This window comes from Paramormyrops kingsleyae, chromosome 16 (assembly GCF_048594095.1).
Source record: "Paramormyrops kingsleyae isolate MSU_618 chromosome 16, PKINGS_0.4, whole genome shotgun sequence".
NCBI lineage: Eukaryota > Metazoa > Chordata > Actinopteri > Osteoglossiformes > Mormyridae > Paramormyrops > Paramormyrops kingsleyae.
Window position 1 is genome coordinate 13,008,852 of NC_132812.1, and position 72,089 is coordinate 13,080,940.

The following is a 72,089-nucleotide window of genomic DNA, read 5'->3' on the forward strand; positions in this document are numbered from 1 at the left end:
CAGTGCAAGAATGCAGTGTTTATCATCCCAACTGAATCAGGCATGATGAAAAATATACAAATCTATAGTAGCTTTAGACTGAAGTTTAGACTTAATCTAAACCAATTATAAGTGGAGACTATTTTAATCTTCTGGTACTGGAGTGAAGTGGAAAATAAATGGGTAGAACATAATACTTCAAAAGAAGCAAAGACCTAAATTAGTAGTAATTAGTTGAGGTTTGACAATATAGAAAGTTCACCTGCAATTAATTCACAGCAGCAGATGATACAACCTATAAGGTAATGATTTCCTCAAATAAGACTGAGAGATTATAGATCATTACATGTTGTTTGTTGAAATAAGGCTTAGAATTCTTTGCCAGGACATCATGCTGCTGTGCTTCTGATGAGATAGTGTCCAATCATACGATCAGCCCAGCAGAATTTATTGAGCTTGTCCTTTAGTCTCATGGTGATAAAGGTAAATAGGTGTCAGCTTAATGTCAGTCTTATTTGCAGAGAGACAGATAAACATTAGGAAGGAAAGGCTATGCATTGTTCTTGAAAGTGAAGGGTTACATGTTAAGAGGACTATTTGTCTTTGCGTCTCAATGACTTCATTTGTGAGAAAGAAGGATACATCAAACAAGAGTATCACATCATTCTGCTAAAGGGTCGATCATGGTAAACAAACAGAGATGAAGAACCATGCAATTTTTATTTAAGTATATACACAAAGATGAACTGTAAATGCACCAATACAGGCATGTGATAAGCTATGCTCTCGTTTTAATAAACGGTGGTTTCTTCCTTTCTAGATCCAAGGCCCAAGATGTAAGCAATCCATTTTTATTTTTCTAGGCAAACTTGCTTCAAGAAAAAACAAAATGATTCAGTGTAACCAAATCTCTCACCTTCCTATATCTTAATTCTACAATATTCTCATAAAATCTTTCTCTGATTCAACATTTGATTAATAAAACCTTAAATAACAAACATGCACACAAATATATTATTTTTCATACATTACAAAATGAAGCATATTTATATAATAAACTTAAAAACCGGTGTGCAGAAGCAAATGAATCATTTAATTTGATATGCTTTGGAAAATCATTTGCCCATTTAACACAAACCAACCAAACTGAACAGTGTGTCTTTGAGCTGCCAGAGGAAAGCCACAGAAACACAGTGAAATGACAACTTAGATCCGAATTTGTGAAGATGTGAAACTACAATGTTCCCTACCGTGCTGCGAATTTCAAAGGCAAGCACTTTATTTTCCACATGAAGCCTCTTTCCGCATTTTCCAACAAATTCAACAAGTCACAATAAACAAATCATTCTAGTAAATGAATGCCATAATTAGAGAGACAGAAATGCTTTCATTTTGACAAGGACGCCTCTTGAAGTCCCATGATCCTTCTGAGAAGCATTTTGCAGCTTCGATGTCTCTTTGAATCCAAAATTTATCACCAAAGGCAGCCACTCCACAAAGTGCTTTCTGCAGAAGCAATGTGACTTGAATGAACCCTCTGTTTTCATCTTATGTTTCACCTGAACATCAGATGATACGTAACTCATAAATGTGTGTATATAACTATAGATGATACCCAGAAACAGAAGGATTCAGGAGCACATATGTTATATGGCAGTATGTCAATACGGATTTGCATTTTCACAGGCATAATCAATTGTATGGGATAGAATAACAGGTAGGGAAGAAATGCAGAATTCATTCTCTTGTCAGACAAGTAAATAAATATAAAATAAAATAAACTAAGATGGCATTACTTAACTCTTTCTCTTTATTGTCTAAAACCCAAATGTTTACAAGTACATTTATGGATATTGCATTCCCAGGCATTCAGTAAGGTTCACTGTTCTCTTAATCCTGAAAAAAAACCACCTAGACCATAATTCCTGAATCTTCACTCAATAGCACCCATTACGCTTTCTGGTGTGTTTCAAAACAAACAAGTCTTACATTTGCATGTTCTTTTCACCATAGAAACTAATGGATGCATAGCACCAATGACAAAATTGACACAATAGATTGAAACTCAATGACAGGTCTGTCATATGATTCAGTGCTCTGTATTCTGCTGATGAATTGCAAATATGGCAGTAGTCTGAATGCACTCAACCAACCTACATAATTCATTACTGACAGATCACGAAATGGACTATCGACTGTGGTGCAATGTCTTAGTCCCATGGCAGATATATTTAGCTGCTTTCTTGACTACTTCAGATGTCTTCCATGGATCTCTGTGCATTGGGAAGCCAGGAACGTATGTGCTTTGTAGATATCAGTATAAATATGAGTTCTAGAACCTTCCCCTAGGCCTTCTACATCTGAAATGGATCTTCTTCTAGGTGGTCTGATACTGACAGGGACTTCTGTCACATCACATCTGCACTGCTGTCATGCAGGTGGCGATAATGGAAGACGTGTCACTCAAGAACCGAGTTAGTTGAAGTGAGTAGCAACTGCTTAGCAACTTACTGTGCAGTTCATACATTTTACACATGGCATGGCTAGACTGAATACAGAGAAAGAGGAAAACCAATACACAGTTCCACTAGGAGTTTCACCATGACAAACAGGATGACATAAAATATGGAGCATATATTGCTTTTTTTTCCCCAAGACTGAATGGCGACAAACAGGACTTAATCAATAAGGTATTGATAATAATATTTATGTACCCTGGTGTAACTAAGGTAGCTGAAGAAAAAAATGTGCTGAAGACATTCAGATGAAAAACATGTGAACCAGAAGTCTCATTTTATGTAAACATTAAATTATGAGACACGTTTTCATGTTTTCAGCAGTGTAAATTTGATATAAGCCAAAAATCAGTATTCATTTGTCGGTTTGTGTGTATTTTTGTGTATGTGCGATCAAATCAAATGAAGATGCCTATTTGTATCTTAAAAATCTCATGCTGTGCACCAGGGGTGTAGTTAGAGATGAATGGTTGGGGGGCTGATGGCAAACATATATACATATAATATAAAAAGCTATTCATGACTTAAGGCAATAAATACACATTTATTTGCGATTGGCTAAAAACATTTCAGGGAGGCCAAATCCCCCCTAAAATAGGCCTAACGACACCCCTGGTGTGCACTCAGTCTGGAAAAAAAACAACAGCTAGAGAAACATGCATAGTACGGAATGGCTGAGGGATAGGGGATAGGCTTGTGAAATAGACCCATTATAAAAAAGCATTTACGTGAAAAAATGAGCTATTACTGGGCCTAATTCATGAGGTATTGATCCATGTGCCCTGCCCCATGAACCATCCATAACCACTGTGATAATCCACAAATGCACCATTCACACTGTATAACAGTAGCGGATAGATCAGCAAAGGAAAATGTTGTATCCATCCTCCAGAGTCACACACTGTTATCAGGACCGGATGGTGAAATGATGCTGTACGGCCCAGTCTTATGCTTCCACTGCAGCTCTGTGTAGCTGCCAAAGAGTTCGCTGTTTCATCGTCCAATGACGTCACATCGTTTTCCGTACAAGTGTGCAATTACCAGAAACGGGTGATTCAGATCCTATCAGGATGGTTGGTGTTTTTAATTCTGTGCATATTTTTATCTGGAATTGATGTCATACTTTTTTGTAGAACAAAAACAGCATCTTAGCATCAAACAGCATCATAGAGTCCAGGGTAAATATATCGTAGCGGTGCTTCTGTTCTGCATTATAGATTTTTCTTGTCACACGTCAGGTGTTATAATCCAACATGAAGAGGCGACAATGAAGGTTTTAGCAATTCACTGTTTTGCAGACAAAATTGCATGTTCTTTGGAAACAAAATAGAATGAGAGAAATTCTATCTTTTATGTGGATCATTTCCGGATGGATTTTTATTTCTGTAAACAACTATCTACAAATGATGTTTCACACTGAAAAGACACCTTTGTCTTCTGTGAGAAGCTGGAGCCGTCAGCAGATGAATGCCTTTCCAACAATGTTCCCATTATATCAGCAAGCCCATGTGACAAAGGTTGCATTCTATATTATACTATTAAACTTTTCAATTTCTGACTCTAATTAGGTGATTCACCTCTAAGACAAAAGGCCGTGTTTCACTGTATCATTACAGCCACATAAACCAAATTCTGAAACAACATTTGAGCCATTAAATACTGGGATTTTAATCACATCTTGTTTGTGTTGATCACATATGAAATGTAAACATCTACTGATTTACTGGGACTCTGATAAAGATCTATCCTAACAAACAATCACACTGGGTAATCACAGTTTCATACATAATTTAATATTTAAAGTATTTCAGTCTGCGGTAGTCTGCAGTTCCAGTAACACATTCAGTAGATGCCATTACTCTATAAACTGCCATAAACTAATTGAATATCTGTATATTTATTGATAACACCTTCATTTCCGAGCGTCCCTACTCTGAAATAAAAGATAGTAAATAACAGAAGATAATAAAAAATGTAATGCTTCCACCTAGTGGTCACTGATTGTTGCACACACAGAATACCATTCATTTCCCAAGTTAATCATTGCCCTCACATGTGCGACATGTAAGTCCAGGGTCGGTGTCATGGGGCATTCGCGAGGCATTCTTGGGGGATGCCCCCCCATATTGAGGTATTGTGCCCCCCAACGCCACCCACCAAGGACACCGTCTTCTACTTAATTTAATGTTTAACAATAATAAATAAATTATAAAGACATAAAAACATAAGCCTGGTCTATACTAAGGGCGTGGCTACGGATCGTCTACTAACCCCCCCGCCGCGTGCTCTGCGGTCAAGTAAACTCGATATATGGATGGATGGATTCAAGTAAACGTTTCCTATTAATGGACTAAGACATCTCCATAGCTACTTAGTGTATTATAATATTTTTAATTATATAACTATATATCTATAAAAACTTTGAGTACGAGAGCAAAATATCATTTTTTTATCTTGTCTGTGTCATCTAGAAATTTCACATTTCTCTAGGAATTAAACATATGATATATTCGCTTACAAATTAAAACATTTCATAAAGATTAAAACAACTAAGCTACAAGTTGTTCAGCTTTGATTCCACGAGATGGCAGTGTATTTGTCTTGATTTGGTATGTATCCAGTGCTAATCATTAATGCTTTCTACCTTCAGTTTACGCTTGTAATGATAAAATATTTATTTTACATTAAGAGAATAAAAATTGAATTAAATGGGTTCGCAATATTTGTTTTTGCCTAAATTTATTAATCAGACCTACCGCATAAATATTACAGGATATTTTTTGTAATGTAAATTCCTTACTACGTCACTGTATTATATATAACCATTGCCTTAAAGTTATGCACCCAAAAACGTCCTTAAAACTTTGATTTAATTTGTGTTAGAATCAGGTATATTTACATATGTTTTAATATATACTATATATGTAAGATTAAAATGGTGACTTAGCAATGCTAATTGATAGCTACGTATTAGTATTTGTAAAACACGGCAAACGCGAGTTGATCTTTATATTAAATAACGGTGATAAATGTAAATTTCATGTTTATATGGGGTAGATGATGTTTTCTTCATACGCGCATGACAAAAATGGCGTTTGCCTCCAGATTTAATCTTAAGGCTACTGCGTGATGACCGCCAGGTGGCAGCCGTGAGATGGATTCTGCGTCACGCCTTTCTATTTATTTATTTATCCGACTATGCTTGGAGGTGTTCGTGTTTTTAATACTAAATTGTGCTCTTTACATCGTTGTACGTCGCGCACACAGGGGATCGTGCTGGTGCATCACTCTGCAGCCATGGCGTACCCATGAGGAGGACGGGGTGCAACTGGGCTCTTCCAGCGCCGTTTTACTTCTGCAGTTATGTCGCGGTTTGTCTGCTATCCTTCGCCATGTCTCTGCTCCCCGCTTACCTGCTACTGTCAGCGCTGTTGATTTTCTCTGAGGATGGGCTGATGAAGAAGGTAGAGGGCGGCCGGATCGCCGCTCTCCGGGCCGAGTCCGGCATCATCGGGCGGGGGGGCTCCGCCGCCCAACGACTGCTGAAGCCGCCCCAGCATAACGTTCAGAGGGCGCCGCCGGCTGCGTCAGGTACACTGCTGTTGGATTAGGTGCCTTTTCACAATTGCATTTTGGAGGCGGGGGTAATAATAATAATAATAATAATAATAATAATAATAATAGATAATTATACCTAACATCATAAATTATTAATATTTACATTCCACGGCGACCGCAATCGCAGAAAATAGAAAAGATCATAATTACTACAATGGAAAAAAATATTAAAGATTATTTTTTCAATTATCAATTAATATAGATAAAGGAATATGGATAGTAGTCTTGTGTCTGCTGCGGATTTAATTAGGCTAACTGTGTCGTCGATCAATGCAACATAGTATTGCTACGATAATTTCAGTTTCCACATGGTATTATATAGTGTCATGTTGAATATAAAGAAAGACCAGTTTTGTGTTTTATATTGTGATGTCAACACTGGCAGTTGTCCCGGTGTATGTGATTCAGTATATTTGATGCATCCCCTCCATCCTGTTTAAAACTGACCTGACATCCTCATAGCTCTTCATTAAACATCGTTGTATCTGTAAACAAGAATAACATCGGTCTGTGTCATGTACAGCTAACTACCAGCTGTTTATCACTGTGTGAAACTTCATGGGACATTTTGGATGACCCTATGAATTTTCTGTATATACAGTATTTATCCCAAAACCACTTTGCATAGGCCGTGCATTTGAGCATCATTTTAGTGATGTTGTCAAATTTTATACATTTACTTATATTTTCATGTAGTTCAGATTTTATCTGGGCAAATGTTAAAAAGTAAATACCAGTAGTAATAAAATTTAATTAATTTGAAAGTGACATTACCTAAACATTGTGGTTGGAATTAATTATATTACTACATATGTAGTGAAAATGCTTTTATGTTCTCTAGCTTTGTTTTATGTTACATGTTATACTTTTTCTGACAAAATTAAAAAAAATATATATTCAGGGTCTTGGTGTATTTGTCTGGGTTAGTGTTTTATACTTTGACAAATTAGACTGATGTTTGGGTGACTTTCATTGATAATGTGTAGCTCCCAATCAGCACAAATGATACTCTTTCATGCCCTGTAAAGGTAATTCTGTTTCAGTCATTGTGCAATTTAGCACCTATCAAGGCCAGAGTGCTTTCCAACTCGCAAGTAGTTACACCTATATATGGGCAAGTTAGTCTAAAAACGGTCAGGTGCAGCTGCATTCAGGCTGGAGTACATTGTGACCTCATCGGATGCTTGTGACTGCAAATAAGTCATTTGACTAAAAAAATCTAACATCAAGTAGCTCTAGGGCAAAGAAACACTGTGTTCACTAAAATAAGCTGCTCTGAAAAGTGTGTGGAAAGATGCTTAAAAATTGTGATCCTGTGTATAAAAATAAAAGTAGAAAATACTAACCTCCAAGTTTTTCATCTCTAACTGCTTCTGACCCAGATTATCTGTAGTGTGTCAGATATAGAGTCTGTATGTTTGTAGTCCCAGAATTCATAGTGTTCTAGTGCTTGTTGGTGGTTTGAGAAATTTCATGTAACATTTTGGGTCCGTGACTCACGGGAGTCGATGTGTTTGAGAAATTCACAGAGCTGGAATGTGGTCTACTGTGGAGAAGATGTTGACGTGTTCATGTCGTCGCTAAACAAAAGGACGTTCCTCTTAATTGATTATTTCAGAGTGTTTCCTGCCTTGCAGAAATGGGTCATTTTACTCCCACAGTGATGATGCGATAGAATTTCTTTATACGTTTATGCAACATAAATGATGATAACACTACACCAGTGCTATCTTTGGAGATTTATTTAAAGTAAAAAGATTATTTTACACAACACGAACACTTCTGCATTAAGCTTTCTGTATTGTCCCCAATGTTATTAAGTTGTCACTGACAAAGGGAGCACGAGAGAATTTCCTTTCTACATTAGAGTGGGACCTTGGGCATTACTCGTCCGTGGCATTCGATAAGGCCATTTCAAGTGCTCACTTTTGTAGTGACATAATCCCACAAATGACTAAAAGATGTTGATTATTGATCATCTGTTACACATTTCCACGGTTTCTTCCTAACCAGATTGCTCCATCTCATTTTGCTCGTGTTTGCCTAGGAAGCTATCTTGTTACAGTTATACTCAAAGTGATGTCATAAATTGTATGAATTACTATTTTCGTTGTGCAACAACATTATAAATACCTGTGAGAAATAAAAACTGTTGTTTTGTATTAGCATAATATAGCCTGTGGTCCCAATGGTTTTAATAAATGGCGTTGTTACTGTTGCTATGGGAAACTACAGAGACATTTTTTGGCTTAAATTAGTCACCGACAGCAGCTTGCTGACACTTGTCAAGCTGACCTCCACCTGTGCCAATCTTTCAAACCACCTGTTCACTAGAGAAATTTGGGCATCTATTCCACAGTACAGTATGCAGTAGTCTAAAAAGTCACTTTATACTTTGTATACTTTGTCTGCTGATTTGAATAGTTGTCTTATTAGGTTCTTGCTTCGGTAGGTGTTGTGTAGCTCTTGCTCCAGTACTGCTTGCAGTTATGTTTGGAAAGTCCAAATCAAAAATATATAATGTTAGGAAGGCTAACTTCAATTGTATGAGATTAAAACTAGAAACTGTGAACTGGATGGAGTTAATTAACAAAACTGTTGAAGAGGCATGGGGATTTTTTAAAAGCACATTATTGCAAGTACAAGAGGACTTCATACCTGTTTCTAGCAAGAATAAATCAAGGAAATTGCAACCTAGGTGGTTTAATAGGGACATAAAGTATAAAGTAAGGAGGAAAAGGGCTTTGTTCCAGAGATGGAAAATAACTGATGATGACATAATAAAGCAAGAGTATCTAAATCTACAGGCTGAATTAAAAAATGACATTAGACGAGCTAAAAGGAATGTCGAAAGGAAGATCGCATTGGAGGCTAAGGATGACGTTAAAAGTTTCTTCCAGTATTTTAACTCTAAAAGAGCTCTAAAAGCTGAAATCACTAATCTGCAGGATAGTAAGGGTCTTATAATTGAAAACGACATTGACATAGTAAATGAGTTCAATGATAGTTTTGCACGGGTATTCACTGTTGAGGACACTAGTAACTTACCAGTTCTTATTACTAATCCAACATCGTCTATAACTAATATATATATAACTGAAGCTGATGTTTTGCAAAGCCTAGCTAAGCTCAAAATAAATAAATCACAGGGCCCTGATGGCATCTTACCTATAGTGTTAAAAGAGATGAGGGATATTATTTGCCAACCCTTAACATTACTGTTTCAAAAATCCTTATCTGAAGGTGTGGTACCTTCTGATTGGAAGCATGCCAACATAACGCCCATTTTCAAAAAAGGGGATAGAAGTAATTTGTCAAACTATAGGCCAATCAGTCTAACTTGTATAACTGGTAAAGTTATGGAGGCTATAATCAAAGAGAAAATGGTAGATTACCTGGACTCAAATAACATTTTGAGGGATAGCCAGCATGGATTTAGGAGAGGTAGATCCTGTTTAACAAATCTGTTGGAGTTTTTTGAGGAAGCTACTCAGGAAGTTGATGATAAGAAGGCCTATGATGTCATCTATTTAGATTTCCAAAAGGCTTTTGATGTTGTTCCCCACAAGAGGCTCTCACTTAAACTCAAAGCGACAGGTATTTTAGGAACTGTAGCGACTTGGATTGATAACTGGTTAACGGATAGGAAGCAGCGAGTAGTTATAAGAGGCTCGATGTCACAGTGGGCCTGCGTTCATAGTGGGGTACCGCAGGGTTCAATTTTAGGACCACTTTTGTTCCTTATTTACATAAATGATATAGACACCAATATATACAGTAAACTGGTGAAATTTGCAGATGACACCAAGGTGGGTGGTGTAGCAGATACTGAACTAGCGGCTCAGCAGCTACAGCGGGATCTTAATTTAATTAGTGACTGGGCTGACACCTGGCAGATGAAATTTAACATAGACAAATGTAAGGTACTCCATGTAGGGAGCAGAAATATAAAGTACAGGTATTTTATGGGACCTACTGAAATAAAGGTAGCTGATTATGAGAAAGACCTTGGTGTGTATGTTGATGCTTCCATGTCTCATTCTCGCCAGTGCGGGGAAGCAATAAAAAAGGCCAATAGGATGTTGGGGTATATCTCCAGGTGTGTGGAGTTTAAGTCAAGGGAGGTAATGCTAAGATTATACAATTCCTTGGTGAGACCTCACCTAGAATATTGTGTACAGGTTTGGTCACCATATCTTAAAAAGGACATAGCGGCCTTAGAAAAGGTGCAGCGTAGGGCCACAAGAATGATTCCTGGTCTTAGAGGAATGTCATACGAGGAAAGGTTATTTGAGCTAAATCTGTTCAGCCTCAAGCAAAGGAGACTGAGGGGGGACATGATCCAGGTCTATAAGATTCTAACAGGTTTGGATGCTGTTCAACCGAATAGTTACTTCAGCATTAGTTCAAATACAAGAACTCGTGGCCATAGGTGGAAATTAGCGGGAGAACATTTCAAACTGGATTTAAGGAAGCACTTCTTTACACAGCGTGTAGTCAGAGTATGGAATAGTCTTCCTGATAACGTAGTGCAAGCTGAATCCTTGGGTTCCTTTAAATCAGAGCTAGATAAGATTTTAACAACTCTGAGCTATTAGTTAAGTTCTCCCCAAGCGAGCTCGATGGGCCGAATGGCCTCCTCTCGTTTGTATATTTCTTATGTTCTTATGTTCTTATGATGTTCGTTCGAAGCTCAGCCGAGCTACACTTATGTGTAGTTGACCCCAGGAGCGATTGTAGGATTTTACCCTTGGGGGGGGGGGGGGGGGGGATCCATAAACAGCGTCTAGAACCACCAATAGTCAACTCCTCAGCTCTATGTCTGTAATGTGTTATTTGCTTGTATGTCGCTTTAGACAAAAGTCCTAAAATCTCCTAAATAAAATACATGTATGGTACTATTCTATGAGAGCAAGTCAATAGCAGCAAACAAAAGGGGCCTATTTTGGTTGAGTAACAGCCATCTGACACCGCTAGTTATACCCATATTTTCAATGAGTAGTTAATTCTGATTAAGTGCTTTTAAGGCTTGGTGAATTCAGTGCTGTTGTAGGTCTCTATTGAGTCGGTTAAATATGCAGGGGGAGGTTTTGAATATTTTATTCTAAAGGGGAGAGAAGTACATAACATATACCTACATAAAAAAATAATTACGATCATAGTGGACGCCTGCATGATTTACAACCAGGACCATTGATTGGTTTCAAATGTCAAGACTGATCAGCAATATTGGTAAGTTACTTTGTCCTCTGAGTCTCAGTTACGGGCTATTGCCCCGACATTGTGCTGGGGGAATAGGCTATATGTAGTGATTAATGCTAAGTGCATTTATCCCTAATGTATATCAGAAAGTCATGCTTTCTTAGTTATAAAGTATTTCTTTCAGATTATTTTTGAACTGGTTTGTTGTAAATTGATTTATTAATACATTATTTTCTGTAAGAGATGATTCGTAGTAACTTCACACTATAGTGAGAGTAAATGCAATTAGAGGTTAGCAGCATTCTCATAATTATTATCATAAGAGTCTAAGATCAATGAGAAATACCAGTGTCTTCTGCTGCTGATTCCGATCTGGAGCTTGTACACCCAAGATCTTTTATGAGCAATGTGTCATGTAACATACCTCAGATTCGACTTGAAGGATGAGCCATTTTAGTGACACAAATGGCCTAAAATCTACCTTGCATGTCAGTAACCATTTACCACAGTTTTAGGATGTTAAATTAAAATCAAGATATAAGCAATCATCTTGCATGGTACAAAAGGATACATTTCATTTGAAGTATATGAAATTTGTTTTTGTAATTTTGTGAATGTTATTAAACTGAACCCACACTCCACAGATATCAAAATATCCTCTTACTAGTTGAAATCTCCCTCTTTGTTTATTGTAGCTATGGTTATGGAATTGGCATTATATTACTGTTCACAGCAGTGGTTATAATTTATTTAGTATTCAGGGGATGTGCAGGCCACAATGTTTATGCTTTCTAGATCATTGAATGCAACGCAGATGGTTATACAAGTATAGAAGGATCTGTTTTTTCCTAATACAAGCACTGGGGTTGTTATCATCATTGTTGGGCTTCTTTCTTCCATAAGCCTCTTACTTAATATGCAGACTTTCACCTTTTTCATTGAATGTCAAGCATGAAAGTCCCTCGGAGCTCTTAAATCTGTATATTTAATTCTTGTTCTAATCTGTGACATTAACTTGTAATTTTGTCAGCCTTTATCCAACACGAATACATTTTATCTGTCCTTAGGCGGGATATTGTTACTTACTTTCTTGATCTGTCTGTAGCTGCCAAAGCTGAAATTTTCGGATGCCTGTGCTGGTTGGAGTAGGCTTGGTGCTGAGATTTCACAGTTTTTGTTGCCTGTCAGTGCACAATTTCAGAATGGCTGTCGTGTTTAAAGTGAAATATAATCTGTAAGCATGAAGGAGACATTCCCCCTTTCTGATTGCTTTAGTTGGATTTTTACATATTTTTCTCAGATATGGGTGTTCTGATATCTTCTGCTCTTGTTGAAGGGCTTCATAGTCGAATTTTATTTCATTCAAGATCTGATCAGTATAGTTTATTACTCATTCAGCCTGGACGGTGTAGGTCGAGGAACCTATACCTAACCTGTACTCATTGGTAGTGGTTTTATTCAGGTTGAGGAACCTATACCTAACCTGTACTCATTGGTAGTGGTTTTATTCAGGTTGAGGAACCTATACCTAACCTGTACTCATTGGTAGTGGTTTTATTCAGGTTGAGGAACCTATACCTAACCTGTACTCATTGGTAGTGGTTTTATTCAGGTTGAGGAACCTATACCTAACCTGTACTCATTGGTAGTGGTTTTATTCAGGTCGAGGAACCTATACCTAACCTGTACTCATTGGTAGTGGTTTTATTCAGGTTGAGGAACCTATACCTAACCTGTACTCATTGGTAGTGGTTTTATTCAGGTTGAGGAACCTATACCTAACCTGTACTCATTGGTAGTGGTTTTATTCAGGTTGAGGAACCTATACCTAACCTGTACTCATTGGTAGTGGTTTTGTATGGATACCAGAGGAATCAGACACATGGGGTTTTCTGATGGTTTGCTCTGGAAACCAGTGAGGTTCTGGAGCAGTTTCCTGTATTTTTGTCCCACACTGCATAATTTTATTGATAATAGCATAAAAAAATAAGATTTGTACGCTGCGTTCTGGCAGATTAATATTATGGATGAATGCATTTCCAAATGAAATGGTGGATTTTGTCATCAGGCGTGTGTCAGAGTCTCTTGGAAAAAGATAAATAAGTACATTTATTAATTTATCTGATACTTGTGTGTGTGTGTGTGTGTGTGTGTGTGTTAAGCAACTTACAGGAGAGGGAAAGGTTACAATTTACATGTGCTCCCTAGGATATCTGCTTCAAACGCTCAGCTAGCAGAGGTGGCTAGAGTGAAATATGCCCAGGATTTAAAAATGATTTCCTTTGTATATGAATAAGGCTCTTCTTCATCTTCAGTAACACTACAATAGGGAATAAATAATGAACTTTCTATGACTGTACAGAGCAAAAGCCTGGCACTTCGCATAAGTGCAGAATGAAACTCCCACAAAAATAAGTAAATAGACCGAGGTCATAAACTAGACTCATAAATATTATGTCACCTCTTGAAGTATGAGGAGCATTGCATTTCATTGTGGTATATTGTAGCAGATAATAAAACAAATAATTGAGCCCAAGGAAGAGAATGCTTTAGGTCTGTATTACCAGAACAGAGCTGCATATATTATTAGAATATGATCTCTTCACTAATGATAATAGAAACCTGATAAAGTGCTAAGACAGCAATTCAGTTGATCTGGCCTTGCAGTTCAGCTGACTCGGCAGCAATTGATGTTACACTTAAGGAGCTTTGCATTGGATTGTGCCGTACAAAGATGTCTTCATTAGAAAGTGTACATTTTCATAAATAAAGCAGACTTGTATCAGTCAAACTTACCAGTAATCTGGCAATTCTCTTCTTTGTTGACCTGTATGGTATTTTATGCAACAACTAAAGCCTTAACACAACTCTTCCGTAAACTGGGATAGCTAGGTAATGCCTGATCCAGTTGTCTAAAATGCAATTATATTGTAGTGCTTTGATAGTGGTTGAGGTGAATTGCCCAAAAATCAGCGTGATATGCCTGGTAATTTCTAAATATTATAATAGGCACGTAATCATTGCAGTCAGTTGTCAATATAGGGTTCTGATACATGTATAGGGTTTCATTACATACCACAAATTATTAATATAACAACATCTGAAATCCATCCATCTTTTATCCATCCACCCATCATCCAGTTGATTATATTGGGGAAATGTTTACATGTTACTTATAATACTGTTCTGTCAGGAATTGTACTTCATCCCTCCATTTTCCCCTGGTCAGAGAAATTTATTTAATTGATAAATACAGACCTGTCACTGTCATATTATTACCTGGCTGTTTATTGGTGATGTGTTTTTGTTCTTTGTATTTGTTCAGTTGCTACAATGGTTTATTCTATTTACAGCTCAGATGTTGAAACCATATTTTATTTAAAAATTGGGAGTTAATATATGGTATATAGATTTATATATGGTATATATATATATGGTATATCTGTATATATATGTATGGTATATATATATATATATAGATTATTACTCCCAATTTATTGAAGCATTTTAGCTTTATCAGTTTATGCATGTCTTGTATCCTTCACATGCTTCTTCTGGCTCATATTACTGTGGAATCCAGGACAAGCCCTTGGCTGTTTTCAGCATTAATCCTCCCTGAATGAATGCACATTCCTGAGGTGTGTGGGGAGGGTACAATGCCTTCAAAGGGTGCTGGCATTCTTCTCCCTTTTGATTAGGCCTCTGTTCCCATGTAGTACATCACGGATGGCTGGTGCTGCTAAGTGATGCTTCCTCACACCATATAATATACAGCTGAATAATGATGGAAACTGATAGCAGTGCATCAGTGCTTTGGAAGAGATTTCGTAATATAAGGGCTTTCTACAGTATGTGCTTCTTTCCTTGTACATGGGTTTCTACCAATACAGGATACTAAGACAGGTACAAGATAACTAAAGTACAGTATTAGCAGACAATGCTACCATTAGGCATTAGCGCAAAATCGAATGCTGACGGTTTTATATTTGGAATGTACTGAATAGATTCTAGAAAATGTAGCAGTTTGTGCTAAACTAATGCAATGTAAAAAAATGTGGCAGATGGTCTGGCAGTTGATGTTGTTCAGTGAAGTATGAGGTTATATTTTTACCAGTTGACCAGAGATTAGGTATTTGTTCTTTCAATCTCTGGGAGTAGCTCATGTTAAGACTGCAAAATTCCGGTCTAAAAGCAGGACTTTTAAACAAGTATTTCACATCTGTTGCATTTGAACCTATTGAAAGTTTGTTTGTCTGAACTGACTACTACAATGGCATGTCATTATATTTTCCATCGATTAGAATGCTGTAGGAAATAAAGCCATGCTAGCTATATAATTCTTATGATGTACATATTATAAAGCACTCTTAAGCTTTGCATTGAGGCTATTATACAGTCTAGGATCACAGTTGCAACAATTCAGCAATCGTTACATTCTCGGTTCCTTCTGATATTTGGCAGATTCCACCTTTACCTTAAAGGTACAAGTGAGGGATGCCAGCAGCCAACAGTTCCTGAGCAAAGTTTCTGTGGAAGTGTTTGTGAATTACACACAGACCAACTCTGCCCTCACAGCAGAGAATGGGGCTGTCCTGCTTAAAGTGCCCTATCAACTGGGCTTGACACTTACCATCGTGGCCAGCATGGACGGGTACACCCTCACGCCGCTGCCTTGGAAAACCAGCAAAATGCCAAGTGAGTACATCTACACGCTGCCCTGCGTTACCATAGCTGCTCTGCATAGCAACATGTGTAGCATGAAACTGCAGCGTGTAATTTCTGGGCGATGTTGATATATCTTATATTTTTAAACGTCCATAAAAATGCTTGATATCTGAATTTGTGATGCAAGTGAGCATAATAAAAACAAGGAAAGGAAATTCAAGCGCTGCTGTGATATAAGTAACGGGAATAGCCTTTAGTAAAGGATTTCATATTTAATCGTATGTAATATGTATTTTTTTCATTACCTTCTAAATTGAAGACTAAATAAGAGAAATATTGTGTGAAATGCAAAGGAGCTATTTTGCCATGTTAGGTTATTTAGAGTGATTTGAAGAAAAATTGAAGTGAGACTGTAGAATTAACATATTTGCAGTTATATCTTGGTTGTGTTATTCAGAGTAATGCCTGCGCTATGTGTCATGTTTGCATGGGAGGAGCCTTGCAGTTAGCATCAGCCCACATTCAGTTTGGGCTCTTCGGCCTTTGTCTAGCTGTGTTTTGCTCTGCAGGGATAGAAGTGTCTGTCTCCACAGGCCTTGGTGTAATTCAGAGGCACCTCCCTTGTTTAGTCTTGGACACATTGGCAAAACTCTGATACAAGGCTGACCCCTAGTGGCACCAAGAACTACACGCAACAACAGTTGCCAATATAAACAAACACAATGTGTGTGCGTGTGTGCACACATCCACGCCTTGATGCATTGCCAGTGACCCAGTACATTACAGATACATATAAAGCAACAACTAATGTGATACGATATGATTCACCCCTATTGCCATGCAGTGTGATTTGACACAATTTGATTCAACACAATTTGATTTAATGCAATACGATGTGATGCAAAAGAATATAATGCTTTCCAAGTCAATTGGTACAAATGCAGAAGCAGTTTACAGAGGGGGAATCAATCTAAATATAAAATGATTGGTCATTAGTTATTGGTCACATTTCTGAGTAATAAAGGCATAGGCCTTCTATGAATAATAATATATTAATAAATCGGACATTACTGATGCAAAGATGTTAAAAATGATGCATCCTGAGGTCATTCCAAATTGTACACTTTTTAAAATCAGTGATATGGCATCGTGAACTTTTATGCTGAGGTATAAAATGGCCATCCCTGATATTGTATGTCATATATACGCACACACATGCACACACACACACACACATATTGTGTGTATATATACACACATACACTCTGTGTGTATATATATACACAATATATATGTGTGTTTGTGTGTGTGTGAGTTATGTATATATTACATTGTGGGGAGCATTTTTTTGGTCGGTGACTGCAGTCAACTAAAAACCCTTGTATTTAATTTGGTTACTTATGGTTAAAGTTAGGGCTGGGTGGGGGTTAAGGTTGTCATAGCTGGGATTAGGGTTTTGCCCATAGAAATGAATGGACAAAAATATGAATACAAATGTATATGGATACGTACTATATATTCTTTACATATGTATGTTCCCCAATAAATTATAAGTGTTCATATTCCTTAAAAGGGACTATTATTTATGAGAGAAAAATACATGTATCACTGTAGTCCTGATAAAATTATTTTCTATGATCCTGTTAATTATATTTTTTCCTTTACAGTTTTCTCCTCTGTGACACTTTCAATGTTCCCTCAAAACCAAGGAAACATTTGGCTTTTTGAGGATTCTGTTATGATAACTGGGAAGATTTCTGGTATGTGACGTCCGTACCGTGACAAGTCGATTCCGATTTTTTTGGCAGTAGTGGCTTTTTGTATAGGATGAACAATACTGTGTCTTCCATTTTACAGTGTTAACATATAAAAATAAAACCTGTTACTTTGTTTCCCTTGTACAGTAAAATGTGTATTTGTGTATATTTTAGATGCACTGACTCAACCAAGTGTGCAGTTTCCCAAGAACCTGCTGAAGCTGTCAGAGAGCAGAAACATCTCCTCCATCATTGCCTACTTGACAGTGCCTCAGCTTCCTTCCGAGAAGGATTGCTTCTTATACACTGTGGGTGTTCTTATCAACAAGTCTGGTGAGCACAGGTGTAGCTGGGTGATAACGGAGAGTGGACCGCCCGTGGATATGTACTGAAAGCGATACAGACTACAAATCCCTTTCTGACGCCAAACCGATCGACTTAAAATATCTCTGGTGCTTCGCAGATGCTTGTTCAGCTGTAGTGCTTCACACCATGATGTACTGTTGATCACGCAGGTTTCCGGAACATCGAGCTCAGTCCAATGGCAGCAGTGAGTGTCCAGCTCCTATCTTATGGAAAGGAGGTCCATGTAACGGGGCCAATCCAGATCACATTGCCCTTGGCAGAAAATTCTGGTCTGCGTGCTTCAGACGCTATACCGGCCTGGACATTTGATATGAAGACTGGTGGGTTCATTACGGGATCTTTTTGGGGTGACTCATGCATTAGCATTGTTATCAAGTATAATAATTAATGATACAGATAAATGGGCATTAGTAGTCAAAACGAGTGCAAAGAATAAGTCATTTTGCTCCGTGGTCGTTTGGTACAGTGTTTCAAGCATGGTATTTGCCTTGAATTTTTCAGCGTAAATTTTTTTTATGTATTTAGCTAATTTAGATTTTTATAATAGGCACGGCTCAGTATGTAGCATTACAGCCTCATGCCTCTAGGGTTGGGGGGGGGGGGTTCATGTTTTTATCGTGTCACATGGGTTTTCTCTGGTCTCTCCACTTTCCTCCCGCTGTCCAAAGACTTGCAGTTAGGCTAATTGTCACCTCTTAATTAGCCATAGTGTGTCTGTCTGTGTGTTCCGTGCGATAACCTCCTGTCCAGAGTAGACCTTAGCCTTGTGCCCTGCGATGGGCTTCAGGCAGCCCTAACACATTTTCATGTCTTTATGTAATGAAATCTCCAGGCATGTGCATAGTCTGTAAAATATTTCTTTTTCAGGTGCCTGGGTGAATCGGGGTCTTGGAATGGTGAAGATGGAGGACGACGGTCTGGTTTGGACATATATTGCACCTCATTTAGGATATTGGATTGCTGCACCCTTACCTACATCCAGGGGTAGGATGTTATTGCAAAGCTTTAGGCTTCGTTTTGTTTGTCTGTACAAGGCTGTTGTGTTAAGTGTGTGATGTTTCAATTTGTTTGTTTGTTTGTTTGTTTATCTATCTGTTTATTCATTTGCTGTCATGCGAAAGCCCAGAATTCCAGACCGGTAACCAGATTTCTGTTTGTGCAAATCTAGGTTACATGGGACATGCAACTTCTTTGGACTTCATCTCATACCATACGTACCTTCTCATGGTAATCCTGGGAGGAACTCTAATTATTGTTTTTGGATTTGTAACTGTGCTGTTATGTTATTGTAGGTAAGACATTGTTTTGCAACTTTTGTTTATTAGCATGACTCTTGAATCAGGAGTAAATGTGCATTTTGAGACAAAATCTCATTTTTAATCTTCACAATTTGACATTTTTGTTTAGTGTCTTTATCTCATATGTATAATATACAAAATCTAGTTCCACATAGATTAAACAATGCTTGATCTCATCTACAGGGTGTGTGCATGTGAACCGGAAAATAAGAGAGTAAATGTCACCAAAATGGTGGCTTTGAAGAAAGACCAGACCACTTCTACTAACAACAGTGGGAGCAGGGAAATATCCTTCAAAGATTCTGCTCACCATGATGATAGATCCTACTCAGTGGCTTCCACTAGTGGTGGGCGAAGAGAAGAGTACGGTCCTTCTTGGCCTCTGGGCAAATTCAACATTTACGTGGAGGATGTGGGGCTACAGTCTTCCAAAGTAGGAAACAAAGGTCCTGAGTTCATCAGGCCCCACCAATCTCCTATTTACGTCAACAGCCGCGAGGCAGTACGGCTGAAGGAAATGGCCGAAAGGAAGGTGGTACAACTCGGCCTGAATGAGAATGTGTTTTTTACTCATATTTACAACCAGTCAGTGGCCATTCTTCAGGCACCTGAGCTCTTTCAGTCCTCTGAACAGCTAGCCGGCTGCAAGTCAGCCACCCTTCCTCGGAAAAGCCAAATGGCTAACGAGACTGAGCCTACCAGTAAAGACAGCTTTACCCAGACTCTACCCAAGATCTCTATGCTCTCCCATCTTCAACACCAGGCCAATGAGGAGCAGCAGGTCCTGGAGGGTCCCCAAAGTTCTGCTTCCAACCCAGGAGCATGGGGGCGATACAACAACCTTTTGGAGTCTGTGTCTGTCCCGGGTACCCTGAACGAAGCTGTACAGATGGGCCCTTTGTGTAGCGAGATTCAGGGCATTTCAGAGCAGACCTTGCTTGAGCTTTCAAAAGGCAAACCTCAGCATCCTAGGGCCTGGTTTGTCTCACTGGAGGGCAAGCCTGCTGCCCAGGTGCGCCACTCTATTATTGACCTGCAGAAGAGGCACAGGCCAACTGACAGCAACGACACCAGCTTAGACTCCGGGGTGGACATGAATGAACACCATTCAAGCAAGAGACTCGAAAGGGAGAAGACCTTTGTGAAAAGCATGCCCCACAGTAAGGCCCTGTATGCGGAGGACCTGGATTTGAGCAGCAGTGAGAGCGGGACCACCGCAGCCTGCACCCCCGAGGATGTCACCTTGAGGAATATCCTGGACAGTGGAAGCGGGAGCATTCCTAACATCCCAGAGGAAAGAGATGGCGCGGACACATCCAGCGCCCAGGAGGATAGTGAGTCCCGCTCATCACCTCCGCCGCGTCGTCTAAGGAAGGTCAGGGACCGGAGCAAAGTAGACAAACAAAAAACTACTTGGCACCTTCGAGAAGAGAGGCCACTGAAGAAACTAAACTAATGCCATTTAATCTCAGCTTTTTTTAAATGGGTAACAAGCAGAGTGTATAATAATGTTTCTGGTAACTGGAAATTTCCTTTGGCAAAGATGATCGACAGACAACAGTTTGACCTTGTTGCAAAAATTCACTGAGTAGCCTGGCTAATAAAGTGTTTTTTGGTCATCTTGAAGATTAGCTTTACTTTGCAAAATAGATGCCACTTACTTAAAAATTGTGCACAGTGCATATGGTTTGTATTATGATTCCCGCTTCATACTTCATCCAGGTAGGATGACACAGAGCCATATTACACCGAAGAAGAAACAAAAGAAAAAAAAAAGAAAGAGTGTTAATTTGAGGATGAGAGTGGTGACCCCTGGGGAGGAGAGGGTGTGACCCCTGTTTCAGTAGGGTGTGAGCATGTGTTTGTGGGGGTGGGGGGTGGAAAGAAAACAACTCGCACAACCATTGGGAATAAAGCACACATAAAGTAAATGTGCTCTTCTGATCTTCTGAACTTGCTCAAAACTTGGATGTTCACACTCATCTCTCCCTCCCCACTCAAATTTCTATGAACATTGTTGAGAGAAATACTGACATGGTTGAGAAAATGTTGTTTGAAAGCTATAACAAGACATCTACAGTATGCATGGTAGATGATATGATTCTATGAACCTTAAAAATGTTAAAAATTGTATATGCTTAGGGAGTAGAACTGAAAGCAGTATACACTTCACAGGAACCCAAGTCCTCTGTTACAAAAGCGGAGTGTTTGTGTGCAGCTCTGACAATTTTCCTCTCACTGTCATTGTGTAATGGTTGGAAAGAACATGTCACTAAACAGCAATGTAAATGATAAAATGGACTTCATTATCATACCATCCATGTACACAGTGGTACGAACGAGTTCCCACAGAACCACAGGGCAACATACATACAGACAGCGAGTGACGAGGGGAGGGTTTCCACAGTATTTATAGTGCAGAATACAGGACAGTGTGAAACAGGGGGGCTGGTCACAAAGAAAATAATTAAGTGCTACAGTGTTTGTAGTTTAATCTTAAAGTTTTGCCATGCAGTAACAAGACATTTTTCATTGTACAATGTTGGAAGGGCTCAAGGGATTAATTTTTAAATCTTTGTGGCAGTCAGTTCACTGGCAAAATAATGTACAATGCACAGAATATAATTTATATTCTTCTTCTCATTTATTGCAGCTGGTGACTTATTGTACAGATATTCTATATATTGTGAACAAGGTCACAGTGACAGAGTATTCATAGTGAAAAATGAAAAATACCAGACAATAGTACAAGTAGAATCCTAAGTTTAATGATTGTGTTTTAAACACAAACCTAACAAAAACCGCACATCTTTCACGAATTTATATGAGTTACCATTTTAGTATGAAGAGTTGTTCATGCCCTATAAATTCAGCGTACTGAAGAAACATATTCAGTCAAAATCTCTTAGTGGATTTACCTTCATTTGGCAATTTGGCACACTGGATTTAAATGGGAATTGTATTTGTTGTTTGTATTTGGAATGAGGAATACAAATCGTAGGTACAGTATACTAGTTAAAACAAACTGGATGTACATATAAAGGCAACTTATTTTCTCATTGCTAATTTTACAGCACATATTTTTAAAGACTGAATAGTCAGACATCCATTAAATTTTCACAGTTTTAGCATTGTTGTGATGACTAATGTGTACATCTTTGGTTTAATGTTTACAGTTAAAGCTGATATGAGCACAGAATTTTTTAAAATTGCTTTTAAGTTTCCCATGTTTGTATCAAACATGTTTCTCTGCAGTATATCTTTCTTATTTCCATTCCATCTATAGTCTTTAATTTATAATAGTCGAAACTTGATTTGTCAGACATAATTTCATTTGGAAAGACATTTTTATGGAGTACGTTTTGTGTCAGTCTGCGTTTGTTTTATTGAACCCAAATGGATCATCTGTTGGTGGTTTTGTGTTTCAGTGCAACTGTACTGGTTTAAAAATGGTCAACAACCTAGTGTCTCTAAACAGCACTTTTGAATGTCATTATTTGTTATGTTACAGAAATTGCAGCCCCATCAAATGCCTTTACTGTCATCAAATCCTGAAAATAATGTCATTTTTATGTAAGTAAAACAGGAATTTGTACGCACTTAATACTGTTTCATGTAGAAGCATTGAGCTGTTTTATATTTTTTTCTTTTAAATGAACGGCAATAGTTTGAGCCTAATCATTGCAGGTGTTAAAACATGGCAAAATGTAATATTCTGTATAATAGTGATAAATATTCTTTATTACATTTTTCCTAAATTGATTATCCTGGTATGGCAATACATATCTAAATCAAAGTATTAAATTAAATTGGACTGGGACAAAAAATTGCAGTAATGTCTGTCACTGTTAACTAATACATAATATATGCAGAAAAAAATCTCAGTCAATGTAGATTTCAAATAATTAACTACAAGTCCTTTTTTATAAAACATAAAAATAAACTAATGTTTTATTAATGCTGATTTGCAGTTAATTGCCAAGTTGTAATTAATACCACCCTTTGTTCCCCCCTCAATATCAAAGACTTTTTATGAACCTTTATGTGTAATGTGGTATTAATTACTCGCTGGTTATTGAAACAATGTTTGATCACTTTTTACTCATTTTTTGCTTGTATATTTTCACAGAGGGGGCAAAACATTTAAGGGGGAGTATCCCCATAATTACATAGCTAATTTTAACATATGATACATAAATCTGAAGCACATGACATACCTGTATTTAGTTCTCTGCAAATGTGAAAACTGTTATAACTGATGTCTCTTTGGGTGCATGGCTGCATGTCCATTGTTTACTTGTGTTTTTAGTCTACTACGAAAGTCCATTAGATGGACATTATGTTATGTGTCTTCTTTGTTTCGTGTTTTATACTTAAAAGTAAATTGTCTGCCTTTTATGTGATGTTCTACGCTTTACTATAAATAAAGTTTCTTTGCAATGCACACAAGTTAACTGATTTTATGTTTGAGCTGGGTTGCTGTTGTAATTTTACTGTCAAGATCACCAGTACACTGATACTGAATATTGAAGTAATTTAGGGATTTCTAGGTAAGATTTAGATTTTTTTTTCATTACCCTGCACATCTTTAATACTGCCACATTTTTCTTACTCAAAAATACTCATATTACAGAAATATCAGAAATAACTAAGTAACATTCTTTTTAGTGTTCTAAGAGTATATAAAATGTAGCACAAATCGGTCTTTTAAATATGTAACTTTCACAGCTAAATAATGTGGTTTGAGCAGTTTGGTGTTTGATGCAAAGATAGAATAACCACTAGAGGATGCTAGTGTTGAAAGAGTGCCTGCATATCGGCAATACAGCTGGAAATGGGGAATTCATTATTCTTGTGCTTAAGGCTTAAACCCCCTGCAATGTTGTAGTGGGTAAGCACTTTTCCAGTGAAAAATAAAACTGAAGAAACAACTTTATTAGACTATATTCCCTTGCGCTGAGGTTGCTGATATGTGGGATGTGTAGAACTAAGGCTGGTGTTTTTTGAAAGAGAAACATGTCTTAGGAAAAAACTGACATCTTTGGTTTTTTAGTTTATTATTGTGTCTTTTGGCATTGTTAGAGGTATATTGTATTAGTGTGAACTGGCAATTATTGTCAGAACCAGCTGAATCCCATGTGGCGCCCCCTGTCTGAGCCAAAGTGAACTCAACTGGCTAAATAGGTTCCCCTTCAGAAGATAGCACCCTAGGTGACCACCTATGCTGCCTAATGGGTTGACCAGCACTGACTGTTGTTTGTGCATTACTCAAGATCCTTGGAAAACGATTGAAGTGATCATTTTAAAAAACAGGAAAACACAGCTGCATGGAACCTACTCTGTGATTCAGCGCTGACTGAGCTGCAAAAACAGCTTCTTTTACCCAGACTATTCCGTCTTGCCTTGGGGCATGGCTTTGCTCTCCAAGTGTGTAACAAGCACGTCCATATTGTAAGCATTTTGATGCTAAAATATTCTGCCATAATACAGATGATATCATTCGGAGAGCAAGTTTATAGCCATTTAACGGATGAAGCGGATATTCTGACTAAAACACCATACTCTAAACGGAATCCTTTCATCTCTATGTATAAGACAATGAATGAAAACCAGACTGAGGTAATGTAGAACATATGTGAAAGGCTAAGCCCGCGCTATTCTTTGTTCTCCATTAGAACTTGGTCACAGCAGGTTGCATGCGGATGTATGAAATGTGCATGAACAGGTCAGGCTGTTATTATCATGCCAAGGCAGGAATTGGAGAATATTAAAAACTTGTTTTTATTGAAAATACAATGGATAATGCACCAACAATGTAACAAAACAAGGCTTTGTGGGAACCTCCTCTTGCATTATGCCAGTTTCTTTGCAGAGATCCATATAAGCCTGATCTGATAAGCCACTGGACAATGTCTTGGGCAGGGATGTTTGGGAAGTTACTTGCCCAGGACAAATACAGCACAGACATTATCACTGATTGGTTGACAAAGTAATCATGAAGAGGTAATAATTCATAATGTAGAAAAAAATCTAATATTGCCATGTTTCTCAAAATATGTATTGTACACTTTGTGTTTTTTTACGCCATGGCATGTTTAATAAATCATGCTCTCATTTTAATCTTCAGTGTTATAGTAGTCTTTCATGCTTTTAATGAGCATTGAAAAAGACATTCTGAAGTATGCCTCAGTAAGCATGGATGGAACATCTGTAGACCAAACAATTTAGGAGGACTTTTAACCACACCACATTTATAGAAATGCAGCTCAGAGAAAATGTTGATGGATTCAGTTCAAAGAAGGTTTGTGGATTGGTACACAAACATGTTTTGTATGTGCAAACTTACAACAGGCTTTGATATTTCTTTAACTGTTATTTTTAAATATTTTTCTAGAAAGAGAACGCAGAGCAACTGCTTGAGTGCAGAGATATCCGTTACAGAGTCAGGGTACTTGATTTCATCAGCACAGAGATCATTTTCATTAGCATACCTCTTTGTGTGTAGCTTTGACGTAGGTTGGGGGGAGGGGGGGGTTGCACATTATATATCACCCATTTACAACCTGCTCCAATCCCAGTTACCCATGAAGGTGACACGGTTGCCATGATACACTGTTTTGACCTAACGAAGGCCATGCAAGTGTCCTGACCTCGAACACAAACTCGATCTTTCCCCTCTCTTGCCACGGTCACCCCTGACTTTCTAGGCATGTATATTTGGCTCCCTTCCAACAATGTGTCTACCCCCAACCCCCCCCCCCCCGCCCCATCATCCATCCATCTTTCAACTACTTATCAGCACAGGCTTGTGGGGGGTGGGAGCCAGAGCTTTTCCCATGGAGCACAGGACACTAGACATGGGAACACCCTGGACAGGATGTCAGGCCATTGCAGGGAACCCACATATACAATCACACACAAACTGACATCTCCCCCAATACTATACTTTGCAGTGTGAAAGGTTTTCCTGTATGACATTAGTCTCACCTAGGTTGCTCCTCACCAAAGATTGCTAGCAAGACAACACCCTAAAATATTTCACAACTCAATCAGAGGCAGTGTAATAGCCATATTTCACTTTCCAGCTGTCGTCCAGTCCGGTGCCATTAAGGTGGAAATGGTCTGCAGACAGTATTACAGTTTAATCAATTAATGAGTGTACAATCACTACCCTGACTTTGTTTCTATAGCTCAAAATGTAGCGCACTGTGCTAACAATACAAGGGTTTGGTTCAAATACCATAAAGTAGATATAAATTACAACCATTTCTTGTACTGTTAGTTGTTTTTGATTACAATGTCAGATAAATGTTAGCCTAATTAATTTATTTATTTATCATTCATTCCACTGCTATACTGCTGCTTAATATTCTATATATTAAGGAGATGTCTGGGGCTTGTAATGAGGTAATTTATATTTCAGGGAATATAGTACACAAAAAAATCAATGGAATGCTGGAAGACTATGTAAGTGATAGGAGATTCTCTGAATCATTGTGGAAAGATTATCCATACTAATCTACACTTATATATCTTCCTGATTTCATTTATATTTACTCAAATAGAGATGAGCTGAAATATTGAAATATTAATTGGTTACAAAATAATGAAATATTAATTTGTTACAAAATAATGAAATATTAATTTGTTACAAAATAATGAAATATTAAATGAATAAATATTAAATAAAATGAATTCATTACTCATCACTTCACAAGCATATTGATTTTTTTTAGTTACAAACCATTTTGAATGTATGCAAATGTCAATCCAATAGCAGGTTTTTGCGCATTGCTGAAAAGAAATTCAAATTCTAAGCATCTCATTGTTAATCTTGTTTGTTTTCTTGCTGTTTTTCTTTAAAAAAAAAAAAACATTACAATGGAGTAACAAACAGCATTGATGACTCAGTCTGGCAGCCTCTTCCTCTCTTCCGCCCTTTCTTCCCTCATACGTCTTCCTCTCTAATAAGACTCTTCCAGTGTGAAATAGGATTGCAAGGTATGGTAACACCATTCTAATACATAATTCTAATAAATATTTCATAGAATTTATGGGTGGGTGGAATTTAGCAATTCATGTGCATTTAGAGTCACAATATCTGTACAATTTAACATTATTATAAAATGATCTCTCCATTGCATTTCTCCAAATCACAAAAATCTTAACAAAGCATCATTTAGCAGGAAAGACGAAGGCTCCACAGCACTTGAGGAAATTTGTGAGAATGACGATTGTGAAGTATAAATGATCTCCAGGGGCAGTGTTTATTTTCAGTAAGTATAATGGTGAACACAATTTTTTTTATTTACCAGTAGGAATCAGTCAACATTTCCTTTTATAACCATTTTTGCTTCCATGTTGTTTTCTTTGCTGGGACCTGGACAGGAACGATAAGCCTTTGGACAATATCTTGGGTATGGTGGTAGCTGTCTTAGATGCGGTGAAAGAATTCAGGAAATCACTGGTGTGTCTCAGCTTAATAGGGCACACATACAGGATGGATCCCACTACTGACACAGTTACAGATTAAGTATGCAGGGCTATTGGATTTATAACCATTGACAACAATATTGCCATATTCTAAGATTAGTGAGAATGTTTTGCAATTTGTAAATTATAGACACATAATGGAATTGTAAAATGTGTTTGAAAACTCCTGGACTGTAATAAACTTCTTTTAATCTCTTAAAACAATTTTAATTTTGTTTTTCAACAAAATTTTTTATATAATACTTATTTACAGACTATGAGTACTGGACTAAGGACCAGTGGTGGAGGAAGTACTCAAACAATTTACTTAAGTAAAAATAGAAATAAACATCCCATTTTGGTCAGCTGGCTGTAAATTTTCAGGAGACAAGTCTGCACACACATGCTCATGCATTTGCATGTATGTAAAATTAATTACCTTGTAAATAGCATGTATGGTTTGCAAACTACTCCAATGTTTTTGATGTAGATAATTTTACAATGGAATAATAATATAATATAATGGAATTATATTTATAATGGAATAATATAGATTTGCCATAAGATTTTTTGCTTGAGCATGAGAGTCTGACACCAGATGCATGAGAGATGCATGCAATTCACAACTTTCAGTGAGCAAAGAGTTTTTACGATTACATGTAAATCCACGTAAACACAGATGACTTCACTGACTTGGGGGGTTTTCTAAGAAACAAATTTTTTGTCTTCAAAACACAGTTTTTTCTATTATTGATACCATTAAGAATAGTGGTTTTAAAATGTCTTTTAGAGACTCAAATAACTCAGGACAGCCTGGTTATCTAATGGAGAGGTAAAAATTTTTTGAATCTGTCTTTTTATTTTCCCTGATTTATTGTATTTCATTTTCTATGTCAGGGAGTTTGAGAAGGGAACTGAAATTTTTATTTGTTTAATCATTGATGCTTTGTAGTCCCTCTGTAATAAAACTGTCTGTCCTGAGGCAAGGAGATCTCACTCTCTGTCTATTTACATTGAAATACTGAAAGAGGTTATGGAAACACCTGTTTTTAATAGCCACTCCTCTTGTTAAGGTCCCTATTTCATGAGCAGGCGTAATTTAATCATTATGAATGTTTAAAAAAAGGAGGACAATAAAAAATCTATCTTATGTAGAATTGCATTATAAGAACCTAGAGAGAAAATACTGACATGTTCAAAAACAGCTTAACAAGAACAAAATCAAAGCCACTCGTTTTCCCATTTCCATTTTTTTGGTCTATTGTAAGACACATTTTTTATAAAGCTCAGTTTTTTAACTGCATCTATGAAGACCCATGCCAACTGTGTGGCACTGGCTTCAGACTAATAATGCTTAGTATCTTTTCTGGATGAGAGAACATTCATGCTGTACGCATTTCAGAAGACAATATGCAAATGTTATTCTAATGAGTGAAAAATACTAATAAGAATTTATGAAAATTGGTGCTTCAAGGGCAAAGAGGTTTTATTATTTTTTTTAAGATAATGCAACTGCTTCAGTAGTGGTAGGAGTAGTAACATTAAAAGAAGTGTGAACATTAAAAGTGCCATAGAATGCATTGTTTTTATTTATTTTTTTCCAAATTGTTCTCAGTTGTCTACTAGGGGTGTCATGATATACTGGTATTGATGGTAACCATGATATTTTAAAATATGGATATCGTGTTAATTATACACATATAATATCATGAATAATTCAGTGCCAGTAACTATCTGTTTCACACTACAACCTAGTAGGTGAAGGTTTTGCACCTTAACACTGGTTTCCACTAGTGCTTAATTTCTAAACTCGGGTGCCAGAGCTAAGTGTACAGAGATCAACTACGACCATCATTATATGAAGAGGCGGCGTTCACTGTCCTTGAAGAATGTCACAGGCACAATGATAGAGAGAGAGAGAGAGAGAGAGAGAGAGAGGTAAGGAGTATGAACTGATACAGTGTGTTGCTGCACCCACCACATGACAAACCATCTCAGGGATGAGAACCTGAGTGCAGCCAGGTGGTGGGTGATACCTCAGCACCACACTACTCCAAATGGACCAGTTTGAGGTTTTTTCCGGTGGCTGGAGTGCCAATCCTGCTGGGACGGGGAATGATAATGTGCTATAAATTACTTAAACATGTAACAATGCTATCATGAAGCAGACCTCAGAGGAGATCCAGTGGCAGACAATACAGTTTATTTGCATGAAAGCAAGAGGGTCAATAGCCAGAAGGGTCAGTTCAACACGTGGGGGAAGGCACGCTGGGAGAGTCAGAATCGGGATAGGATGGGAACACGACAGGCAGGATGGGTCAGGGCTAGACAAGAGACAAAGGAAGGCATGCTCAATATTAGGCATGATACACCAATGATACCTTGAGGCAGCCTAAGGTTTTAAAGGTAGGGGATAGATGCTGGTACTCAGCCGTTGGCGTGCTCACAGGGTGGGGGTGTGAGAAATGCAATATTTTATATCGTCACCTGTTACATCAAACAGAAAGATAAGTCTAGAACGTAACAATCTACAAACTAGTTTCCAACAAAATTGGGATAATTTGTGTAAAATATAAACAAAAACAGAACGCAATGGTTTACAAATCATATAAACCCATATTTAATTGAAAATAGAACAGAGATACAGTGGTACCTCGGTTCTCGAACTTAATCTGTTCCGGACTCGAAACCTAAAAAGTTCGAGTTCTGATCGAATTTTTCCCCATAAGAGATAATGGAATTAATTGGTTCCCGGCCCCCCAAAATTACACTTAAATATGTTATTTTTTATTTTTTAGCATTTAAACACAAAATGAACAAGATAAAACAAGGAGAGCATTTTTTTCTTAATGGCTTCCAAAACGATAAAGATCTTATCCTAACATTACCCCTGTCCTGCCCCGATCGTCCGCTCCTTCCGTGTGCCACGCCCCCTCGATAACCTCGTGTGGGATCACCATGTGATCAGCTGTTTCTGGTTGTTGTCATTAGTCCTCTGTATTAAGTCCCCGTTTCAGTTTGTTTCCCCAGTCCGGCGTTCGACTTGCTTACAGCGCTGGCTTAAAGCAACGCATTCTGATCCTGACACAATGCATTACGTTTAGATGCATTGCGACCTCTCACTCGGCTGCACAAACTGGAACCGCCTCCGTGACGACACACCTTTGCCCTTATTGGCTGAAGAGTTTAGTTACACGCATGACGTTTGTATCCCAGGCAGTTCCGATGCGTAATCTGCTATTTCTCCCGAATATCACGTAAAGCAGTGAGAACTGGTTTTCAGTTAATTTGCCTGGTAAAATAAAGTTTTAATAAATGACATAAATGTTCTAACAGCACACGTAAGTTAGTGGTTTATTTATTGTTAGTTACTGTAATGTTGCGCTGCTTTATTTGGTTAATCATCCAGTCTGTGAAGAAGGCATTCATGTAAGAATTGCATTGTAGTCTCTACATGACAATAAAAACTTTGAATCCGGTCCATTGTTTATTTTTATTACTACTCTGTATTCGTTAATTTGTTCGTGAATAGCAAACTTTTAGGTTGTAACATTTGTACAACTATTATGTCACTTTTTGGTGAGCAAAAATAAATAAAATAGCATTATCACCAACAAGCGCTGCTACTACAGCAAATGCGAGGCTGACACTGAAGCGTTACCCTTTTGTTTCCGCTCAGAGACGTGCCGTGTGACTTATTTCCTGGCGCGTACAATTTATATTAGGTCAGCGTTCACGGGTTCGACTTCTGATATTCAGATCGAGTTCTAGGTCAAAGTGGTTTGTTCGACTTTCAAGAAATTCGAGTTCTAGTGAGTTCGAGAACCGAGGTGCCACTGTATATCAAATGTTGAACAGAAATTTTACTGTTTTATTACAGATATATGCTGAATTTGAATTTGATGCCAGCAATACACAAGAGATTGGAAAAGGTGTGTAATGCTAACAAAACACCTGGTTGAATATCTCACAACAAATTTAGGTTATTTGGCAACCTGAGGTTTATACCGAACTCTGAATTTTGTGTACTGTTACACCTATATTCCTAGGCAGTTTTTAATATATTGTAATAACAGGCAGACCAAGGCATCACAACAGTGGCAAAAAATGAGGCTTCTTTATGGAGGAATGCACTGTTAGACTATAACCCTTAAAAAGAATAACACAGGCACCCAACAAGCAGCAAATCATAATGGGGACACACAGGGAGGTCTGATGCTGGACCATAAGGCATACACGCGGTGGGTAATTTATGCACCGGCTAAAGACATGCGTGGATCAGACGCAGGCAAACACACGTGACAATAGAGAACAGAGCAAGTATTAACACTAACAATACAGAGGATATCTACATGGCTCGTGAGCATTTCTGGGAAATGCAAATGGCTCCACTACTTGGAACCATCTCAGTGGTGCTATGACAGTCATTTTGGGAGCTGTAAAATATTGGGACCCTTTTATATATATATATATATATATATATATATATATATATGACCAAAGCAGTACCCACTGACTGCCATAGTTTACTCATGTAAAGACTTCAGATACAATGACACACCTAACCTCATCAGTAAACCAAGTCTACCCAATTACAAAACATCTCCTTTACAACACACAGCCAGGTACATGCAGATGCCAGTGACGCCATCAGCACTCAGGCTGGGGGATTCTGGCGGTGTGCACACATGGTTTAAGTTTGTTGCATGCTGTAGTTTCCTACAGGTACTTCCTTTAGAATTAGTCATGTACATGAAATTAGTTCTAACCCATCAGTTTGATACATTTCACTGTTGACTGGACTAACATCCAGCAAGATCTGGTTTTAGCTTGAAATATTTGGTCAGGGCCTTTAAGAAGGCTTACTATTAAATATGCATTTATAATTATTGTAGGGACCCCTCAAAACCACACATTTGGGTATACTGTGGTATATTTGATTTTATTGGGTATTTCTTAGATTTACACTTTACTACATGTAGAGACTCTACCGTGAAACTTAAGGTTCCTGCCAGTCATTGCACTTCGATGTATACGAAATAGAAAGCAATCTGTCCCACTCCACAAGACAAATGCAATCAACCTCCATCACTAGTTGGGTAATTCAAGTAACATCCTGCTTTTGACAAGGATACTAACTGCATTACTTTTAACCATACAAGCACCTGATTTGCCAGCACTTCAGGGATTAAATCAACCACTAAAAAAGGAAGCCAAGTTGGCAACTACATCCAGTAGGATCTCAATGCAGATCACATGCAAGTAGGATTCAGCCATCAAGTTGGAAGACATTCAGTGGTTAAAGAGCATTGTGGGGTGGAGTGGTGTTGGGGGGCACTTGCTCTCCATAAATCAGCAACACTGTAGTCTGAATTCAGTGCCATTTTAATAGACCAATAACAGTTTGATACTCAAAGCACAAAAGGCAAGTAGGTTATACAACTGCTGAAGTACATTAACATTCCTGAAAAGGTGCAGGTCAGAGGGACAGCTTTTCCAGGGCAGGACCAAATTCATGGCTGGAGAACCTGAAAAGCAGATATTGAATGCTGAATAAGCAATGAGCCATGCACACTGAACTGTCCATTTACAAATTTACCAGTGTGCCAGTGTGGTTTCAGCATTTCCCTAGGAGGTAAGATGTTTATTAGATGTGCAAGTTGATTTCATTACCTTTTGACAACTGTTGACTGACTCACCTGGAATAAGTTCACATGGATTTCTTGAACCGATGACTTAAGGCATCTGCACTTTGAAAGGATATGCACCAAGTGGGAATCCTAGCAGCTGATGAAGATTTGTACCAACTTGTGAACCTACACTTTGATCTGAGCTAGATGTGCCCTGTGAACCCACCACTTGTGGGGAACCAGCAGAGCAGGTTAAGCTAGGGCCATAACCAGGCTGAATATCTAGGCCTTGAGCAGTGTCATACTGGAACTTCCGGGTCTGAGCTAAACTAGCCTGAGGATGGTTGCCTTGTCCAGCAGGCACATGTTGAGCATAGGGATAACCAAACCTAATACCCTGAGGAAAAGCAAAGTTATGGGACCCTGTTACTGGGGTAATGCTAGATGCACCACCAAGCAGATTCCCTACTCCCTGGACAGGCCAGGGTGTAGCCCTAAGGATGCCACCAAGTGGATACGCTCCATTGCCAGGTCCAGAGGCACCAAGCTGAGCTCCAACTTGGACAGGCCCAGGAGTAGCTCTAAAGATGCCACCAAGCCGAGCTCCTACTCCCTGGACAGGCCCAGGTGTAGCCCTAAAGATGCCACCGAGCCGAGCTCCTACTCCCTGGACAGGCCCAGGAGTAGCTCTAAAGATGCCACCAAGCCGAGCTCCTACTCCCTGGACAGGCCCAGGTGTAGCCCTAAAGATGCCACCGAGCCGAGCTCCTACTCCCTGGACAGGCCCAGGAGTAACCCTAAAGACGCCACCGAGCCGAGCTCCTACTCCCTGGACAGGCCCAGGTGTAGCCCTAAAGACGCCACCGAGCCGAGCTCCTACTCCCTGGACAGGCCCAGGAGTAACCCTAAAGACGCCACCGAGCCGAGCTCCTACTCCCTGGACAGGCCCAGGTGTAGCCCTAAAGACGCCACCGAGCCGAGCTCCTACTCCCTTGACAGGAGCAGGTGTAGCCCTAAGGATGCCACCAAGCGGATACGCTCCATTGCCAGGTCCGGAGGCACCGAGCTGAGCTCCTACTCCCTGGACAGGCCCAGGAGTAACCCTAAAGACGCCACCGAGCCGAGCTCCTACTCCCTGGACAGGCCCAGGTGTAGCCCTAAAGACGCCACCGAGCCGAGCTCCTACTCCCTTGACAGGAGCAGGTGTAGCCCTAAGGATGCCACCAAGCGGATACGCTCCATTGCCAGGTCCGGAGGCACCGAGCTGAGCTCCTACTCCCTGGACAGGCCCAGGAGTAACCCTAAAGACGCCACCGAGCCGAGCTCCTACTCCCTGGACAGGCCCAGGTGTAGCCCTAAAGACGCCACCGAGCCGAGCTCCTACTCCCTTGACAGGAGCAGGTGTAGCCCTAAGGATGCCACCAAGCGGATACGCTCCATTGCCAGGTCCGGAGGCACCGAGCTGAGCTCCTACTCCCTGGACAGGCCCAGGAGTAACCCTAAAGACGCCACCGAGCCGAGCTCCTACTCCCTGGACAGGCCCAGGTGTAGCCCTAAAGACGCCACCGAGCCGAGCTCCTACTCCCTTGACAGGAGCAGGTGTAGCCCTAAGGATGCCACCAAGCGGATACGCTCCATTGCCAGGTCCGGAGGCACCGAGCTGAGCTCCTACTCCCTGGACAGGCCCAGGAGTAACCCTAAAGACGCCACCGAGCCGAGCTCCTACTCCCTTGACAGGAGCAGGTGTAGCCCTAAGGATGCCACCAAGCGGATACGCTCCATTGCCAGGTCCGGAGGCACCGAGCTGAGCTCCTACTCCCTGGACAGGCCCAGGAGTAACCCTAAAGACGCCACCGAGCCGAGCTCCTACTCCCTTGATAGGCCCAGGTGTAGCCCTAAAGACGCCACCGAGCTGGTACCCTACTCCCTGGGCAGGTGCAGAAGCACCTCCAAGCTGGTACCCTACTCCCTGGGCAGGTGCAGAAGCACCTCCAAGCTGGTACCCTACTCCCTGGGCAGGTGCAGAAGCACCTCCAAGCTGGTACCCTACTCCCTGGGCAGGTGCAGAAGCAGCTCCAAGCTGGTACCCTACTCCCTGGGCAGGTGCAGAAGCAGCACCAAGCTGGTACCCTACTCCCTGGGCAGATCCAGAAGCAGCGCCAAGCTGGTACCCTACTCCCTGGGCAGATCCAGAAGCAGCGCCAAGCTGGTACCCTACTCCCTGGGCAGATCCAGAAGCAGCTCCAAGCTGGTACCCTACTCCCTGGGCAGGTGCAGAAGCAGCTCCAAGCTGGTACCCTACTCCCTGGGCAGGTGCAGAAGCAGCTCCAAGCTGGTACCCTACTCCCTGGGCAGGTGCAGAAGCAGCTCCAAGCTGGTACCCTACTCCCTGGGCAGGTGCAGAAGCAGCTCCAAGCTGGTACCCTACTCCCTGGGCAGGTGCAGAAGCAGCTCCAAGCTGGTACCCTACTCCCTGGGCAGGTGCAGAAGCAGCTCCAAGCTGGTACCCTACTCCCTGGGCAGGTGCAGAAGCAGCTCCAAGCTGGTACCCTACTCCCTGGGCAGATCCAGAAGCAGCTCCAAGCTGGTACCCTACTCCCTGGGCAGGTCCAGAAGCAACCTTAGAGGTGCCTCCAAGCTGGTACCCTACCCCCTGGGCAGGTCCAGAAGCAGCTCCAAGCTGGTACCCTACTCCCTGGGCAGGTCCAGAAGCAGTTCCAAGCTGGTACCCTACTCCCTGGGCAGGTCCAGAAGCAACCTTAGAGGTGCCTCCAAGCTGGTACCCTACTCCCTGGGCAGGTCCAGAAGCACCTCCAAGCTGGTACCCTACTCCCTGGGCAGGTCCAGAAGCACCTCCAAGCTGGTACCCTACTCCCTGGGCAGGTCCAGAAGCACCTCCAAGCTGGTACCCTACCCCCTGGGCAGATCCAGAAGCAGCTCCAAGCTGGTACCCTACCCCTTTTGTTGGTCCAGCTATGTCCCTAGCCATATTACCAAGCTGATACACTACTCCAGAAACAGGCCCAGGTATAACCTTAGAGGTACCACCAGGCTGACATCCTACCCCCACAACTGTCCCAGATGCAACCCTAGAGGCACCAGCAAGCTGATATTCTATGCCTTTGACAGGTACAGATGCACTACCAAGCCGATATCCTATTCCCAAGAGGGGGGCAGGTGTCACACTAGAGGCTCCACCAAGCAAATGTCCAGAACCAGGAAAGCTATGAGAACCCTGAAAACCTGAGAACTCAGAGCCCGCCCACTGGGTAGAAGCTAACAGTGACCCCGTTCCCAGACTGGATGCATAATTAGCCACCTGGTCAGATGTAGCACTGAGCTGAGGGTAACCATACAAACTCTGGGAAACACCAAGGTCCAAGCCAGAACTGTAGCTAGGCTGGGGGCCTGTACCTAGGCGTTGTTTAGAACCACCCTGAAAGCCCAGCCATTGAGTAGGACCATCAATTGGCAAGGTAGAACTAGAGATCATTTGGGAACCAATTCCTTTTATAGAATGAGCAGTCTGAGAGCCATAACTTAATGGCTCTTGGTGTTGAGCAGATACAGAATTACAAGAAGTCTGGGTTCCTGGGCTTAGAGCAGAACCAGAACTCCAGGAGCCCACACTCTGTGTGGGATTAGACACATAACCAGGCAGAGTACCCAGTTTTTCAGCAGATCCAATCCCACCCAGGGAACCAATGCTCTGCATAGTATCGGAGCAGGGCTGGGGATAACCAGAACTTCCAGAAACACATCTGTTTGCGGCAGGCTTAGGAGTAACAGGGTTATAGTTGCTAGAGCCTGGCAAGTTCACCATCCAGGAGTTACTAGAAGCAAGTTTGACTGAAGCAGAGGTAGAGCTTTCAGGGGAAAGCCCATGTAGAGCAGAACCATAGACATTTGGGGACAGCTGGGCTGGACCAGGCTTAAAGCTCCCTAAGCTAGCTTGACTCTGGGAGGGGCTCAAGTTGCCAGGAACAAGGCCAGCATGGGGGCAGTCTCTTGGAGAAACAGCAAAGCCAACATCTGAAAATTTGCAGAGATCAGACCATCACAAGTAAGTAAAAGTTTACATACAACAGGAATTGCTATATGCCCATTTCTCCTCACATGTACTAACCTTTTTGTGCAAAAACACAGCACAAAACTACTAGTAAAACCAAGTAGAGTGCCCTGAAAAACAAGGTAAACAAAAGCTAGTGACACTGCACACAGGCCACAGTTTTAAGTAATGTCATTTAATTGTTATGTCACACTTACTTTAAAGCACCACCAAGAGCCATTGACCTGGCAACAAAGGAAGAGACAAGCAGGCCAAAGACAATTCAGCAAGATCAATGTTGACTTGGTAGCCACACTTCCTGAAATAACAAAGCTTTAGCAGTTGGTATTCTTCTACTTGTAGCTGTTTTCCATAGAAGCCAATTAGTAGCAGCTGGCACCAATGGAAACCAGTAATTGACCAAATGCTCTACCTTCAGACCTAACAAGTATTGTTAAAATTACTTCAACTCATTATTAAGGCTGAACTATGTGCTATGCTTGTTTGTATGTATTTTTTCATATGTAACATATAATTAGGCATTTTCTCACATGAACTTGTTTTTGAGGAATTTAATGGAAAGTATTCATTTCATTACTCCTCTATAGAATGCCATGGTGGTGCTTTGGCGAGCATGGTCGCCTCACCCATCTGGAGGTCAGAGTTAAAGGCCCTGTGGTCTGAATCACAAAGTCAGTTTCCTTGCTTAGTTGGATAACTGTGAGAATAAGTAGTAGTAACTCTGGCTTTTCTATATTACGACGCTGGTTCAGTATGTTTGATATTCAGTCTTCCAGCTGTAATGTCTTTCAACAAGCAAACCAGGCAGTTTTTAATCACACACCCTTTCATGCCCACAGGCAGAGATGCACACCTATAATTTTTGCATTTCCTTTGCTGTGTGCTAGGATGTGTGCTAAATAATATTTTTTTTGTAATTTCTTGTCTAATTCAGTGTCATGGGAGGTTCAGAGCCTATGCCGAAGGCTACAGGGGCTAGGTAGAGAAAAACAAAGGATGGGGCGCCAACCCATCGCAGGGCACACTCACACACTTTTCATTCACACATGCATGCCTATGGGAAATTTGGCAACTCCAATTAGCCTCAGCACATTTTTGGACTGTGGACCTGGAGGAAACCTCATGACGACTTGGGGAGAACATGCAAACTCCACACATATGGAACCCGGGCAGAAACTTGCATGCAGGTCCGAGAGGTGTGAGGCAACAGTGCTAACCACTTCACCCCCATGCCACCTCTGTGTTAAATATTACAATTTAATAATGTTAGTATTAATACATTTTAAAATAGTATAATATTAATAAATTAATTTCTGTTATTTGTAATTAACATTTATTCACACATGCATTTCGTTCATTAGGTATTGCTGTCTTACAGTCACTGGAGGTGATTGGACACAATGCAGTTATTAAAAAAGATAGATAGAAATACATAATCTGACAAACAAGTTTGTGTGCATGTATCCTCCCTCCACTGGTTTCCTATAGCTGCCCACATCAGATTCAGAACATGATGGTGCTCACCTACAAAGCCAAAAATGGACCAGCACGCTCGTAACTAAAAGAACTTATCTCACCCCGCACTGCACCACGCTCTCTCAAATCCTCCAGCACTGCTCGACTGGTCCCACTGTCTACCAAGGTGCAAGGAACTTCGGAGGACATGCATCTAGACTCTTCACTGCCTTGGCACCTATGTGGTGGAACGAACTTCCCCTAGATGTCCCAACAGCTGAGTCACTGGGTGCCTTCAAACGACGACTAAAAGCCTGCCTCTTTCAGAAGTACTTGGATTAGCACTTCCAGGTTTATACTCTTATTATAAAAGAAGTATTACTTGCCCACAGAGTTTTTGTAGAGTGATAGTATTCTTAGCTGGGTTTTACTGAACTAGTATCAGAATGTATTCACTGATGAGACTTCTAAGCACTTATGCAAGACGCTCTGGCTAAGGGCGTCTGCCAAATGCCATAAATGAAAAAGTACCGCACGGCCCATTCCTTGAAACTACACTTTACTCAATATGTCTATCTCATTTAGTTTTGTGGTCCATTTATTCTACCCTTTCCACTTGAAATGGTCTAATTATAAATGAACATGGATGTCTCTCTCCTAAAATATGTCTGTATCTTTGTTGTCTTTCACAGCCACATACCCATGCTGTGTTTGTGTGATGGATGAAGGAATATAGCATGGGTTTTGAAGGGTGTGAAGTTTATTTAATACTGAATAATAAAAATAGGATGATAAATATGAATAAAAAATTTATAATTAAGAATACCACAAAGCACATGGAAAAGCACATAGAAATTAAGACAATTATCTTAACGACAATCAAACTGTACGTATGAATTTTTGCTGACAGGCATCTGCCACATCATGCCTTTTTAGCTTTGGCAGCAGCTATGGTGTTGCTCTTCACCATTATTTTACTTTAGAATCCTTCATAGTTTACCGCAATAATTCTCTGTTCCACTGCATTGCAATACATAGCCCTGTAGCGATTCATGCTTTAATGACTGGCTAATCTGTAAATGCTCTGGAAATAATCTTGATTTAAGTAAGAAAACCTGGCTTGACATAGATTGCTCATAGTCAGTATCATGAACGGTAATCTAAAATTGCATTTGTTTGGTTTAGTCAAACTGGAATTTATCTAAGAAACCTGACTTCACTGAATCAACTTTGTGATATAAGCCCCTGGCGTTCGTGTGGTGTTTGCATGTTCTATCCGTCTTGTCATGGGGTGTTCTCCTGTTTCCACTACAGTCCAAAAACATGCTGAAGTGAATTAGAGTTGCCAGATCCCTGTTCTGGGTTATCGAACCCTTGCTTATGTTAGGAATATATTAATTAAAAAATGCATATCTCTGGCGTACTTTCCCAGCCAACTCTCATTTTTGTTTGCATGCTGTCTTCCCGGAGGCTACAGTGAGCTTGTTGGTGGCTGGAAATTGCTGTTGACAGAATAGGCCTATTATTCCATACATGTTCCTTAAGGCTTATACAGGCTCGAGTATACCTGTCATAGCAATTTAAAGCAATAGGGCACAAGCAAAATGAAGAACAAAAAAAAACACTTTTGCGTACCAAACCTGGGACTATCTATTCATGCTCAAGTATGAAAGTACATGTTAGCAATAAACACATGTTATTGTGTCTATTGCATCACCCAAACACTGCAAGTCTGCATCTTAAAGGCAAATCTAATGTGGAGTTGCACATATTGAAAGGTCTACATTTGACATTAATACATGAAAGCAACTGTGTTTCTAGCTTTAGATTCAAATATGACTCCCAGAAATCACTCGAGGACCACTTGTCCTATTCAGGGTCATGGGGGGGGGCGGGGGGGGGGGGGTCCAGAGCCTATCCTGGAGGCTATGGCCGTAAGGTGGGGAACAATGCAGGACGGGCTGCCAACCCATCACCGGGCACACTCATACACCAATCAGACACACATGCAATTTGGTAACTGCAATTAGCCTCAGCACATTTTTGGACTGTGGGGGGGGGGGGTAACTGGACTACCCAGAGGAAACCCCATGATAACATGAGGCCTGGTGGAGACTGGAACCCTAGTCCCAGAGGTGTGAGGCGACGGTGCTAATCACTGCATCACCATGCCACCCCACTCATAAAAATGGTTTCTTTTATTTTTAATATAATATTTAATTTAATATAATACATTTCAATGTCAAAACAGACATTTTCAGAATATTTGAACAAGAATAATGAAACATTATATACTATTATAATTGTCATACAGACTGTCCCCGAATTACATGTGGTTTCCGTACTGAAAGACAGGTCTTACATCGAAATGGATGTATGTCGGAATAGGATAATCACACTGACTTTTAGGTGTGAGAATGAGACTGAGAAATGTGGCTGGGATGGTCACACTATTATATAGTACAGTACCTTCCCACAGCAACTATCGTACAGCACACAATGTGTACTAGGTATTGTAGCGTTTCTGTATTTTTATAAATAGATACTTAAAAAAACTTTGGTCATATATGCGAGTGGGTAGGTTGTAATTCGGATACAATCTGTACTGGAGTAAGGGAGTTTGGCAAAAGTTGTAGTATTAACTACACCATCTGACAGAATATCCCAAATGAGACTGTCCGGCCAACACTGCCAGGATTTCTGTGAAAGGGTCCCTTAGTGCATTTGGCAAAATACTGCAGCAAACAGGCAACCAACAGGACGCGGGATGGCTGCCTGGCTGGGCAGGGCAGTGACAAGGGGCACAGAGGATTGGTGGAGTCATGGAGAACCAGCACACAGGAGCAAGGAATAGGAACTAGGCCACAGTAGCAAAACAACAAACCTCGAACTTGGACTCCAGCAGACAATTGCTGGCTTGGAAATGGGAGACCACTAGGTGAGAATTGAGTGCAGGGTCTGGCAGGAGCCAGAAGACCAAAGCGTGGACAAGGTTTACTGCTCAGAGTAGATAATATCTGGAGCCCATACTTTCAGGTCAGAATAAGGATCATCCATCTTGTGAGTAGATAAGATAGTGACAAAGTTGTAACATTAATCACATATTTTACTGAACAGAATAAGCTAAAAAATCGGCCAAAACAGTGTTGTCAGGTATGTCCATGTGTACAGCTATCTTACAAGTGTAGTATTGTTGAATAGATTGTTTAACTATTCTTTTGTATACCTGGATGACCTGAAGTGAACAAAATGATCTAAAAAATGACTATATTCTCCATTTATTCACTTGAAACGCAAATTATCTAACCATCGGTCTGTATAATAAAATTTACCGTTACCGTCAAATCAAATGAGCAAGAAAAACAAATGAAAAACTATTATCATGGGCATCTTAAAAACACGGTAAGGATTCAGCTCCAGTTACATGTTAATTCTTTTATTAAATAATTGCAGTGGGTATGAATTGTTCAGAAATGTGTCTCCATGGTAACACCACACGAAATGAACTCTCTGGTGGTGGCTGATGGATCTCTTGAGCTCATCTTGTATAATGCTTTTTTTCCAAATTGGCTAAGAGGAAAAGTAAATATATCCTGGTAGAAGATATAGGTATAGTACCTTACATGCTTAAGAATCTATTTAAAACACAATATTTAGAAACAGTGATCCCATCACTTGAGCTATCTTAATAAGTAGATATTTGTAATTTTTTTATCTGTCGTTCTGTAATATTTAATAAAACAATAACAGTGTTAACCGGATTAAATGCCTGTATTTTCCCCTTAAGAAAGACTATGGTTTATTGTGTATGTATGTGTAGCAACCTCCAATTAAACACAATGAGATTAATTAATACAGGGTGGCACAATTTCATAAAGAAAAAGGATGTCTATCTATCAAACTGAAGCTCTGCCGGTGTTGTGGAGCAAAATATAAAAAATATAATTCATATGCTATAGCAACAATTAATTCATGTGACCAGCAGCATGCTGCAACTTGTTGTGATTGTAAATTTTGAAGTAGAAATATCATATCCAGTGATGTCTACAAGCCTGAAAAGATGAATGATAATGATTTGAATTACAAGCAACAGATCAAACAGTTATTTACACACATTAGGGTCCTTAGCTGATGCTTTTGGGAAAATCATGTTATGCAATTTACACAGCTGCACATTCTACTGAAACAGCTCAGGGTCTAACATGGATCTCTCATGTCGTGATGCCTGGACACCAGAAAGGAGGTAGACCCCGTAATGTGGGAGAAGGGTTTCGTAAGCCAAGTTCACCAAAAGCCAAAAGGGAAATCCAAACGGGTAGTCGAGTCGAGCGCGGAGAGTCGAAAGCCGGTGAGGTCAGTCCTACAGGCAGAGACGGGACGTGGAGACGAAGGGAGGGGAGAGAGGACGAAGGCAGACCAGGGATGCAGGGCAGGACAGGCAAGCGGGGCAGACGGGACCAGGCAGGGGGGCAGGGTTGACCAGGGCAGCAGGGCAGGCAGGACAGCAGGGTACGACGAGGCAGGCAGGGAAGACACAAGACAATGAAACGCTCAGTAGCTGACATTCGCATGGCAACAATACTTGGCACCGCTCTGTGGTACGCTTTGGATTTAACTAAGGTATCGATTTGTGCCAATTCCTAGCAGCTGTGTTGCCCCACCCATGTGGGTGTGACACATGTGATCTGAACTGACAACTTCAAGTGGTTGTAATCCCTGTCCTTAACCACAATAATACCATTATTTATATACATATGAATAATTCAAATTATACTCTATACAGTACCTGTGCTTACTGTACAAAAGATAGGAAATTGTGAAATACAAGGTTACAGAAGAAAATCACTCTATTTTGCATAATAATATTTAATAATATTTAGAATATTATTATTTAGAATAATATTCTAAAGTTTATTGATTATGAACAAACATGGTCTTGGTAAAATAACGAGAATGGGACATAGCTGAGGAAGTGAAAATCACCCATCTGCAATCTGGACGAACTCAATTGATTGTAATTCTATGGGGACTAGGTTGCTCTACAGTTTTTGACATTTGGAACATCACCTGATATCTAACCATGTCATGCACTAGACCAGCATAGACACGTAGTGGAATCAGCCAATGTCCCCAATAATGGCCACAATCAACAGCTGATCTGCTTACTACTCAAAAAAATTTCTCTGGGTGTTGCTGAGAATAGGAATGCGAGGACAATATTCTTTACACCTTCTATCACAATAATTGTAAAGGGCAAGGGCACTGGACATCAGTCCATCACACTTTCACACAGGAAGCTTAGAGACACTACACTTAAACCAGTTTTTGGACTGCTTGAGGAAACCAGACTACCCAGAGGAAACTCACACAAAAGAAGGAAGAACAGGTAAACTCAACACACACAACTCCAGGGTAGGAAGGGAACCAACAATGCTGGAGGGGCAAGGTTATAGTCCGTTACAATTACTGATGTTGCTTTGGTGTCAAATGGGTTCCAATGGGAAAGTGTAATTGAAATTAATCCACAGTGGATTCATGTTATAATAAGAACATTATTTGCTTGAACTATTGTTGAAATAAAAGAAAGAAATTAATGATTAGTCTAAATAATCACCAGTTTTAGACTTCCAGGAAATAAAGTGTGTGTATAGTATTCACAAAAACCTGTAAGCTAAATGTTTCAAAAATTAAAGTCAATGTGATCAGTCACAGTTGTCATAGGGCAGCTAATGTTGCCATTTGTATATTATTCCTGTATTTCTAAGGGTTTCCTTCCGTGGTCCAAAGTCATGCACTTTGGATGGATTAGGGCTCTATTTTAATGATCTAAAACAATGATCACCAACCCTGCTACAGGAGACGTACCACCCTGTAGAGATTAGGTACAGCCTTAATTTAACATACCTGGTACAGATAAGTACTGGAGCTATCTATGTTGAAGCTATAGAGTCTCTAATACTGGGACACTACCGAAGGGCCTTATTATCTGCATCAGGTGTATTAAATTTGGCCTCACCTAAGATCTGCAGGGGGTTGGTCTCCAGGAGCAGGGATGGTGAACACTATTGAAAGCACATGCAGTGAATGTCAGGCTAGTCTGGCCCTTCAAAACTGAACCTGTGGTCCTGAAGTGCCAGACTTGTGCCCAGTGTATGACAGCACTTTTTACATTTGTCACAATGGGCAAAAGGCACTACGGTGTTTACAATGCCAAAGACTGCCAAATATCTGCTTTCCTCTTAATTAGTTTTACATTTGGTAGTCATATACTGTAGTTTTGTGTTCACCTTTCCTTTCCACTGGCGCTGCTGGAGCGGGCGCTGATCGGCATTATCCAGCAAGCTTGCTCCAGCTTGGCAGACCTCGAGGTGCCTGAGAAGCGGCCTTAGCAGTGGACACCGGGGAAAGGAAGGCACCCTTAGCTCCATCCAAGACATACCGGACCTGCACAGTGTGCCCTGAAGCCACTCCTGCCTGACCACCAGAACATCAGCAGAGACAACGTCGGCAACTGAGCCGGTCATCAAGGGCTCACTGGTCATCAAGGGCTCCCCACTAGTTTGCTGCGAGAAGCCGCTGTGCGACACTGACTGTGAGCATGACAAGCAGAGGCAGCGGGCGGAGATTGGCCTGTTGGAGTGGGAAGAGGCGTGCCACAACTGGGAGGCCCAGCTCACTGAAGAGCACCGCGAGCTTGACGAGCAGCGGGAGCGGGGTCATCAAGGCCGGGAGTGGCTGTGGGAGTCCTTGGAGCAGGAGTGGCAGGAGCTGGAGCAGCTGCGCTGTGAATTGGCCATCTGGGAGAAGGTGTGTCGGGACTTGGAGGCCCAGCTGGCTGAGAAGCACCGCAGGCTGCAAGAGACAGAGGCTGCAATGTGTGGCTGGGAGGAGGTGTACCATGCTCATGCTACCATGCTCATGCAAGCTGGCGGCTCAACCGAAGCATGGCAACCGACTGCGTGAGTCCATGTAGCTGAAGCTGCTGTGCCTGACCCTGCGAGCACGAGGCCTCACGGCAGGACCGCCCTGCCCCACAACACCAGGGCCCCACTAAGTGGGGTAGGAAGAAGGGCCGGGACCAGGAGGGGGCTGCATTGCCGGAAGTCTCCAGCAGCTCCTTGTGCTGGCTGTCCCGGAGAAGGGAGTTTGGCTTTGGGTGTCACTGGGTGTGGGGTGCCCCAGCCAGGTAGACCCTCTGGAAGGGGTACTACGTCCTCTTAAGGCGTAGAAGAGGAAGGGTCGGTGCAAGAGGGATCTGACACGCCAGCACCGGCCACCAGCTACTGTAGATATGCGCCAGTGCTGGGAGCTACCTGCCCCGTCATTGGAGGCGATGCACTGTCTACTGCCAGCAGATCCCTGGGACTTCTTTTGGAATTGGGGTGGGGACTAAGAGTGGTGGTTGACCTGGGTGCTGGGTGCATGTTCCAGCATGCCCTGGGCGCAATTGTAAATAGCCCCTGTCTGTAATTGTAAATAAGCCTTGTTGTACTGTTGTTGCTGTTAGTAGTTGCATTTCCCTATTGTCGTGTGTTTGCCCATGTCTTGTGTGTACCCTGTATGATCCTTGCGTGTTCTTAGCCTGCAAGGTTATACAGTTCGGTGTCTGACAACCTTGTGTTTCAGAAGTGCATTTGGTTCGGTGCTCATTGGGTGCCTGTTATACTTCTGTTATTAAGAACTACTATTAAAGAGCATGTTTTTCCTGGCAAGCAGCCCTCCTTGTCCTTCTCTGCTCAACCGATGCCTCGGTCTGCCCAGTGCGACATTACCATTCACTCACAAAAATTAATAATAGTTTGATAAAATAACAAAAAACATATTTCAGCAATACTCATTTATTTTAATTCTTATCCCTCTCCCACAAACGTATTAGTCACTTCCTGCCTGTTCCTGCATTCAAAAATGTAAATGTGTCCGGAGCCACACTCCATTGCTGCGGGTCCCACGGGAATGCAGGCCTCTACTTTGGTGGAATCCTGCTGTTGCTTTATAACAGTAATCTGCTTAAAGGGAATGGGAGATGACACTCTGATTGGTCTATAGCGTGTTATGCCCCAAAAAACACACATGACTAATTACGAGTACAACACTTTTGGACCATGCACCTGGGGCAGTGACTATTTTTCCGCCATTAAACCAGCAAAAGTGGGCTGGCCACACCCTAACAAAACTTGTGCCGTGTGCTTTACATCATTACAATAGGGCCTTTAATCTTTTGCATGTGTATGTGCTGCCGTGTGTCCCTGTGTATGTAACACGCAGTGTATGCACGTATACTGTAAATAAGAGTGAAATACTGTGCCATTGACTTTAGACCAGATTTTGTTGTTCTCAAGCACATTCGTTTTCCGCCGCTTCACAACAGCAATGCACAAACAATGCACCTGATCCACCTCATTACAATACTGACACGCCCACGGACACTCAGAAGGCCGTAAGTACGTTTGCTTTTTAAACAAATGACAACTGCATCGGGCCCATGCGAGTACAGACACTTGCATCTCGACTGGCACCACTATGCGCTGGATACTAATTAGGGCCCTTAGTCTCTGTAGCATGTGAGTGCATGTGTACTCTGTGCTTCCTCTGGTAAGCTCCAGGCTTACTGTAACCCTATACAATCAATTATGAAAAACTGCTAACTAATGGCATTATAAAGGGAATGGATTGTAATTGTGCAGTTATTTTATGTCATGCCCTTACTTTGAAAAATGTTTTTGGCTTCTTGAAGACAGAAACAGAACCATATTTAGCCTATTAGACAATCAGTTATCTGTGTATATTGTAAGTGCCAATCGGGCTTTAAGCCATTTGTAAACATCTGTGGCTTGTAAGCATGAGTTCAGCCAAAAAGATCTTCCTGAGTAACTGGAGAAGATTCAGGAAACTAAGTGTCCACGCAAGATTCTCATAGCTGTCAGAACCTTTAAAGAACATAAGCCATAATAAGAAGAAGATTATTATATACATATGAATAATTGAAGATAAGAAGATTTTGTTAAATGGATTTGGTTTTTCTGGATGGACATTCACCAAGGAAAAATCTGGTTTGTTGTAAATCCTTTGTATCCGGGAGTAAGATCCGCTAATGAGAATTATTGCAACATATAACAACAATAAATAGTGTTTGTAAAGCTAATGGAATATTCAGTTCAAATTACCTTCAAATTTATTGATCAGTACTTGTTCATTAAAACACAACTCGTGTTGTGGTGCTCTGATTAGCACTGTTACCTTGCACATGTAGGATCAGGGTTCAAGTCTTGAATAGAGTAAGCAATTTCAGAAAATGGATGTCTTTTAAGAGCCTAACCAACCGAACTAATCACAATAAAGTTCATTTTAGTTTTACTAATGTCTTTCCAATGTCATCATGTTGCTAGATCACTAGATCACTTATGTGATCTATATTTTGTAGCCAAAATGACAGCCATCTTCAAATACCCACTAAGTATGAGGCTACTGGGTTATATTTTATGATGATCTGAAAACACTAAGGTATTCTATTCTGTGATACACTGCTTATCATCCAAAAGCCTTGGTGAGTTGTCCTTTGCAAGGTAGTGCTGGGTGTGCCATTCATTTAATAAAATAAAATTCCCAAAACAAAATTAAATTCACACATATGCAAGAGACTGGATATGCTGATTGAAAATGCATGCTCCTGGCTCAAAGTAGCAACACATCTACAGAAAGCAGAAATATCAACTGAAAGTCCTTAGAAAAGGGCAACATTTAAAAAAATTATTTTATTTTATTTTTTGCAGTCATCGTCCTGACATTGTACTTCTCCTTCAGTTTCCCTCTCTGCAGGGACAGATAATACCCACTAATGCTCCTGCTCTGGCCTTCCTGCACATTGCTAAAGAGGGAAATGTTATTTCTTGCTCCCCCGATCTTTGTTATATCTGTTTAATTTCACATTCGTCCCCAGGAGTTATATTGTGTAAGCTGCTTGTTCTTGTTGTACAAGTAACCTTGGTATGACCTCACAATGACGCTAATCACCTGGCAAAGGGCTCCTTCATCACACCCCACGGCGCAATAAAAGTCTCTTTTTGTGAGCTACACCTTATCCTTCCTGTCCTTTAAACTCCTTGAGGACTCCATCCTCAGTCTTTATTCACCAGTCCTGTTTGTGCATAAAAAAACACCATCACAAACAAAACTGGCTGTAGCTGTAGGGTTGCTGTCCTGTGGCCTTTGGTTTGTTGTTTTTTCACATTCCATATGAAGTCGCACCTTCTGCTTGCTAAACCTAAGCGGCTGCTTTAATGGTGAAGAAACCCCTGATGAAGTTTAGATGTCTGTATGTCCTCATTACAAATGCTGAGAAGCTAATAGGATACATTTCTCATTCACTGCTTTGAATTTCTATTTTGCAAAAGTTTTTTTCAGCCCATTTTCTAATACATAATTGTTTATCAGGACCATCAGTATTCAAAGCTATGAGTTATTCACACTAAACCTACCAATGTAATAAACTGGGTGTCTCATGCTATTGTCTGAAACGTCACATACTTGATAAGTAATTCTAGAACTTCATTCTCTTCACAACAAAAGGATGAATGTTAGTTACAGTAGAATCTCAATGCTACACAAAGGCAAAAGGAAAATGAGGCGATCTGTTTGACTTTGGAAATAAAACCTTCACTGGATTTCAAGTGTCAAAGTTCCTTTCTAGTCCATCCTACATGCCATCCATGATGCTTTGCAGGGGTCCTGCTAGCAGGCAGGAAACTGTGCAATCTATCATTTGTACATCCTTAGCCTAACATCTTTTTTCCAGACTGATGACAGAACATATTAGAGCAAAAACAGCAGAAAATTCCAGGAAATGTGGATAGATGACATTTTTCTCAAAAGAAATATTTTAAAGGAAACTGAGTGACAATATAAATACATCTAATAGACGTTGCTTTGCTAGACCGTACATAATGAGCTAACCTCTTCACGGCAGCAGGCTTTTAGTTGACTGAGGTACTTCTCATATAGCTCCCTCCAGAAACTGAATGCTCACTGTGGGGGTGGAGGCCCCTGGGCTAAAGTCATTGTCGGGGTCCTACCTACAGCATAAAATGCTGCTGTGTCAACGTGGAAAAAAACAACTTGTAGCCCAGGGCTACAAGCCAGGTTAACCAGTCCAGCCTGGCTCACATGTTTGTGGAAACACCAATTCTCATCTCTGTGTATCAAAGCAGATAAAAGCTGAATACCCTGCATGCATCTCACCAGCCATTTTACAATGAAACAAATATGCTCCCTTGACAGTCTGTTTAGTGTACTGTATTTTATTTATCCTGCGCCCCCCCCCCCCCCCATTAGCTAAATTCAGTTTTGGAGATTATTAACAAATTTTATAGGTAAGTATGTGTGGGGGGTCTGTAGTGGGCAAAAGTGCATTTTCTGTAGATGAAGGTATATGATTCAAGGATGAATTCTGGATGGCAGCACCTACAGCCGCAGAGGCTCAGGGCTTCCGATGATGTTGCTGTTTTTCTAATAGATGCTTCTGTTCTTCTAACATCAGGGCGCCAGCTATTCTCTACAGTGGAGAAGGACTGATTCGCATAGGAACAAGGCATTCTACTTCTGCATGTTTTCCTGGAATGAGTATCTAACAGTCTTGTTGTTAGGATAGTTTCCCCGGTATTTTGATTTCTTTGGTATTTTGTTTATAGTCATTAAAAGCAGACCAGGTGTGTGTGTGTGTGTGTGTGTGTGTGTGTGGGGGGGGGGGGGTTGCACACTGCTGTTTTGCCAGAACTGAGTGCCCCCTTTTAAGCCTTTGAGCACCTGCCCCTTAAAAGGTCTCTGCACAGTGCCAAAACGGACCTTACTGCCTGACCCCCTACTTCCCAAACCCAGCCTTAGCCAAAAGTTGTGCGATTTAGGAAAAAAAAAAAAAGAAACACTATATCTTGGATGAACTTTACTGGAACGAATGATTTCCTCACACACTCCAGTCGACTGTCCCACCCACTCCCGCAAATATTTACTGCTGTGGATACTGTGATACTCCCAGAAGAGCACCTCATATTACATTGAATCCCTGGTAGGAATCAGCTATATAACAAGTCAAATGACGTTGGTTCTTGACCACACACCAGGCTATTGTTTCAGCCAAGGTTAAACACATCCTTTTATCATAACATTTAATGCCCTTTTTATCACTTATCAGGACAGAAAACAGTTGTCCTGCATATCAGTGATAAAGATGACATGCCACACTTCCTGACCTAGTACCCTTCACAGGACACTCCAGCTAGTTATCCCATTTTCCCAACCAAGTTATCCCTTTGTTCTGACATATTTGGTGACTGACTTGTTTCTGTCACGGCCACAGGACAGATTCTAAAACGCTTAACGACGAAAACAAAAAAACCAAGCTCAAAACAGGAAATGGACACACCTCTGGCTGCACACACACACACACACACACACACACACACACACACACACACACACACACAGGTTTGTAATTATATATTTGTGGGGACTCTCTGTTCATTTCTGTGGGGAAACCTCTAATCCCTACATGACAACCCTAACCCTACCCAGCCCTAACCTAAGTAACCAAACAAGATAAAATACTTTTATTGCATTTTCACGTTTTTTTTATTGCATTCACAGATCTTTGTGGGTCCCCACAATGTCAAAATTACAGGTTTATATTACATTGTGTGTGACATTTTATCCCCACAATGTAATATAAACCTAATCCACACACACACACACACACACACACATCTGCCTGTCAGACTTTTCCTCTTTAATAGGCTGGCCTGAGTATTTGGTGCTAACAAGAATGGAGCCACTGGCTGCAAAGACCACAGGTGAGGCTGTTGGGAAGGACAAGAATGTGAAACGAAACAGGGTCACGAGGGCAGCAAACAGAATCCAGGGCACTAAGCTGAACCAGAAGAGACAGAACCAGCCCCAATAAGTAGGTGAAATACAATCCGAAAGCCATGCCAGGATTGTTTTACTAGGCTGAGTGGGTTGGGCAGAGAGGAGGCCAGTCCATGGAGGTACAGCAGGTAGTACCTCCTCTATCTTTGAGATTAAATCCTTAATAACTCATTACTGAAACGGTATTGTCATTTAAAAACATTTTCTCTCTTCTTTGGGAAAAAAAAAACACTATTGTGATATTGTATTATCTGCATATTATCATTCTTACCACCTAAATTTGATTAGCCACCACTGGTAGGTAAGCGCAGGATTGATCTCTTGCGGAGGAGAATGATTCCTTAGTGAAACCATCTGCCAGTGGGCGCAGTCGTGGAGGACGGCCATGCAGGGTGGCTGGGGCCAGGTGTGACACTTTCAGTGCTGCTTAGAAATCCATGTCAGCAATCCCATAGTGCTTGGAGAAACTGCCTCACATTTCTACAGTGTTAATATGAACAATGCAAATATTGCCATGACCTTGAAATGACCGCATGTTTATGTTTTAGAATGCATAGCTTTTTGTTTCCAAATTATATTTTAATTGATTCCGTGCTTAATGAACCAATTTTTATTAGACAAATATTATAGAGTCTCAGTTTCATTGCAGCATAATCAATACCTAAAGTACAATTTAAAATGAAAGGATTAGTTTAGGTCTACAAATATATTTCCTTTTTTTCATCAATGATTCAGTGCACTTCTGTTCAAACCTCACCCCAAAAATACACCATGTAGGAGGGAGAGTGAAACAAAATCATTGGAAGTATTTCCTGGAATAAAGAAATTGCAGTGTGTATTTATGGGTGGACAATGAGAGTTCTATCTGTTAAACACAGTAAAATATCCTCTTTGTTGGTATTCTCCAAGTTGTCGAGTGGATTCACAGGTCCGGTTAGTCATTGTTTTGCAGTGATTCAGGCTTATTTTCAAGCAGTGGTTCAAACTGCACCCTTTATTAATGACCTGCACACCCTAACTCAATTTGCTATGAAAATATTCTGGAATATTGTTATGAAACACAAGAACTGGTTTATAACAGAAGCTAATGCAGTATGAAGTAACAAAATATTCTTTCCTGCCTCAAGCCCTTTATATTTTACAGATGTGAGTGTAGCATCATGTACTTCAAGTAGTTTATTTCTTCATGAATGTCTGAATTTAGTGGAATTTATTTTAAAAGACAGTTCATATCCCATGACCATGACTTACAGGTACGTCTATGATCACACTTTATAATTTGCGGTTCAACAGATGTTTTTAAGGAAAATACTGGATGTCAAAGTGATTATTACCAAGTGTGTATACCTAACATGGAGGAACTTAATTTGTGTGACTAATTTTGATACTTTACCCAAGCTATCTGTGTTCTGCTAAATGTAAAGACATTATCAAGTTTTGGCAAATTCCATCCATCCATCCATCCATCCATTTTTTGAAACCACTTGTCCTATTCAGGGTCCAGAGGGTCCAGAGCCTATGGGCAACAGGGAAGAGAAGAACCCAGAATGGGACACCAACCTATCACAGGGCACACTCACACACCATTCATTCACACACCATTCACTCACACACCATTCACTCACACATGCACACCAACGGATAATTTGATATGTTTAGGCATGTTTTTAGGCCAACTGGGGGAAACCAGAGTACTAGAGGAGACCCCACGACAACATGAAGATACTATGCACACTCCACAGACATGGAGCCCTTTCAGGGACTGGTCTCAGAGTTGTGATGCAACAATCGAACCCCACAATCAAACAAGATAGATGAAGTTTGCTTCCTTTACTCCATTCTGTATTAAACATGTGTTTAATACAATTAGTGTTGTGTACGGAGGAGTCCACGAGCAATTGCAATAATATGTATAATTATCAGTGGGACATGCCATGAAAAACCAAACAATAAAAAGTACAATAACTCAGTATTTTCATATATAAGCCATTGTAGAACTTGTTTAGTAAATTCAAAGGAAGGTTGTCAAGAACTATTTTTTTGAGTATTCCTGGAACAACAAAAAAAAATTTATATATTCTGCGTTTTGTTCTGTTACAAGCAGGAATAAATATGTGCACCGTGAATGCACACGCAGACAGAGCTACAATGAATACTGAAAATGTATGTGATTGTATATTTTGTTTGTATTCTTAACAATCATGAACTAAAACATTTACTGATGAAAGGAAATTAAAACTCCAAGATTAATGTATTTGCTGTAATTAATATAAAGGTATTCTCTTCCATTTTTAATTTTTTTTGCAAATTATTTCAAATGATATTATGGGCTGGATAATATATTTCTTCTAACAGGTTGAAAGAAGGATTACGATATCGGAGCAATCTTGTAAGAGTTTGGTCTATAGAATATTTTTATCTTTGGTATCGATTTGTCAGTCCTATAGTGGCGAATGTTTCTCAGTCTATTTCTTAAATATTTTATCCATCCATATATCCATCAACCAATCCATCTTCTAATCCCTTATCTAATACGGGATTTGGGGGGAGGGTGGGGGCTGCACCTTATCCCATTTAAGTTAAGGTTCAGAAAATGAGCTGTGCGAAGGAGATATGGATTATCTGTGTTTGTTCTTTGTGGAAAAAAAACAAAACAAAACAAAACAAAACAAAGGCTGTTTATACTTCAGACGTGCCCTATAATGTGTTGTGAACAACTCCAACTGTCCTCACAAAAATATGGAGGGTCCCCTTGACTGGCGTCAATCCAAAAGCTACATAGAACTATCAGCACATTCTTAAATTGTTTTTGTTAACTGTGGACACTGTGTGCCCCTCATTTCCTCTCCTATCGTAGACAGGGTTGATTAGATAGGAAAGCACCCACGTTGGCAATTTCCCTTCCTGTGTTACTCTCTGGCCCAGCAGTAAATGTCATGACCCTGATTAACCCATTCTGAACATTTCTTCTTCAAATTCCACAGAAAAAAAACAGATTTTCTAAGCAAACAAGCATTTTTTTGTGTGCCCAATTTTTAACCAATAGTTCACTCTTCCTGAAATTCATGCTCTTCTGATGAATGAAGCCATAGTTTACTGTAAGCTAAAAAATTCTGGGCTAAATTTCTCACTGTGGATGCCCACATCTGAATACAGTTGAATGTACTTTTCTAAACTGGTTTTGTATAGGATGGTTAGTCTTAACAATTTAATGCCTGAAATGGGGGAGATTTAACCCTTATGAAAATTCACTATGGTTTCCTATGGTTTTTATGCAGTAACCATAGTTTTCCTATGGTACCTCATGGTACTTTGGTACTACCCATAGTACTACCATGGTTTGGAAAGACTATGGTAAAACAAAAACCATGGTTTATGACCAAGATTATACTAGGGTTTAACTGTAGCGAAACCATGATAAAACCATAGTCATGGCTTCCATAGTTGCTCTTCATAGCTCAATGGTGACAGCACAGAGTCAGCTAACATGCAGCACCCCTGGACCTGGGGGTTAAGGGCCTCGCTCAGGGGCCCACGGACATGTGACTGTAACATGCAGCACCCCTGGAGGAGCTGGGGGTTAAGGGCCTCGCTCAGGGGCCAACGGACATGTGACTGTAACATGCAGCACCCCTGGAGCTGGGGGTTAAGGGCCTCGCTCAGGGGCCACGGACATGTGACTGTAACATGCAGCACCCCTGGAGCTGGGGGTTAAGGGCCTCGCTCAGGGGCCACGGACATGTGACTGTAACATGCAGCACCCCTGGAGCTGGGGGTTAAGGGCCTCACTCAAGGGCCCACGGACATGTGACTGTTCTGCAGAAGCCACGGCTTTAACTCCTGCGTTTTTGATCACAGGCACAGAGACTTAACCTACTGAGTCACTCACCACCCCCATACATTTAAATCCCTTGTATTATTTAGAATATGATAACTACAAACCTTTGGTATTTTATACATTTGTTGATATTAAAGACACAGGTTTTTTATAGTTTGTAAATAGACTACGGAAATCATATTAACATCCCGGCTATTTGGGTTTTATAACCACTAGATTTGGAGAGATCATTTTATATAGAGAATATATATTTTTATATAGAGAACCCCTATTTGTCCTGTGAAATAGGTCTCTCAGTCCACCAATGTGCATAAAATATTCCCTTTTCTATTCCCTTATCATAGCTAACTTACATCACTCTTTTCAACGGAACTTATTAAAAGCATTATCTCATCTTTACAGTTTTCTTATACAATGTTTCAAACGTTTTATAGCAATTTTATAGTAATTTAAGTAATAAATGGTTAAGCAAAATATCTAAGGATTCTCTACAGTTCCTGCTGATGTAAATTTGAATTATGCTCAAAAGTCTGTAGGCAGATGAATATTACTCATACATGAACACCTTCAACAATCAATATAAGTTCCCTAGTTATATAAACCTTGGAGAGATGTTTATATAATTACATTGTGTATGTGCTATATTTAGCATTATTTGCCTTGCAAACTATGAGTAACAAGGGGGGGAAATGCAACATTGTACCTGTTTGCTCATAAATAATAAAGATTGTGTTCTGTATTTATTTTTTTTTTTATATATATATATATAAAGCCAAAATGATAATTTGTACAGATCTGGCAGAAAATATCCTATGTCCCAGGCCTGAAGCCTAAAATGAACACAGTTCACATTTAAATGGTGTTAACAAAATAACAAATCAGGTCAATCAGGTCTTTGAATTATGTGTATGTGCCCGCTGATGCACTGGCATGCTATCCAGGGTGCCCTCCTGTCTTGTGTCCTATGCTGTCTGGGATAGGCTCCAGGCCCCTGCAACCATATCCAGTATGTAAGTGTATGAAATTGGAGCAGGACTCATGGAAGTAATAATTCTCCTATTGGACTTGCCAGAATGACCCACATGAGGAACTGCTGAGGCAGAGCAGCAATAAATCCTCTGATGCTTAATAAACTGTAAGTGCTATAAAAACCTCTTCCCACAACCCAGTTACCACCATTGTCATTATGTTTAAGGCGAAGATTACAATCGTTGAAGAAGGAGGTGTGTGGCTTAGGTTAGTGGGTTAGATTAGTTGGTTAGGTTAGTGGCTTAGGTTAGTTGGTTAGGTTAGTGGCTTAGGTTAGTTGGTTAGGTTAGTGGCTTAGGTTAGTGGCTTAGCTTAGTGGGTTAGGTTAGTTGGTTAGTGGCTTAGGTTAGTGGGTTAGGTTAGGTTAGTGGGTTAGGTTAGTTGGTTAGGTTAGTTGGTTAGGTTAGTGGCTTAGGTTAGTGGGTTAGGTTAGTGGCTTAGCTTAGTGGGTTAGGTTAGTTGGTTAGGTTAGTTGGATAGGTTAGTGGCTTAGGTTAGTGGGTTAGGTTAGTTGGTTAGGTTAGTGGCTTAGGTTAGTGGGTTAGGTTAGTTTGTTAGGTTAGTGCGTTCCCATGATGGGAAGGGTGCTAGTCCACATCCCATGCTCAGAAAAGTGGTTTCACTGAAGGGCTCTTGAGCAAGATCCTTAACCTCCAGCAGCTCCAGGGACTGGCTGTTTCTACGTTCTCCACTGTATGTCACTTTGCAAAAAAGCATCTGCTAAAATGAATCGAGTGTAAAGACATTGACAAAGTGTTTAAAGTGCTGGCTGCTTTGGTTCTATCTCCGTCTGCCACTCCCACTGTAAGTTTCTTGCACTGAAAGGCCTTTCTCTCAGCACATACCTACCCACAAAACAATTTAAACATCCATGCTGGCTACAGCTTAGAATATATTTCCATCCATATTTTGTAATAGTTAAGTCAACTGACTTGTTCATCATAATAAATCCATAATAGAATAGAACAGAATGCCATTATCGTCATAATACCTTTCCAGTATGATGAAATTTCCTGTGCATCACCTGGAATGGTCGCTAGTAAAAAGACCCTAAATAATAATACTAATACATTTTAAAATAAAAAAAAATATGCTTTATAAAGATAGAATATACTCTGTAGAATAGTTGGGTAAGAAAATAAATAATGTTTATGTACATACTGTATTACCAATATAAAAAAGGCACTTGATGGGTAGTATTTACACCTAGTATTACATATGATGGGTAGTATTTACACCTAGTATTACATATGATGGGTAGTATTGCACATGGCACATAGTGTCACACCCACGTGGGCGGGGCCTAACACCGGCAGGTGATCAGCAGCTGATCACTTCGTTACTTAAGATTGGCTGTCATGACATTACTCACAAAGTATTCTTGCCATTTTCTGAATGAGCCTTACCAAGCAATCTCCTTGTGTCTTGTTCTCCCTGTTCGTCCTGCCCACTGTGTCCTGCCTTCTCCGTCCCGCCCCGTTGCCGTGCCGACCCTGCTCCTTCCTGCCTCTCGTCTCTTCATCACGTGCTTCGGTGTAGGACTGATCTTCCCGGAACTTGACCTCTGCCTGTGACCCGACTGCCCGATTGGATTGCCCCTCTGCATTTGTTTGTGCCTGATCTATATAATCAAACCACTTGCTCCCGTATATTGGGGTCTGCCTGCTCCATTCTTGTCAAGCATCACACATAGTCACATAAAAGATATTTTTGCTCCTGTCAGGAGTGTACGCACATGTGCAGTTTAGTCCAAGTTAGATGTTTGAAACTGGAAGCTGGGAGCTGTTTCATTTTTATATCGCGGCCTAACCCTGTACCTGAAACACATGGAATCTACTGGACCATAATCAATGCAAATTATATGATAATATGAAGTAAAACTAGTCATCCTTGAAAGCTGTTTTTCTTGAAACCACAATGAAAGCCGTCAAACAGCAGGAAGGGAATAAATAACTGGCATTCAGTTCTTCAAAAAGAAAATCAATGTACCATAGCCAGTGTTTTACAGGGCAAATCAAGGTGTTATTGAAGTTATTGAAAATGGGTAAAATAGTGGAAGCGCCCAATTATAAGTGTTTACATCCTATCCAGTCATTGCAAACGTTTGTGTTATTTTGTTTAACATAAGCAGCCACTGCACTGGCCTGCAGCACCGCTCCTCCCCAGATAAGTGGTAACGCCAGAGCTTAAGTACAATAATCATTTCACAGTTACTACTGTATATTCTTTTCTTTTCTGGGACAAAAATATTCTTTTTTATATTCAAGAGATGTATCAATGGAGGGAAATGCAGTGGTGCAGTGGTTAACACTGTCACCTCACACCTCAGGTATCTGGGTTCAAGTCTCCACCAGAGTTCCATGTGTGTGGAGTTTGCATGTTCTCCCTGTGTCATTGTGGGGTTTCCTCGGGGTATTCTGGCTTCCCCCCCCCCCTCACACTCCAAAAACAGGCTGAGGCTAATGGGCATTACCAAATTGTGTGTGAGTGTGCTCAGAAATGGGTTGATGCCCCATCCTGGGTTGTTCCTTGCCTATAGTCCATAGGCTCCAAACCCTTCACAGGATACACAGTTACAGAAAATGGATGGATGGATGTATCAATGATAATTTTGATATGTGCCAATCACAATCATTCACAAAGACATCGTAACATTCAAAATGCCTTTTTCCACATTTTACAAACCAAGTTATGCATATTGTGCATTAATGGCTATAAAAAGGAGCACTACTGTTATATATCTTTTTTGTTATGTTAAAATAGGTAATCCAATTCAGATCTGTCTATTTTTAGCTTTGTGCTGAGTCAGCATTTAAAATTTGGTTTGAGGAAATAATTCTGGAAAAATTATCTTCTGCTTGTTTCTCTGTGAAACAATTTAAATTCATAACAATCCTCCTGATGGAAATTCTTTTCTGCTTGAACACGTGCGTTAGTTTGTCAGGTGCAATTTTGAAGGTGTATAAAGGTCAGAGGCACCAGAAAATTGTTGTGTAAACAGTGTCGATGACCAGAATTTGTATGTTGTAGAGTCTAGTAAGGGCAATTTGGAGATAAAGATTCACTGAAATGTAGGTTTTTGGACCACAGTAGAGAAATGGGAGTACCTGGCAGAAAGCATTGCAAATTTGGGCTGAAGATAAAAAATCTTCACATGTAGAGTCAGAGGAATTATTCTAAGGAGAGCAAGTTAAGCAACATGTGTTTCCAGTATTATAAGAGTGGAGAGAACTCAAATGTGGTTTTTGCTTAAAACAAGAATATATATGTATAAAATAGTGTTCACAACCAATTATGATTAATTTCATTGAAAATGTAAAAAGTAATAATGGCTTAAAGAAGGTTATCCATCTTCCAGCTGCTGGGGCAGCATTTCCGGGGCAGTATGGGGCATAAGGCAGGAGTGCAGCCTGGATGGGATGCCAGTAATTTAAAGAAAGGCTCTTCAAACATATGTTTAAATATAAATATGTAAAATTATTATTGTAAATTACTTAGTTCATCAGCTTGGGATTATATTGGGGCAGTGACTCATTCGGTTAGTGAATTTGATCATACACACGCAGCTGACTTGGAGCAACTGACTGAACCAGTTGTACTGGTAGAAATGCAGCAGGCTTAGGATTCAAATGTGGAAGAATGGTGAACATAGAAAGTAGGGATTCAGGGAAGAGGATAAGCAAATGGGAACCAGGAGACGGGAACCAGGAGACAGGATTCCAACCTGTCCAAGTATTGCAATAATATTACTGATTTTATATTATTTAAGGCCTGGTCATTTTTGACATCCTTCTATGTGATGGGAAGGCTTATGAGTGAATTCGCGTCACAGAGTTGTAATCATGTTACTGCAAATTGTCAGTCAGATGTCACCATCCTTATTTCTGATGATTTCATAGCTGTTCTTGGTACCAGGATGAGACAATGGCCTTGAGTTGAACTGTATCTGTGTCATTCTGAGTAAGCTGGTAGAAAATAGCACATTTATAAAATCTTGGAAGGCTCACACTTGCAACAGTGGCCACGGAATAAAGCCGGATTCATGTTTCCTTGTTTTAAGTTGGCACACAAACATTTTTGCACAGTATCAGAGAATAACAATTTTTTAAATAAAGTTGAAACACATGGACAAAAGAGTTAACACTGATTGTTACAGAGGGCGTTACAATCAAGCACGATACAGCCATTAGGGGATAGTTCTTTTTAATTGCGTGATAATATACAATACATCATTGCAACAACTTCATCATTGTGATAGAAGATTGTCATGAGTATGAGAACACGCAAAGTAGTAAAAAAATCATACAGCAAATAGTCCTCAGGAGTCCCTTTTCAATTGAGAACAATACAGTACAAGTAACAGACATTTAAAAAAAAAATAAAACTTCTCGTCACCTCTGATGACAGGTCTTTGTTATTACAGTGAAAATACAAATGTTGCTTATTTCCTAAGCACTTTCATCTAATACAATTCATAAAAATACTGCTGATTAAATATACCTATATCAGTTATCCACACAGCATCAAATATAAATATATGAACATATGACAGACATAACCTTCAAACTAAATCCTGAATTTAAAAAACCGTTTACAATAGCTTGTAAATTTTATCCTCAGCTTTTACGCATGTAATGATTTGAGTGCCCACAAACATATTCTATGATGCCTAAAGTAGATAAATATATGTCAAAAAAACAAACAAACTAGTTTACGGTCAGGAAAAACGCCTAACCCCTGAGGGAATGTAAGAAGGGTCACTTCTTCATTTCTTATTTACAACCATTTGCAGCCATAAACAAAATATTCAGTCATGCACCATTTTTCTGTTAAATCAACACACATCTGATTAGCATGCCAAACTATTTGTGTGCCAAATACTTTGGCAAAGGCTGAACGATAAAACCAGGGCTAGAATTAGTTTGTATGGTAGTTTCTACTGATAATCTGATGTGCATATGACATTAACAAAGCATTATCATAATCTTTTTTACCTGAATTCATTGATGCATGACAATGGGGGAAATAAGAAATCAATACCAAAATACTGTAAATGTGTACAGCAATTTTGCACTATAATTTATACTGATGTTTAACCCATTAAGAAATGTTTAATCAGAACACGGAAATGTTGCTTGCCCTTCTCCAAGTTAGATAGACAGACATTAGATCAACATTTCCTAAGATTTAGAGATACAATACCTCTCACACAGGGTTTGCATGCATATTGTTTCAATGCTTATGCCTGCAGTAGATCTATAGCCCCAGAGAATATTTTTTTTTTGAAAAGAGTACATTACAGATGCTTCTCGCTTTACGATGGTTCGACTTATGATATTTCGACTTTACGATGGTGTGATAGTGATCCACACTCAGTAGTCATCAGACCAAACTGAGTTTTGATCTTTTCCAAACTCATGCCGAGCAATGGCAAATTGTTTGCAGCCACGCTTCCAGTCTCTGTAACCATTGTGAGCGTATATACATCCATCTCATACTTTAACAACGTATCATACAGTTACTTACCTATCAATCATATCATATTCATATTCAGCTTACAATATTTTCATCTTACGATGGGTTCATCGGAACATAACCCCATTGTAAGCTGAAGAGCATCTGTAGTCTCACAAATAATTTTAAAATACCATATCACAGTATGGCACATAAGCACCACACACAAAATCACCATGAAGCTTTTGAAACATCTCAATGTGACTATTTTAGACAATCTACATAACAGGTCAAACAAACTACATACAGGCAGACATAAAGACTAAAATATGGTGCCAAATTTTACCTGAAATTAAACACAGAAATTATATACTTTCTACAATGGTTTCAAAATGAAATGTGACAGTAATGTATACTAAGGTAGCAATCTTTCATATAAAATACAGAGGTACCTTGACAGGTAACAATGATTTTCAGCAGTTTTAAAATGCTCTAACAGTTAACATTTCTCTCTTCTGCTTCCTACCCTTCTCAGTTCACAGTTACTCTGTGTCCATAGTTATTTTGTTTGTTGTTGCCGTTGAGCTACATAAGGAAATAACTGAGAATCCAATGGACTGATGCAAAGCTTTCTGTGCTGGCAGAATTTTTGGCAGTTCAATCAAATATGATGTAAGCCACTAATGGACGCCTTTTACTGATAGAATGTTTAGTCAGAATTTAATTCAGTACATTAAGTTTATGATATTGAATGAAATGTGTGACCATGCCCCAGTTAGTGAAAGTGTGTCCCCTACCCGTAGACCCCAGAGGGTTAAGACTGATAAGAAGGATAATTAAACCTGGTAGATGCAGATTCCAATACATCATCAATAAATGCAATACAAATGACTGTCCCATTTAAAATTAGGTGCCAGTTTTTCTTCATAATGAGTAGCACAGGAAGTTGGGTAATTACACTAAAATAATAGCTTTGGTGTATTTTGGCACTCAAAAGAACTCTTACAGTAATTGAGGAGGGAGATTGACCATGTGAGCAATGGCTTAGAAATACACATTTTATCAGTCGACGCTCCAGTAGTGACTTGATGATACAGAATAGATTCAGGTGAGCAGATTGTCTGATTTTAAGATGGTCTCACTATCATTACAGCCTTTGCCATTGAAGTGTTCTGTGTGGCCATCAATGCTGTAACAACCCTGGACTTCTGTGATGGACGAGGCAGTGTAAGACGCTGACCTCAGCGTGTCCGAGTGCGTAAAACCACTGCCAAACTGTATGCGATACTGAATCCAGTATCTTCTCAAAACGCCCTGCACCTAAAGAGGGGACAGTGGGGGTGAGTCATTTTATAGGACGATACTTCATTTTGCTAACTGGCAGTAAAACTGATCCCTGGATTAGAATGATATGCATTTATGGTCGTTCAGCAGAGAGAATCAAAGCATAAGCATTCAAACCTTACCTCTCCATTGAAAAAGCAGAAAATTGTGGCCACCAGCAACCCCTAAGATAAAATGTAAGTGCATTAGTACTTGCTAACAGCAAACATACTTTTTGACTTAATAATCTTAATTATTTGGAGCATTAGAATGTTTCTGGTTCATTTAATTTGTAACCCTATTCTACATCATTGCTGACAGCGCAGCGCAGAGCTAACAGTGCTGATTCAGCGCAGACCCTGAAAAAGAAATTGAAAAGCGCATCTAGGATTTCACCACTCAACACTGTCTCGCTGTAGCCTGCATTCAGACACAAACCTTGAAATAGAAAACGTGTGAAATGGCCAGCTGTACTATGATGCATGAACCTTGGACAAAGGTCATACTTTCTGAAGCAAAATAAACATAAATGCACGTTTAAATATACAGGTTGTAAGGGGAAATATTCTACATCTGAATTTTTAAATTCACCACCTTTTTGTTTGCTGTCATACATAAAAAATACCAGTTTGTACCTTTGAGGGTACAATTACTTGAACGAGGGCTGTATCCTCAAAGGCCTGAGAAATATACTCTACCTGTAAGTAATTGTATCTTTTAGTCTAATTTAAGGTACAGAAATGGACTCTGAGGAATAAATTTATACTATTGGGGGTACAAAAATACCCCTTGGGGAACAAAACTGTACCAGAGCTGTACCCTTTTTTCTGACAGTGTAAAACCCTTAATTCCATTTCACATAACAAACTCTAGTACTGTTCAGGTAGCGTGTATTAGTAAAGATTGTTAAATGTGTACAAAAGAAAAAAATGCAGCTACTCTCACCTGATAGTGCATTAGGATATGCATAACATATTCATAGACTTCTGATGCAACCCGACCATCTGGTTTGTAAGGCAGTAGGATATACTGGATTCCCAGAAGGGGGACCAGAATCAGAGTGGCTCGGACTGCTTTCATGTATAAGCTGGACTCCGCTTGGTGTGTCACCTTCAGCTTGGTGATCAAGACACGCACAATATTCAGCAGGAAAAACAGGTTGACCTGTAACAGGGAAGTCAAAGTTCAAAAAAGGGCTTCATCAGTTATGGAATGCAAGACTGAAGACAATCCATATAAAAAGTACTCTGATTATTTTGTGGGAAAATGGCTGCATGAAAGTTTCAAGAAAATGTAATTTAAACTCTCATACAAAATGTTTTCATCTCAATAAGACATTTGATAAAGGCCCAGATTAAATCAACATGCGGACCCACCCAAGTAATCGTACACTGCAAGAGCATGGGTAATAGCACGAACTCTCTGAAGCGAGATCAAAACATTAGAGCAGCCTTTCAACGATGCATGATAAAAAAAGGCTCTTGTGGGATGTGATTTTGGGGCATGTCAGGAAGTTTGATTGAGTTCCACTCCAGGTGAACTTTAGATTTCTGTTTATCATGCCCACGACTCAAACAAATACAACAGTTCAGAAATTGAGAAGATGAGGACCTCATATTGTTAGGAGACTGTGATGATAGGCTTACCACTAGAGCAGCACAGATGGGGCCATGGATGATATACAGCAAAGAAGTATTAGAACTGATCCAACAACTACAAATAAAAAAGAAAATCATTGATTGTTCACTCCACCCAAATAAGTGGAGTGCTGATTAATTCTAATATGATTGATATCAGGACTCAGCTCCTACTAAAAAAGGTGTTTGAGTCTTATTTGAACTTATCTGGGGTGAATTTTTGAAGACTTCTCTGTTGTAAAGTGCTTTGTGACAATGACCGTTTTTAAAAGCACTATATAAATAAAATTGAATTGAATTGTTGTAAGAATAGACAGAAGTAACGTAAAGCATGTGCTTCTCTCATGTTTCATATCAAGCTATGCCGTTCTTTTGTCCCCTCTTCACTGATGCCCTGTGGCTTTCATTCACCATTTATTTCTGCTATTTTAACCTTTACCATCTGTATGTCAGGTAGTGACATCATTGTTTTATTCTTAGTTAAACACATTGGGGAAAATATGTTGGGATGGCTGTTATAGATAAATAAACTATATGTTTCTTACAATAAAACCATAATACTCATATTTGTTTGAACAAACACAAGACTCTATGATAAACACATTTAATAGCTACAAAATGAGGGAAAAAGACATACTTGTCATTGTAGTAATAACTTCGGGCTACCGCATGTATGGTGGCTGGAATCAGTGGAAATCCTGAAAATAAGTATGAGTCATGCTCATTAGGACATTATTACATAGAAAAATGACTGGAACAAGAGGGGAAAAAAAGAGAACAAGAGAAGAGAAAAGACAAGCGGAAAAAAACCTAACTTACCCCACCCAAGAAGATAGTACCACATTAAGTGCTGTTTCTCAGCAAAAACCGCAACCACGATGAGAGTGTGCAGGTAAATTCCCTCACAGAGCATCCAGAAGTAGTTGCAGCCAAAAAGATATAGATGGATGAACTGTGACACTTTGCAGCTAGTCTAAATAAACAAACGAAAACAAACGGATGTCATTCCAGTGTCAAATCTAAATATATTGCATGTTTACACAGCTTGGTTTAGAAATTTTATTTTGCTAGACAGTGTCTTCTTGTTATTCCCAATGTAATGAATATTATTAAATCCCACCAAATAAACACAGAGTCTTACAGGGTTCTGCTGTACCAGCTCCTGATTGTTGGCCACGACTGTCAATGAAATTATTGTAATAACAGAGTTCAAAACAAAGGAGAAAAAAAGGTTTTTGTGCAGCGTTATCCTTTGGCAACTTAAGCTCCTGACAGGAAAGAGAACAACAAAATGGATAACATTAGAGCTAATATTATAACAATTCAAACATCAAACACAAAAATTAAAATCAAGCCCCACATTGCAAAAAGATCAGTTCATCTTAAAATATATTTTTCACTTACTTGAAATGAAAAAATATGGCCAGCGAAATGAAGAGGGACGTCAGTGATAACCCATGACCGATTAGAGCTAAGTATAACAAATTCATTGCCGTCTACAGGAGAGAAAAATGCAAGCAGAAATGAAGTCGGCTATAACAAATAGGCATATTTTATTAGTCATAGTGTTAAAAAGTATCAAAGAGCTTCGCTCAAATTATTCTACTAATTAAATTTCACTGCAAGATTCTGTTTTAACCTACCATTCTTCTTTCATCTGTATGCTCAATACAGCGAGTGTAGTTGGTCCATGTCCTGTTACTCTCAGGATGCAAAAACCAATGTCCATTGACATTGCAAATCTTTGTTGCTTTTTCTGTTCACGAAACACACAGCAATCAGAACAATTGTCATTTGTCAATATGTCATTTCTTGATACAAAATTTCAAAACATAAACCTTTGATGATATCACCAGCTTTCTTTGCATTAAGTGAAACTGAAAACATGAATGAAAATATAATGGTAAGTTCATGCAACACTGCATTCAAAAAGCAGTTGGAAGATAAATGGATGGATGATCATTTCAATTCCAGTACCAGCAGTGGTCAGTACCATCTAAGCAACTGGCAGTTAACAGTTCGGTGGCAGACCAAAATAATAATACAAATACATTCAAAATGTTCTTTGAAAATGAAAGACACAATCCATCTTGAATTACTTATACTTTTGTCAAGCTCATCTGTAAAAGAACTTTCTTTAAAAAAATTTAAACATTCAAGCTAACTTAAAGACAACCCTTGGGAAAGTTTTTAATTAAAAGTTTTGAGGACAAGCAATGATCACAAAAAAAACCTAGCAATTAGCCATTTACTGGGGAACATGCTAAACTAGACATACACACTGACCTGAGGGATCAAAGTCGTGGAAGTAGTCGGGGCAGTGCTGCTCGGCAGTGATTCCGGCCCGCGTGTCTTCCCAGCACAGCCAGCCATCCCACGTCCGGCTGCAGGCAGGATCTGTAGGAAGTCATCGCACATTGGGTGGGTAAGCCATTTGGCTGAGCTTGGGTGAGGAAAAAAGAGGAATAAAAAAAAAAGGAAAACAAAAGAAAAAATAGCTATCTCTACTGCTTTTGGCCACATCTGGTCCACATTCTGTAACGTTACCCTTTGGAAGCATCATCGTCCGCCAAAGCAACACCAACCTCAAGATGATTTCAAGCAAAAACCACTCACATCTGTAGTTAATTCATCAATCAATCTGTTTACACTCACTCTGGTTAAGGCTTCATTACACAATTTTGGATTCCCTCTCTTCTCCCTTTGAGTTCATCCTTGCTGACACTCTGGCATGCCCTTCAAGTGAAGAGCCCCAGTCCTGACAGTGAAAGAGTACTCAAAAAGTACTAAGAGAACATTTAAGACACAGAAGACCTGGCGCTGTGTGTATGCAGTTTGAGGCATATCCATTTGTTAGTGTCCATGTTCTCTATTCATCCACCCATCCATCTATCCATTTTCTCTAACCGCTTACCCTATTCAAGGTTGCGGAGGGGTCCACAGCCTATACTGGAAGTGCAAGGCAGGGAACAACCTAAGAGGGGCACCAACCCATCACTGGGCACACATACACACCAATCTGTCTGTATTCCATGCATTGAAATTATTTAATGACATTTTATATATCGTTACGCGCCACTGCATGTCCAGCTCCGCCCACGGCCAAGTCCACGCCGTTCGACCCTTGCTCCGCCTCTCCGTCCGAACCCCGCCCACGACTCCCCGCAAGACCATCCGTCACTTCTGTCCAGCCGAGGTGAAAAGCCTGACAGCAAGAAACCTCAGGAGCGCTGCTCATACTTTTGATTACTGTTGGTTTGCGTTATTGTTTTGGATTATTTTGTATGACGATTTTTGGTTTATTGGTTTCTGATTATTCGCTTTGCCCTTATCTGTACATTTGCCTTAATTTGTTTGCTTTCTGGTTTTGATCTCTCGCCCGGTTTTTCGTTTACATCTTCGTGCGCCCCTCGGATTCTGACGCTCTGCCCTGTGTATGTTCTGTGTGTTTGTTAGGTGCGTAGGGAGTGGTTGCCATTTTTGTTTACGAGTTTGTGGCTGTTTGGTTAGGAAGTAAGGAGTAGTATTTGTCATTTTTGGTTCCTTGATTTATCTCCACTTAGATAAGTAAGATTTGGGTTGCGTTTGATAGCTGGGGTAGCTATAATCACTCCTGAGTCCTTCTGCACCGGGTTAATTTGTTATGTGTCTGTTGCGTGTAATTTAAAAACCAGAAAAATATAAAAACATACATGCAGTTCCCTTGTGAACCACACCCTGTGTTTCCCTTATTCCACTTCTCCTTTCCCTTTCACTCTGTTACGCCCCAACCCCAGACTGGGGCTCGTAACAATATGAAAATCATCATTTCTGTTTTGTCATGTGGTCATGATGGCTTTAGTGACATTTCAGTCTCTTTGCCCCAGTAGTGCTGTCCTCAGTCTCGTATTTCACAATAACATGTTGTGAGAATATAAGGGAAAAAGTCTGCATATGCAGAACTTGCAATGTATTGAGATTTATAGGCCTTCCTTTGCTATTGCTATTCTCACTCTTATCTTGATCTTATGTTCTTTGTTTAAAGCACTACAGTGGTTAGTGTGTGTGTTTGTGTGTGCCTGTGTGTGTGCGTGTGTCTGGGGATGGGGGACGGGGGACGGGGGACGGGGGGGGGGATTATGTATGCATTACATTGTGGCGACCAAATGTCCCAACACTGTGATAGAAACCTGTTATTTTGACTTTGTGGGGAATTTCTTTCAGTCTCAACAAGAGGAAAATCTGTGAATGCAATCAAAAAACTAAAAATGTCTTTTGTTTGATTACTATTGGTTAAGGATAGGGCTGAGTAGGGGTTCAGGTTGTCATAGCTGGGATTAAGATTATGCCCATATAAATGAATGGAGAGTCCCCACAAAGATATGAATACCTAATCTGTGTGTGTATGTGTGTGCATGTGTGTATGTAATTTAGAGACACCAGTTAGGTTAACTGATGTCTCTAAAATTGTCGTTAGTGTCTGCATCACTGTGCCTTGCAATGCACTGGCAACCAGCCTAGGGTGTCCCCTGCCTTTTGCCCTATGTTCCTTGGATGGGCTCCAGACGCCATTGCTGTGTAATAGATATGAGGTTATGGAAATATGGAGGGCTAGACAGATACTGTGAAAGTATAAACGAAAATGTCGTATATGTGATCAATGGTGTCCGAGAGCAAGACCCACCAAGGGCATAAATGTAACTGCTGATTGGTTCCATTAATAGTTGTGATCTGCTGAAACATATGGAAATAAAAGCTATCCTATCTGATTTATCTGTAACTCCCTAGTAGTAACTGCCAAAATGCACCAGTGGAGTAAAAAATGTTGAGTCATGTGTCTTAAACTGTATAAATGCTACAAATGATACAAATGTTTCTCTGACCATTCCCTTTGGTTGGTTATTGAGATGTTATACCACTACACACATAAAGCCAATGTTAGCAGCAGTATGACCAAGTACTTTATTTGTCAAACACAACTTCCATGATAATTGTATAATTAAGTTTAGCAGTAGTCCTTTGCAGTACCTTTTGCCTTCATCACGTATTTTAACCAATTAAAAACATTTATAAATCACTACTGCATTTTCAATAGAAAGTGTCAAATATTGTTACTCATTTTATATATACTGTGGAAAAAAAATACAGTGAGACTAGTTTTTATAGGCAATAAAACTTTCTTGATACTGTTACAACTAGCAGTCATCCATAAAAAAATTTAAAATCCCACTGAACATTAAACAATCAAGACTGATTTTTTTTTTTACTTGAAGGATTCATGAAAAATGGGAGAAAGCTTTCTTTTACTGTGAATAGCAAAGCATGGCAATGCTGTGTCAAACAGCTAAGGGCAACAATAGCAGAGAAATGTCTTGAAAGAGAATTTTTGTAAATGCTATAGGTCCTTTTAAAACGACACAATTATTTAATTATTTATTAGTCATAAATAAGAAAATTGAGTGACAAAACAATAGGCTATTCTCCTTAAGCATATCCATGTAATAAGATTTGAGGTTACACTGTCATAGTGCTTATAACTTCTGTGGGCCCATAATACCTGAGCCTACAATTACATTGTACGTACATGATTGGTATGACATTTACCTGTCTCCACATATGAATATTTTACTTTTAAACTACAATAATCTTTCTGTAAATATGCACATAAGATGACACCATGGCATTTCGTTGTGTATTTAACGGTACATCTTCTGATTCGCCCAATGTTCAGATGTTCATCACTCTCTCTCACGCACGTACACACGCACGCATGCACACACAAATTACCTTTTCTGTTGTGATCAGTATCCTTCATGATTTTCTGATAGCACTCAAACTGAGCCGTGACAATCTTGTTCCTGGTGACTCCTGGGTCATGGAACATATTATCTGCCGGTTCCGTTTGGTTCTCCTCTGGACTAGCCGCTACAAAGACCTATTTCGTAGAAAAAAAGCAGAAGCATCTAGGTGTAGAAGCAACTCGGCTAGTATTTGTATGCAAGATTGACATCAAATATAAATCAGTAACCTTTTTAAACGTTCAAGGTTCAAATGAATTTTCAATACCTGATGTCCAATAAATTTTGTGACTAAGATAAACCCATCAGCATTTATATCAGGTTCAAAAATAGAAAGTGACTTTTACCTTGAAAACAGTACAAAACAACAGAGGAAAGGTTATCCAATGTCCATTCATGTCAAAGGGCCACTGTTCTCTGTTGATCTATAAACTGAAACAATATTACACTTAATGTACACATCTGCAACAATAAACAACTCCAAAATTAAATAAATGCAAAATGTTGTCAAACACATCTATACCTTTAATAAACTGAACAAACATACACTTCTGGAACTCTCCTTTTATGGTTTTAAATATGGGTAATATGGAACTTCCATGCAGAATGTTTATTTGTGATGTCTGTGTATGTTTGTCTTCTTAAAAGATCCATTGGAAAACAACTCACATTTAAACAACATTTGGAGAGTAATAATGGATATTGACTCTGTAGTACAATAAAAAAAGAAAAACTGTTATGGATCTCTCCTAATGAGATAATCAAGGCAGACATAATCAAGACATTAACAAGACGTCTCAGCTCAATACTGGACCCTTTAAAAACATGCTGAAGTAACACTGATGCTTTAAAATAGTCATTAGCTGTAAAAATATGTTTCTCTACCGCATGATGTGTGACTTAGGCAGCGTTTAGACAGTGTAGGAAGATGCAATGAACCCTAATATAATCACAGCTGTCACAGCACTATACCTATTTGCCTTACGGCCAGATCTATTTCATTTTTATGAATGGGGGGTGGGAGCAGTAAAGGATTGATTAAATTAAGATCTATAATTAGGAGGAGATTGCAAGTAGCTGTCTGCACAA

The 72,089-nt window shown here is 39.9% G+C and overlaps 3 protein-coding genes across 4 annotated transcripts in view; 1 reads left to right on the forward strand and 2 right to left on the reverse strand.

The window, feature by feature from the left end:
• The first annotated feature begins 5,624 nt into the window (after nt 1-5,624).
• fam171b (family with sequence similarity 171 member B) lies at nt 5,625-21,157 on the forward strand. The gene is made up of 8 exons (XM_023801808.2): nt 5,625-6,086; nt 15,777-16,010; nt 17,648-17,740; nt 17,912-18,070; nt 18,253-18,423; nt 18,971-19,087; nt 19,272-19,395; nt 19,585-21,157. The coding sequence occupies exons 1-8, from the start codon at nt 5,804-5,806 to the stop codon at nt 20,855-20,857; spliced, it is 2,454 nt and encodes an 817-aa protein (XP_023657576.2). The 5' UTR covers nt 5,625-5,803; the 3' UTR covers nt 20,858-21,157.
• Nucleotides 21,158-33,240: 12,083 nt separating this feature from the next.
• On the reverse strand, nt 33,241-37,877 carry LOC111838625 (uncharacterized). The gene is made up of 4 exons (XM_023801829.2): nt 37,770-37,877; nt 37,630-37,682; nt 33,573-37,535; nt 33,241-33,401 (listed from the first exon to the last, which is right to left on the reverse strand). The coding sequence occupies exons 1-3, from the start codon at nt 37,790-37,792 to the stop codon at nt 33,610-33,612; spliced, it is 4,002 nt and encodes a 1,333-aa protein (XP_023657597.2). The 5' UTR covers nt 37,793-37,877; the 3' UTR covers nt 33,241-33,401; nt 33,573-33,609.
• A 23,118-nt stretch (nt 37,878-60,995) lies between these two features.
• Nucleotides 60,996-72,089, reverse strand: part of LOC111838622 (calcitonin gene-related peptide type 1 receptor) — a 17,144-nt gene continuing 6,050 nt past the window's right edge. For both annotated transcript variants that reach the window (XM_023801814.2, XM_023801813.2), the window contains exons 2-13: nt 71,348-71,432; nt 70,990-71,137; nt 67,510-67,620; nt 66,867-66,979; nt 66,628-66,719; nt 66,365-66,491; nt 66,043-66,196; nt 65,861-65,921; nt 65,233-65,299; nt 64,532-64,750; nt 63,730-63,771; nt 60,996-63,583 (exon numbers count right to left, since the gene is read on the reverse strand). In XM_023801814.2, the coding sequence (XP_023657582.2) occupies nt 63,368-63,583; nt 63,730-63,771; nt 64,532-64,750; nt 65,233-65,299; nt 65,861-65,921; nt 66,043-66,196; nt 66,365-66,491; nt 66,628-66,719; nt 66,867-66,979; nt 67,510-67,620; nt 70,990-71,137; nt 71,348-71,398 (1,401 nt within the window). In that variant the 5' untranslated portion in view covers nt 71,399-71,432 and the 3' untranslated portion in view covers nt 60,996-63,367. The remainder of the gene's footprint in view (nt 63,584-63,729; nt 63,772-64,531; nt 64,751-65,232; nt 65,300-65,860; nt 65,922-66,042; nt 66,197-66,364; nt 66,492-66,627; nt 66,720-66,866; nt 66,980-67,509; nt 67,621-70,989; nt 71,138-71,347; nt 71,433-72,089) is intronic.

Excerpts from the sequence above, each read along its gene's own strand:
- fam171b (XM_023801808.2), top strand. The coding sequence starts at position 5,804 with ATGAGGAGGACGGGGTGCAACTGGGCTCTTCCAGCGCCGTTTTACTTC. Across the intron at positions 17,741-17,911 it reads GATAACTGGGAAGATTTCTG|ATGCACTGACTCAACCAAGT; the intron begins GTATGTGACGTC and ends TGTATATTTTAG. Across the intron at positions 18,071-18,252 it reads TGTTCTTATCAACAAGTCTG|GTTTCCGGAACATCGAGCTC; the intron begins GTGAGCACAGGT and ends TTGATCACGCAG.
- LOC111838625 (XM_023801829.2), bottom strand. The coding sequence starts at position 37,792 with ATGGCTCTTGGTGGTGCTTTAAA. Across the intron at positions 37,683-37,769 it reads GCTCTTGGTGGTGCTTTAAA|GGCACTCTACTTGGTTTTAC; the intron begins GTAAGTGTGACA and ends CTTGTTTTTCAG. Across the intron at positions 37,536-37,629 it reads CTGTGTTTTTGCACAAAAAG|ATGTTGGCTTTGCTGTTTCT; the intron begins GTTAGTACATGT and ends GCAAATTTTCAG.